This window comes from Dryas octopetala, chromosome 8, assembly GCF_963921425.1.
Source record: "Dryas octopetala chromosome 8, drDryOcto1.1, whole genome shotgun sequence".
Taxonomy (NCBI): Eukaryota; Viridiplantae; Streptophyta; class Magnoliopsida; order Rosales; family Rosaceae; genus Dryas; species Dryas octopetala.
The window spans coordinates 19766573-19827520 of record NC_141373.1 but is presented as its reverse complement, the minus strand read 5'-3'; the positions used below and the strand labels follow the sequence as shown (position 1 = coordinate 19827520).

The following is a 60948-nucleotide window of genomic DNA, read 5'->3' as shown; positions in this document are numbered from 1 at the left end:
AACTCCAATAAACTGCAGTTGCAGTTCACTTACAGTTTCAGAAACTGCAGTTTCACTTGCAGTTAGTAACTACAATTGCAAGTTTGCATCTCTAATAAATTGTACTTTCAGTTCACTTGCAGTTCCATAAATTGCAGTTTCACATTTTTACTTGCAGTTTCAGAAATTGAGCTTAAAAAAAAAAATCAAGATACTGCTACTAATAATAAATCAAAGTAGGAGTCTATCTCGAGCTGTGATCATCCCCAATCCTCCATCCAACCGCAGATCCCTTGCCCATAAGCTCTCGGAGGTGGAGAGCCAAGGCAACCAGGTTCGGGCTCTTAAAGCCGCCCGTGCGGCCAAGCCAGAAATTGATGCTGCCATTGAAACGCGTTGAAGCTCCAAAAGGAGAAGAGAGAGAGCAGAGGAAAGAGAAGAAAGAGACTTGAGGAGGAAGAGAGAAGAAAGAGAAATACCAAAAATAAGAAATAAATGCTAATTGTAGCCCACTCAAGTGAAGTCAATGGAATAACATGCAGTCAAACTAACCTGATTGTTAATAAAACTAATATGATTGTTATATATTAACAATTATGGTATTAGAAGTTAAAAGTCATGGCAAAGATGTAGTACAGACTAATTTTTAGAAAATGCACTATGTGGATAAAAAAAACTGAACAAGGAATCCCCTACCAAAAATAAATAAATAAAAGAAATAAAACCTAAAACACATGTGGTTTATTAAAGGGAAAAAACATTTTTGGTCCCCGTGTTTTACCTCAAAAATAAATTTGGTCCCTGTAATTTCAAAATTCCGCATTTCAAAATTCCGCATTTTGTCCTTATGTTTTATATTATTTGCAATTTAAGAACATTTTATAACCATGATGAGATTTTTTCTCAAATTAAAATTAATAAACTCGTGAGTTACACTAAAAAATGACAAAAAAATCATATATGTGTAACCTTTCATTTGATTTTTAAACAAAATTAAAATTTTGAGTTTGTTAAAATTGTCCTTATATTGAAAAAAACATAAAACTCAGAGACCAAATGTAAAATTTTGAAATCATATGGACCAAATCTGTTTTCGGAGCAAAAAACAGGACTGAAAATGTTTTTAACCCTTTATTAAAAGAATCTCCTCTAATTCCATTGGATTGGGCTTTTCATTTGATTAGGAGTGGGGTGGGCTGAAATTGCTTGGGTCACCATAAGACATATATAATATAGATCGGCCTTTCGATCATTCAAGTCCCCTCAGTCTCCCTCCCATTCTCTCCCATAGTCTCATAATTCCCTCGCATTCTCAAAGTTCTTCCCTCCATAACCGAGAATAATCAAGAAAGCTTCGCTTTCTCACAAAGAAAGCTTTTTTCCTTCTGATTCCTCTCCCTTTGCATTGTCACGAAGATTACATCTTTCTCTGATTTCTCTTCCTTTGCATTATCACAAAGTTTTCGTCTTTCTCCATGGATATTGGCATATCTACTGGCCTTTTTCTCTGGGATCCTTCTTGGATCCAAGAACCTGCTTTTCTGAATCTGCAACAAGATCAGCACATGGTAACAATGGAGGAACACGAAGCCGAAGAAGAGAGACTGCACATTGCCAATCTTGAATCTTTCAGAAACTATACCAAAGCTGAAGAAAAGGAGGAAAGTCAGCGTGGGGTGTACACCAAATTAACTCTCGACAGAGACCCTTGGACGTTCAAAAAGGTCCTTATATACTCAGATTTGGAAAATTTGGGTTTGAGTAAAAAGTTGGTGGACAAACATCTGATTCCCCGCTTGGGTAACCTTGAAACTCAACCTCGAGCTCAACGTAGAGTTCCAGTGTACGATTATGACTCCAGAACACTGCATTTTGTTATGTTTCGGAAGAGGGTGGGCTATAAGCTTGGGGGAAGTTGGCATCAAGAATTTATAATACGGAGGGGGATTGAACAAGGGGATGAGGTCGGGCTTTATTGGCATGCTGGCAAGCGCCAATTTATATTCTCTGTGCTTAAACGCATCAACTAACAGTGGTAAGCAAATAGTTTTTCAGTACAGGACTTTTAGAATTTCAAGATTCAATCTAAATATGTTTTAGCTTAGTTTTAAACCCTTAGGTTTCCGGATGCTGTTGTTTACAATGTCCTTTTGCCAATTTATATTATGGTTTTACATTACATGACTTTTAGAATTCCAAGATTAAATCAATCTATCCATGTGTGTGTCTGGTTATTGCCTTAATGTTTTAGCTTTGTTATGCTGTTGTTTATAATGTCTTTTGGCCAATTTATATTCTCTGTGGTTTTCAGTACATGACTCTTAGAATTCTAAGATTCAATCTATCCATGTGTATGTCTGTTTATTGCCTAATGTGTGTTTGAGTGTGATTTGGGCTTACATTATAGTTTGTTCACAACCAATTTAAAAAGTGACTGTTTTAGCTTAGTTTCCAACCCTTTTTTTTTTGGTCAAGTAATTTCCAACCCTTTATGTGTCCAGATGCTGTTATTTACAATGGGTCTCTCTTATAAACCGGTTCCAAATGCATATGTCCTAAATCCTTTTGTTTTATGCTTATGCAGTTATGCTTATATCCATGTGTGTGTATGCTCATTGCTTAATGTGTGTTTGAGTTGCTTGGGGCTTACATTTTATGTTTGAACTTAAGACCGTAAATTTATTGTCCCAACCCTTTATGTTTCTGGATGCTGTTGTTTGCAATGTGTTTTTTTCATATCCCTTTATGTCTTAAATCGTTTTGTTTTATGCTTATTACCGTTTCCCTGTGCAGGCGCGGGCACTGCGCATAATTTATGTCTGTCTGTCTGTCACATTTTTGTCCTGAGTTGAATAAAATACAGGTGCTGTTTAACTGCTAAGGTGAGCTTCCATCACCTATCCTTCATTCTCTCACTGACATGCACATTCTCTCTCAGACTCCTACTCACTGACATCTCACTGCATTTCTCTGTCTAGCAGCTCTATCTCTCATCACAGTCCATCACTCATATCTTGGGTTCTCACTCCCAACTAGAGAACATCTATCAGTAATGGCGACCACTCACCCATCAACTCTTTGAAATGGCATTTGAATGATTAGGCTTCATCTCAATCTCTTTGAAATTTAATGGTAAGCTCATCAATTTTGTCAAATTTTCAGTTTTAGGTTTCAAATCTCATATTTTTTAAAAAATACAAAAATTTAAGGAATTCTGCTTTGAATTTTTCTTGTATTTTAGGTCGTGATTTTGATATATTTTTTTGGTTGATTTTATATATGTATTGATTTTGTAGAGGGGTCTGATCTTTTTCTCTTCTTTTGAAATTTGATGGTGCCATATGTGATTTTGGTATAAATTGTTTAATGGGTTGTTAAACTTTGAAATATAATTAATAGAGTAAACACTTATCGTTTGCACCCTGTATGTATATAATATGTATGCAGAAATATCAGTTTAAGTAGCAAATGAAAACACACAAAAAACAAAGAAGGATAAAAGTTTTGGAAATTCTGTTTATTATACCGATGATAAAAGTTTGCAGATAGGGATGGCTAAGACAAAGTTATTTGGTTGAGTAAGCTTAACGTACTTGGTAGTACCTATATTTGCAAAAAAAAAAGGGGGAATGGATGCAAACAAAGCAAGGAGTAGCGGCAGAAATTGAATTTGGCTATACTTTTGAAGCAATTCCATTTCGAGCAAAACTGTCTTATTGATCATTATATGCAGTATGTAGCTAGGAATTAAAGAAAGAAGTTGGTTTGTTGTATGCCCTAGTTTGTGCATTCCTGTGCTTCCTCTTTGCAAAGTTTTTCGAATGTATAAGTTTGTATTTTTTAGCTCTATTTTGCCTGGATTTGCACACTTATTATAGTAAGCTGTAACTAAATTGTGGTGGATTACTTGATGTGACCTCTATGTAAGGTTTAGACCAAAAAAAAGACCTCTATGTAAGGTAAATTACTTTTGATTGATTATTCTTTATTGAGTTGGAAAACTTTTGTATTTTGTAGGACCCAAAGGAGGGCAATGGTGGATGTTATTGGTCTTATTTCCTGTTCTCATACTTGGTTGACAGTGCTTCCATGATTGAGTGAGGGAAGTGAGCTTGTAAATTCAGAGTCTGGTAGCCAGCTTACATCTCACTCCATTTCTCTGTCAAGCATGAATGATTAGGGCTTCATCTTATCTCTTGAAAATTTAACGGTTAGTTCATCAATCTTATCAAATTTTCAGTTTTACGTTTCTTAAATTAGGGAATTCAGCTTTGATTTTTTTTTTTCTCTCTGTATTGTAGGTTGTGATTTTGATATATATTTTTTTTAGGGCTGTTGTTTATTATGTATTGATGGTGCTATATATATATATAAATATAAATATGTAGAAATATCAGTTTTAAGTAGCAAATGAAAAAACACAAAAATGGAAGAAGGATAAAAGTTTTGGAAATTCTATTTATTATACAGATGATAAAAGTTTGCAGATAGGGAGAGCTAAGACAAAGTTATTTGCTTGAGTAAGCTTGAACTTGGTAGTACCTATATTTGCAAAAAGAAAAGGGGAATGGATGCATACAAAGCAAGGAGTAGCGGTAGAAATTGAATTTGGCTAAGTTTTTTGAAGCAATTCCATTTGGACCAAAACTGAAGACTTATTGATCATTAATGCAGTCCTGGCCAGAAAAAAAAATTGATCATTAATGCAGTATGTAACTAGGAATTAAAGAAAGAAGACTGAGGTTATAAAAGTTTGTAAAAATTTGTTTGTTGTATGTACTAGTCCAGATGAATACTTTGTGCTCTGTTTCTGCATGTGCTTTGAAGTCACTTTCGCACGCACCTCTGCCGCATCAATTTGAAGTAAAATTTATTCTTTTCATTGTTGCTCTTCAGCCAGCCTACTGGTTTGTCTAGCATTCCAGCTGGTTTGTGATTCTTGTTCTTCCTCTTTGCAAAGTTTTTCCAATGTATATGTCAGTATTTTTAAGTTTGTCTGGATTTGCACATTTATCATAGTAAGTTGTAACTAAATTGTGGTGGATTACTTGATGTGACCTCTATGATAAGGTAAATTACTTTTGATTTATTATTGTTTATTGAGTTGGGAAAACTTTTGTTTTTTTGTAGGACCCAAAGGAGGGCAATGGTGGATGTTATTGGTCTTATTTCCTGGTCTCATGCTTGGTTGACAGTGTTTCCATGATTGAGTGAGGGAGGTGAGGTTGTACATTCAGACCCTGATAGCCAGCTAACAAGTCAAATGGGCAGTGGACGTTTCCTAGACCTTAGATTTATTGTTCCAGCTGATTCACAACCATATTTTAGTATAGTTTAATATTCTTTTTGTTTTGCTCAGATATCTTAAGAACCTGGTTTAACCATGGTGACTCTCAATCTTCTAATTGTTTTATGGAATGTTTGTGCAAGTTTTCTGAAAATACTTTCTTATTAGAGGTTATAAAAGCAATGGATTTAATCAGAATGTCAACCACATTCAGCCACAATTTCAGCTGAATTGAGATGTGAAATAAGGTTTTCTGTCTTTATACAAATTGATTCTGCAGGTGAAGGGTCCATAGGGTTTTCTATATTAGTATATGCACAATATCCTGCCAAAAGGACAATGTAGTGAAGCAATCATAATAGTAAACTAAAACGATTCATAACTACTAAGATTTTAACTGTCATTACTTTGACACAAAAATAGAAAAGAGAGAGAGAGAGAACTTTTATAACATTCCATGGTTACGGTTACAACCGTTCATAATAAGATATATATATTACTAGGCATTATCATTGAATTGGGCTGGACTGTGCCGGTCCATCTTTAAAATAATGGGCTCAGGTTGGACCTAATTGGGCCTTTTGACATTATTAGGTTGGGTCGGGTCGAGCTTGGGCAACGACACTCCAATCCAAGCCCGCTTGTGCGGCCCGGGCCTTATGGGCTTAGATGGTCGGGCCAGGTTGGCGGGTCTAATTGAACCAATATTATTTATTTTTAACATATATATAATAGCTAATATATGTTTATTGTTGTAAATAATGCAGCTTCTGTGGCTGTCCACAAAGATGTATCTAGGGCTACTTTGTAATTTCTATTTGTTGTAGTCCTTATTTATGTAGAATAGGGATACTCCCTAAGCCTATAGATAGTCTAATGAGAAGAATACTCACTGTGAATTCTCCTTACATCTCTCTTGTCTTCTCTCTAAACTTTCTCTTTTATTTATAACATGTTATCAACACGAAAGTTCTATAAAGGCATATGAAAAAAAAAAAAAAACTCAATCGGCATAGCAAAAAAATTGCAAAATTCATTGGTGAGACAATACATATTCAAACCCATGTGATTATATGGCTTTTAGATTTTAGATTCATGTCCGATGGTTCTTTATTGTGCACTGCCCTTATCTGATGCTATTTATCTTTTCTAGTTAATTGTATGTTTTTCATGTTTATATATTATTGATTGATATTTGGCCATAGCATGACACACTACAAAAAAAAAAATAGTTTTGGAGACGAAACTTTGGGAGACGAACTGAAATTCGTCACCCAAATCAACCTTAGGAGACAAATATCAGAATTCGTCGCCTAAAGCCATCGAGGTTTAGGCGACGAACTATTTTGTCGCCTAAGGGGACTTTAGGAGACTAATCTTGCGTTCATCTCTTAAAGCACCTTTGAGAGACGAAATCAATTCGTCTCTCAAAGTTACGCACCAAAAAGGTCTTGGCGCCATACTATTGATTAATATCAGATGTTCATCGCCTAAGATGACTTTGGGAGACAAATCTACTTCGTCGCCCAAGTTCTAGTGCATTTTGTGTGTGCATGTTTATGTATGTATAAGCATACGGTGCGATCGTGTTTTCAAGGATCCAAATCATTCATTTTTTAGTTCCCCACTCAAAGATCATTCCTGCAAAAAAATTAGTTCAATCGGAGATGTACAAATTAGGTAACGGTGGTCGAACCTATGAATGATTGTGGTTTCTAATGTTAATTGAACGGGTAGATGAATTCTAATTTGGCCGATTTTTTGCAGGGATGATCTTTAAGTATGAATATAGAAAATGAACATCTTAGATCCTTGAAATCATGTTGTGGTCTTCCCAATTATTGAAACGACAGAGTTTCAAAGAAAAAGTTAATAAAATTATACTCTATTAAGTGTATTTATATGTAGAAGCTCACATCTGATCATGTTTCCAACAATTTGAACTATTTATTTTGTATTTCCCCACTCAAAGATCATCCCTGCAAAAAATTAACTCAATCAGAGATGTAGAAGTTAGGTAACGGTGATCGAACTTATGAACGATCGTGGATTTCTAATGAATATCGAACGGGTAGATGAATTCCATTTTGGCCGATTTTGTAGGGACGATCTTTAAGTATGAACATAGAAAATGAACGGTTCCGATCGTCAAATTTAGGTAACAGTGATCAAGTAAGTTGACATAATAAACGGCTTAGTGTATTAAATATAAATGAAAAAATTTCACATCCTTAGGCGATGAAGCTGATTATGTTGCCTAAGGGTGTGTGAATTAAAACACCCAGCCTTTCTTCTTCTTCCTCATTTTGATCCCTCTCTCCTAAACCCTCTTCGATCCTTTTCTCCTCCCCTTCCCCAGCCTCGCCCCTCCCCGCCTCAACCTAGCTCAGCCTCGCCCTACCCCCGACTCGCCCTTAGTTTCTCTCTCTCTCTCTCTCTCTCCCCCCCCCTCCCCTTGCCTCCCTTGATCTCCCCTCTCCCCCCCGCCACCCTCCCCCTACCTCCCTCGATCTCCACTCTCTCTGCTGTCCCGACCCTAACCCCTATCCACCCCTCCTCTCAGATTTGGGTAATTTCCCTTTTTTTTTTTTTTTTTTTTTTTTTTTTTTTTTTTTTTTTTTTTTTGCATTTCTTCATTTTTTCAGTATTTTGCAGTAATTGAGGAATTTGTTAATTTTTTTTGTAGGAATTGAGGAATTGCAAAGTTTTGAGGTAAATTGTTCAACGTTTCATAATTGTTAAAATTTATTAGTTAGTTTGTAAGTTTTTAATTATAAAACTAATTAGTTAGTTTGTATGTTAATATGTTAAAATTTATTAGTTAGTTTTTATGTTTTTAATTATAAAATTTATTAATTAGTTTGTATGTTTTTAATTATAAAATTTCTTAATTAGTTTGTATGTTAAATTTAGTTTAGTTGTATTTTGAAATTTATTTTACTTATTAAAGGTATATTTTTGGGGGTAGATGCATTTGATAACGAATAGGAGGGCGAGTGGAAATAGGATATCCAAGTCCACATCCACTCCTGGAGTCCAGCTCGATGCCGCCTCGGAGCCCACACCACTCCCGCAGCTCGACTCGAGTACTTGGTCAACTCTTGTGTCACAAAGGGCCCGCCGATCTCACAATTATAGTCATGTCGGTTTTGCAGCTGCTCACGCGTCATCCACTGCGGGTTCTGCTAGATGTATGTCCTAAAAGCCAATTTATTATTGGAGTTTTAGGAATTAATTAAATAAATATACAAAAGGGCAAAGTCTATTTTATGTATTCATATATCAGTGTATGTGATACACTGAAAAAATGCATATAAAATGTCCATGGATATTAAGATAAGGAGAAAGCATTCTTGTGATTAGAATAGGTGAGACAGTTACTCCTTAACTCTTATTTCCTAAAAATGTCCCTGATTAACAGATCACATACTGAACACATGTGATTTTATATTAGCATATGTTATATCAGCATCTTTAGGATGGATCGATGATGAGTCTCAGTTTATTCGTATAGATTGACACTATGATAAACAAGTGGGTGTTTGATCCGGGATTAAGTTCACTGAATGTGACCATTGAAAAGAATTCTTGTATAGAGTTTTACGACATGTCAAAAAAGAATCCTTAATTATAACATCATAAAGAATTAATCCTTTAACCTGAGACACTATGGGTCGCCTTCTGCATGTGTGGCTAGACTTTGACTATACAATATACCCATACCCGACTAAGGGACTTGGAGTGCGTATGGATCGGGTCTAGTGATTCCTGTATGAATTATCATAGTTGTACAACAAGGAATTTGTCACCTTCCGTAAAGAAGGTGAATAAACTATGTGACATTCTATGATAGTTGTTCTGGAGACTCTGATCAAAGCATTACGTTATAATTTGAGAAATGAGTATACGCAAATTATAAAGACTAGACAACAACTGTTAGAAAATGTCTAGACATATGAACATTTACAAGGAATTGACAAAGAGTTATCCATGCCCTATTGTTTGTGTTTTGATTATTGTATGCAGAAGGATATATTACGATTAGATTCGAATTGAATAGGTTCACCAACATTCTGGTTGTTCTGGGTAGTCATGATACTCTGCTAGGCGTCACTCATGACTTGTGGAATGAAGAATTAATTAATAAATATCATTTATTAATTATTCTTATTTTAGAAGTGCTTCTAATGGAAGACGTTAAATTTCACTACCAAAAGAATTAGAAGCTAAGAAGTCACACTCTATATAAGGTTGTTGACCAAGCAATAGAACAGTAGATGGAAGATGTAATTAATTAATGAGATTGGTTAATTATTTGGGTTGAAATTAATTATTGGGAATAATTAATTAAAGTTCAAATTGGATTTGGTCTTACAGTCATAATTAATATTCGGGTTAGACTTAAGCAAAGCCCAAAGCCCAAGTAAGTTGGACTTAGGCAAAGCCCAAAATAATAAATATATGATATTTATATTTGAGAAATATTAATTATAAATATATATGAGATATTTTGACTTGGTAAATAGTTTGGATAAAACTATCAGCCTAAGTCTGATTAACCAAGTTTGACTTGGTAATTTATTTTGGATAAATGTAAAATAAATAAAAATATCCCAACAACCCAAATCCCTTCCTACATGGCCAGCCACCTCTCTGGGTTTTAGGAAATTTAGTTTTCCTATTTACAATATAAATACAGAAGAGAGAGTCTACACTAGGTGAAAACTTTGGGAGTACGTTCTTTCACTTACTGTGTGTTTTGAGAAAAAGCAGAAAATAAAGAGAACCAATCCATAGGGCAGCTGGCCACCATAGAGAGAAAAGAGACTTGATTGGAAGTTAGCACTCCCGATCACCTCTCTCATCTACCTTGCTTGATCATTTCCTTGTGGACTATTTTTAGAGGCATGACACTTGTGGTGCTTGGGTGAATCAAAAGGTAGAAGAAGCTAGCATGGATAAAGATAACTCTATCGATGAACAAAAGAATGTATGTTTCTATTATTGTTCGTTGTTTGAATTCTATATATGCACATGATCGCATCCTAGGTTTGAGTTTGATAAGAAAAATTTTAATTTACACTTTCCGCTGCGTTTTCTATAATTCTGGTTATTATGATCAATCTCATGATTATTATTTCCAAAAGTAGTATCAGAGCCTAGGTCATATGATTATGGAATTCATGGTTATTTTATATTTCGGATTATTGATTGTTTATTTTGGGTATCCTATTTCATATATGAGTTATATGATATTGTTCTTTGATTGTTCTTCATAAATATATGTATATAGATTATGTATGATTAATTTTATCGATTGCATGATTTATATATATATATATATATGTGCGTGTGTGGTTATGATGGTGGCTTGATCAATCAAAGTAGAAGGATGGTGCTATAAATTAAATGGGATTTTCAGCAACTCCATGGATATGTCCATGGGTGCCGAAAATTATTGTACATGTGCTGTAATTTTGGTTTTGAATCATGTTTAGCCATTTAAATTATTTTAATCATGTATGTTTGCATATATAATGCATGTGATGATATATATATGTATATATATATATAGGCTCCTTCTATTGAGGTATACCTTAACTTATTTATATTAAGGTATACCCTATTGGGGCTCACATGAGTCGTTTTGTGTCGATCCGAACCATTCATTTTTTACATCTTCATTGATAGATCATCCTTGCAAAAATTTAGCCAAATCGGAAATCATTTGCCTATCTAACTTTAATCAAATAAATGAATGAACCAAATATTTTCGATGAAACCATCCATTTGTTTTATCAAAGTTCGATAGGTAAATAATTTTGATTTGACTAATTTTTTGTAAGAATGATCTATAAATGAAGATGATCCTTGCGAACGATTCGGATCGCCACAAAACGACTCGTGTGGGCCCCAACAAGGTCATACCTCAACATAAACCCTCCTTCTATTGAGGTATACCTCAACTTATTTATGTTGAGGTATACCCTATTGGGGCCCACACGAGTCGTTTTGTGTCGATCCAAACCGTTCATTTTTTACATCTTCATTGATAGATCATCCTTACAAAAAATTAGCCAAATCGGAAATCATGTGCCATGATTGATATATATGTTTATCCATTATATATATGAACTTTGAAATATGATTTTGAAGTGTTTTGGCCATGATTAAATTGCTGGAGATTGTTTTTGGCACTTGATGATGGAGGCATGGCCTTGGAGGTCAAGTAGAGCCACCCCTTCAATTTTCGTTGGTACATGTGATTGCTTCTATTCTTTTAAACACATTTTTTGTTCCTTATTCTATATTATTATAATTGTAACATAATATATCACAAAAGAGATCAGAATTAAAATTGATATTCAAATAAACACATTTTTTGTTCCTTATTCTATATTATTATAAGAGGAAATTACAGATTTGGTCCACTTATTTTATACCTAGTTCAATTTTGGTCTATGATCTTTTTTAAGTTCTGTTTTGGTCCACTAATTGTTTCATTTGTTCAATAAAAGTCCAGATTTGTGACTTTAAATCATTTGGATTGTGTTTTCTTCAATTATAATTGAAGTATAAGTTATATTTCATAATTTCTTAATTATAAAAACAAATTTGGAGTACTAGAATCTAAGATAATTGAGATTGGGTGAAGTTTGAAAAATTGGCAGTTTCGGGTACTCCACTTTGGGGTCAATTATCTTGAGTTTTAAAACTCCAGTTTGAATGATCTTTATATGGTTGTAAAGAAGAAATGCATAACTTTAAAACAAATATATATTTGCTGAATTTGTGTGAGATTTGATAGGGTAAAAGACATGCCAAATTTGAGAAAACAAATCTGGACCTTTATTGAACAAGTGGAACAATTAGTGGACCAAAATAGAACTCAAAAAAGATTGTGCACCAAAATTGAATTAGGTATAAAATAACTGGACTAAATCTGTAATTTCTTCTTATTATAATTGTAACATAATATATCACAAAAAAGATCAGAATTAAAATTGATACTCAAATAAACACATTTTTTGTTCCTTGTTCTATATTATTATAATTGTAACATAATATATCGCAAAAGAGATCAGAATTAAAATTGATACTCAAATAAATCGAAGGCCAGAAGTTCCTCAATCCTTATACAATTTATTAAGGGCTAGAAGATCCTTAATCCTTATGAAATTGATTGAGGGCCAGGAGATCCTCAAGCCTCATAAAATAATTTGGGAGACCAAAAGATCCCCAATTCTTATGCAATTGATCAAGAGCCAAAAGTTTCTCAATCCTTATAACGAAAAATCCACAGGGTTTTTTTTTTTTTTTAACCTAGATCTAGAACAATTAGATTAACCCGGCCCGGTTGCAAAAAACTAGTACCTAGCCGGTCCTTTGGCATCAGTCAGGGGAGGCAACGAGAGAGAGTATGCGGGGGGGGGGGGGGGGGAGGGCGGCGGTTAAGGCTGGGGATTGGGTTTCGAGGTTGAGAGAAAGTGGAAAGGTAGAGAGATGAGAGAGAAAGTAAGGCAGAGAGAGGATGCGGGGAGAGAGGAGAGAAAAATTGAGGGGGGAGATAAGTCTGAGGGAGAGAGGTCACGCGCGAGGAAGAAGAGAAATAGAGGAGAGAAAAAAAAAAGAGAAAGAGAGTCATGGGGAAAAGAGAGAGAAATGAGAGAAAAAGAGAAGAAAAACTTGGGAGAAGAGAAAGGTCGTCATGTGGGAAAAGAGAAAGGTAGTAACAATTTAAATTGCAAAAATACTATATTAATTGCTACTGTTTGGCAGTGACAATCATTGTTATTGTGAGACAGTAACTATTTAAATTAAAAAAAAAAACTCTATTAATTGCTACTATTTGACAATGACAATCATTGTTACTGTGAGACTGTAATTATTTAAATTGCAAAAATATTCTATTAATTGCTACTGTTTGGCAGTAACAATCATTGTTACTGTGGGACATTAACTATTTAAATTGCAAAAATACTCTATTAATTGCTATTGTTTGGGAGTAGCAATCATTGTTACTATGACAATTTTCTTAGTTTTCAAAAAAAGAAATCCTTAGAAAGAAACAAAATGTTGACTTATTTGTATAAAATGTGGACTTTATTTGTACAAAGTAGACTTATTTATCATTTCAACTTTTTAAGTGAATTTTTTTTGTACAAAGGGCTCTAAAATGAACTTTTTAGTAATTTAATCTCCAATTAAGGGCCATAAGATCCTTAATTCATATGTAATTGATTAAGGGTCAAAAGTTTCTTAATCCTCTTCAAATTAATTGAGAGTCATAAGTGCCTCAATCCTTGTACAATTTGATGGCACCATAAGTGCTTCAATTCTTATATAATTAATGAAGGCCTGGGGAGGAGAGGCAAAGAGAGATGAGAAAGAAACATAGGGGGAGAGAGAGAAAGGAGGGCGGGGCTGGGTTGGGCTGGGCTAAGAAGGGGTGGCACAGGTCGGGTCGTGGCAGGGCTGGGCTTAGGCAGGGAGGGGGGAGAAGAGAGGGAGAAGAAGATTTTGGGGAGGGAGGTGGCATGTGATCGAAATGAAGAAGAAGAAAGAAGGGGATTTGGGTTTAATTATGGGTAATGCTATTTGAACCAAATTAAGTGACCAAATGAGAGGGACCAAGTGAGGTGTCACTTGGGGAGATGGGGAGATGTGGAGATGTGGAGATGAGGACCACCTCCCTAAGTGACACCTCACTTAGTCCCTTTCATTTGGTCACTTAATTTGGTCCAAATAGCATTACCCTTTAACTATTAAACCCTTAGGCGACGAAATTTAAAGCACCTTTGGTGATAGAATGCTCATTTCGTCTCCCGAGGATTTTTTGGGCAACGAAATGTACTTCGTTGCCCAAAAAGTGAAATATTTAGCGGGAATTTACCCCCACCAAATTTCACTTACACTTAACTGTTTATTATGTCAATAAATTTGATCATTGTTACCTAACTTCAACGATTGGAGTCGTTAATTTTCTAGTTCTCCACTCAAAGATCATCCCTGCAAAAATTGGCCAAATCAAAATTCATCTACCCGTTCGATTATCTAAGAAAAACCATGATCGTTAATAAATTCGCCCACCGTTACCTCACTTCTACATCTCCGATTGAGCAAAATTTTGGCAGGCATGATCTTTGAGTGGGAATTTAAAAAATGAACGGTTCGGATCGTTGGAAACATCATTGTGATGTGAGCTTATACATATAAATATACTTGAAAAGTATAATTTTATTAACTTTTTTTTTGAAACTTTGTCATTTCAATAATTTGGAAGACTACAATGTTATTTCAATGATCGGAGTCATTCATTTTCTATGTTCATACTCAAAGATCATCTCTACAAAAAATCGGCCAAATCAGAATTTATTTACCCGTTTGATTATCATTAAAAAACCACGATTGTTCATAAGTACGTTCGACCACCGTTAACTAACGTCTACATCTCCAATTGAGCTAATTTTTTGCAGGGATTATCTTGGAGTGAGGAACTAAAAAATGAACGGTTCGGATCGTTGGAAACATGATCGAGATGTAAGTTTCTACATATAAATACACTTGAAGAGTATAATTCTATTAATTTTTTCTTTAAAACCTTGTCGTTTCAATAATTGGGAAGACCACAGTGTGATTTCAACAATCAGAGCCGTTCATTTTCTATGTTCATACTCAAACATCATCTTTGCAAAAAATTGGTCAAATTAGAATTCATCTACCCATTTGATTAGCATTAGAAAAACCACGATCGTTCATAAGTTCAACCACTGTTATCTAACTTCAACATCTCCGATTGAGCTGAATACTATGAAAGTTTTCAACATTAATCCGCCGAATACTATGCAATTTTTAAATTTATGGGAGAGAGAAGGGAAGAGAGAGAGAGAGAGAGAATGGGAGTCCCCAGCGCTATGGGAACACTGTCATTACAAGGAAGGGAGGTGGCCCGCAATGGTTGCTGCTGGATTAATGTTTTATTTTTTTTTGAGCAATGCTTGAGTCCTAAAGTTTGAGGACCAATCTTATCCTCATGGTCAATTGAATGAACCTATTTCAAAAAATTGAAAGTTTACAATTATGTGTTGATTTGGGATAAATATTAAGTAGAATGCCAATTGCTAGCTAGGCATCTGTTACCGCAGAGAGTGACTCTTGTCAACTGTCTCAAACAAAAACACAATCTTGAAGACCCGATGAAATCAAACAGTGAATAAAGGGACGCCAAATTTCAAATAAAACTGGAACTTTAATCATAAATACATACATAACCATGAAATAAACAGCAAGAATGATCCTACCAAACCTATTCACTAGCCAAATTAAAGTCAGAATAGAAAAAAAATGTAATTGCAAGGCACCGTTGACAAAAGAAAGCATGTGTAAAAATATAATCCATATTGTTCCTGCTCCTTAGTAAGATATAGCATTGGCTTGGTCAAGTAAGACAAGGCTCTCTACAAAAGAATCCATGAAGAAGTAGTACTCATATCCATCAATTCCAAAGTCTTTAACTTCTTGGGACTTAGGGTCGACCGATTTCAGTATTCCGCCATCCACTTGAATCACTACTTCACCACTCTTTCTAAAACCAAATGGCTCTATACCAGATTCTTGCACACATAAACTGAATAATTTAGACCATGATTCTGCCACACCATACTCTGTCATCACCCACATATCAACAGTAGCTGGTTCAAAATAATCAAACAACGCAAGGAACTCCCCATATTTGAAAACATAGGGTGGTGACATTCCTCTCACAGCTTCACGCATGGGCACCTCGCCAAATGATTCATTGACCATATCAAACGTGACAATGGAAACAAGGAAATGGTCTTCGTCATCTGTCTCATAGCATCGAGCCCAATGCAGAGCACCATTGAAAAAAGCATGTTTGTTGCCATAAGGCAAAAAGTCGGCAGGAATAGCAGCGGCATTGACACTCTTCCAGGATCCCCTGGCTAATGACCAAACCTCAACAGCCTCACATGGGTTTGATTGCCAAAAAATTGATCCCTCACTCACAATTCTCAAAACCATATAGTCATTGATGCATGAATCATAGCAAAATGCATATCTTACACTGCTAGTTTTAGTGAGGGTAGGACTATTAGGAAGAATCACATACTTTCTAATAGATGGGTTCCAAATTACAATGAAATAACCATCTTCGTCGGAGTAGGCAGAAAGGCATACAAGCCCATTACAAGTTCCGACCACACAATGTTCCATGGATCGGTTGTTGTAAATTGGACATATAAGTTTGGTATACTCACCAAATGCAGGGTTGTCCCAACGCAATGAGTAAGGCGCAATTTTTGTATTTTCGGAAAAAGCCCTTAGTAGAAGGAGATGAAAGCCCTCGTCATTTTGATTGTTGGATTGGATCATGTGGTGGGTGTGAATGAAGGACAGGCTTCTGATCAAAGAGTTCCATAACTTGCACACTGCGCTGCATTTGATTACGAATTTGATGGGCAACCTAAGCAGATTTTCACATATGATTTCTTCAGGGAAGTAGCCTGACAATGCTTCCATTCCCCAATATTTTGCTCCAATTTTGGAGGTTTTATGAGAAAGTTTTCTCTTGTCTAGGGTTTGAAAAGGGACACTCGTAGTTGTACCAAGAGTGAGAGCGTCCATGGTGTGAAAATAGATTATTCGAGTATTTTCCTAGTCCAAACCCAAAACTGTCTCCTAATCGGTTTCAAAATGCAGGTGACCCGTTACTTTAGTGGGGCGGGTAAGGGTAATACCCATTATACTATGGGGTGGGTTACGTGGGTATGGGTTTGACAAATTTTTCGCAGAATGGGTTTGGTTTTGTGAGTATCTGCCCGCTGGGTCAAATGGTCATCCCTAATCGGAGGCTTCGGGCTTGTTGAAGGTCTGAAGGTGACAGACCCACCTCTAATATAAATTTGGCAACCCACCTCTCTTTCCCAAGAGAACCCTCAGAACGGCTAGAGAGGGAAACGATACTCTCTTTTAGAGAGAGAGAAAAGATAAGTTTTTTTGGTGTGCTTGGTGGGTTGGTTCCCTTGGTGGGTTTTTGAGTATTTGGGTATGAGCCATTTACAGGCTGGTCCAATTTTACAACTTCTCTTAGACTAATGCCTTAATGTTTTTTAATATTTGACTGAGGTTCAAAAATATTATCCAGATATTTTTAATTTTAAAAATATCTAATATTATCCTAAAATTAATAATATTTAAATCTTAATATTATCCTAGTTTTATATTATCTTAATATTATAATATTAACATATTATCATATTATCCTAAAATTAATTGTGGGGTTTAAATTATATTAATCTAATAAAAATGTATAAGCCCAAAAAATATAAAATAATCAAATAAGGAAAAAAATTATTTATGGGTACATTTCAATTGTATAATCAATCGATGGTTTGTCGACGTTTATGATATAGTTTAGCGCCTAACGCCTCCATGAAGCTTATTCTATTCCCTAAGAGGGAATGAGGTGAAAAGATGGGGATTTACCTTTAAAACTCGAGAAAGGAAGCAGCATGACCAAGCGATCAGTAGCGAAAACCGAGCGTTCGGATCAGGTATGCATGTTCGTTGATGTGCACCTAATCGAATATATATATATATATATACATACATATATACCAACCCAGGTATTGGTACAATTGAAATGTACCTATGTATACTTTTTTTTACTTGTTTGATTATTTTCGATTTTGTGGGTTAATGTATTTTTTTATATTTGTATAATTTAAATGGATATTATCTTTTATTATTTTAAATTATAAAACATAAAAACAAGATAATCTTGAATGTTTTAATTAAAAAATGTAAAAATTAAAAATGTCCTAACGGATATTATCTTTCATAAATTAATTCATATTAATTATCTTAATTTTAAAAGATAATATGAGTCAAAATTTTTAAAAAGTCCATTTTTTGGATCTTAGTCTAAAAAATTGGATTTAAATATAAATCTAAATTTCTATATGGTTTTATTCCGAATGACCCTTTAAAATTAGACCTAATTAAATTTACTATTTGGGTAGAGCATTTGGGGCTTGAGGGATTGTGAGAGAGAGGAAATGGGTAGGGCCCATAGGGGGAAGATTGAGATCAACAATTCAACAGGATTGAGAATGCTAATAGCAGACTAGGGGTGGGCGCGGTGCGGTTCGGTCTTTTTCTCCCCCGGAACCGGGCGCCACGCCGAACATTCATATGCGGTGCGGTTCGGTGTTTAAAACCGGGAAAGGAGTAAAAAAACCAAATCAAACCAGACCATTCAAGGTGCGGCGCGGTGCGGTTCTCTACTGCGGTTTTGTAACATTTACATATATTTTAAATTTTTTTAATGTTTTATAATTTATATAAAACATATGTTTTGGGGTTTGAGCAATTGGGTTTGGTTTAGGGTTTGGTTGGGCAAACTAGTTTATGTAACTAGACTATATAGAGTATATAGAATATATAAAATTTTAAAGCTTAGGGTTTACGGTTTAGAGAATGAGAGATGAGTTGCAACCAAACCCTATACCATAAGTATTAAATCCTTATACCATAAACCCTAATATCCTATAGGACCTATACCATATCCTAAACCTTATACCATAAATTTTAAATTCTATACCTTATATGGCGTATATCATACACACTTATATAGTATATAACTATATATTATACCCTAGAACTATAAACAATTAAAAAATTTAGTATATACAGTATAAACTATAAATAATATACTAATTTTATTATATAGGGTAATGGGTATAACTAAAATTATAAAAAGTGTATAAAAATGTGTACAAAAAGTGTATAAAAAGTATACAAAAATGGTATGAATATGTATAAAAAATATATAAAATGGTATATATATATGTATAAAAATATAAAAATATATATTTTTTGCAATTATGCGGTGCGGTGCGGTTAAATGAGGTGTGGAACCGGAACCGAAACCGGAGAGAACCGGTGCGGTTCGGTTTTTTTTTTTATGGTGTTGACTTTTTTTTTTAATCAACGCGGTTTTTTACGATTTTTTGGCGATTTGGTTCGGCCGGTTTTGGCGGTGCACGGTTAAAATGCCCACCCCTATAGCAGACAAGTCACATTCTCAAATAGATGTGCTGGGTTGCCCAAGAAGGCTCAACAATTGGCTATTCTTTTTTCTTTTATTTTTTTTTTTGCTGTTTTTATCGTCCCTAATACTGGAAAGCTTTTTGACTTTTCTAGTTCTGGGTATGTATCTTGATTTTTCTACTTTTTTTGAGGTAGAAATTTTTGGAGTACTGTAAGATATATATTAATTATAATTTTGTTTAAAAAATATTAATTTTTTTAAAGGGTAAAACGGATCGTGTCGTGTTAACCCCTTTATAATCGGATCGTGTTCATGTTGGTGTTTTTATCACCCGTTAAGCTTAACGGGCCATGTTGTGTTTGACCCGAACCCATAAAACATGACCTATTTGCCAGGTCTAACAAGTAAGGTTTTTTTATATGTTACCTACCTGAACTTTGGGTCAATTTCACTTCACCACCCACCTAAAAGAAAAATTATATCAATTTACCATCTGAATTAAAAATTTGTTGCAATGTACTACCTCTGACTCATTTTGTCTAATGTTTTGTTAAAAATAAGGGTGTTTTGGTCTTTTTCAAGTTCTTGTTTTAGAAAAAAAAAATGGGTTTTTTTTTTTACACTTTCCCTGCTTTGACACAATGAAAAACAAACTCGAAAAAACCAAAATACTCTTATTTTCAACAAAAGTTTAGACAAAATGAGTCAGAGGTAGTAAGTTGCAACAAATTTTTAATTCAAATGGTAAATTGACACAGTTTGCTTTAGGTGGTGAAATGAAATTGACTCCAAAGTTCAGTGGGTAAAGTGTAATAAAGCCTACAAGTGATTAATCCTAAAAAAAATTAAGTTTATAAAGTCACATCTATAATTTAATTCTTTGCATTTTAATAGTAAGGGTTAAATACAAAAATGGTCCACAAACTTTACAGTGAATCTCAATTTAGTCTACTAACTATAAAAAGTGTCAGTTTGGTCCACGAACTTTTCAAGTTGTATCAAAGCAGTACAAACGTTAACTTCTATCAAAAAATTTAACGAAAAGTGATCATGTGCACAACAAGTGACCATATTTTCAGAGGTATTTCAGTCTGTTCATCACATTTTCATGTGACCAATTCCGTTAATTTTTGGATGAAAGTTAGCGTTTGTACTGCTTTGGTACAAATTGAAAAGTTTGTTGACTAAATTGACACTTTTTATAATTAGTGGACAAAATTGAGATTCACTGTAAAGTTTGTGGACCATTTTTGTATTTAACCCTAATAGTAAATTAGTAACAATAACGAACCATAACATTTAGTATCAAAGACTCTCAGTACCCATAAATTCGACACTATTATGAAGCTTAGCAAACAACAACTCGCTCAACAGGGTCGTCCCTGACATTTAGGAGGCCCTGTTCAAAAATAAAAAATATAGGCCTTTTTTTCGAAATTATTATGTTAATATGTAATTTACTCTCAACTGATTATTATAAGGGTGCTTTAAATTACACCCCAAAAGATTATTAAGCCTAAACCCAGCTGGTCCAAGACTTAAATTCCAAGCCAAATGTAAAAAAGCTCGTTACTGTTAGCCGTTAATGTTCATGCAATGATGCTTACCGTTACTATTCACGCACACTGTTCATCTGTAACTATTCACGCGTGTACTGTTCATCGCGCGCACTATTCACTGCGTAATTTTCTTTTAAGTGCTTCAAACAACATCAAGGAGCATCATATGCATTTGCATGCAAGGAGTAAAATTTCGGTTTCGAGGAAATTTTCGATGGAAATTTCGATTGAAATTTTCGTGGAAATTTCGATTTCGACAGAATTAAACAAAAACGACGGAAATTGTTATCAAAATATAAAAATTTTGAATGAAACTTAATCATATGTTTATTTAACATATTATCTACTACATTGATAAAAAATATTGAAGAAACTAAATTATATAATAGGTTTCATGTGATATAAAGTAAATATAATGCGCGCTGGAAGCAAATATTATTAAATAAAATTAGTATAATAAATAAATAAAATTAGTATATTCTTTATACTTTATAATCTATAGACTAAATCATAATACTAAACCCTATATACTCTATCTACCTTAATACTCTTTATACTCTATAATTTTTCACTAAACTCTATATACTCTATAATCTATATTCTATATTATCTAGGATATTAGTATTTAGGTCTTTTAGGATATTTTAAATTATTTTTTATATAGAAATATATTAGAGTTTAAAAACAACTAAACAAAACATTAAAACGGCCAAATGAAACCTCAAACCTTTTTCTTTCTTTCCAATTACCCAAAGCCCCAAATCCCAATCAACCCTAAACCTTTTTTTTCTTTTCTTTTCTTTTCTCTTCTTTTTTTTATTTTTTCCTTCCTTCATTTTTCCTTTTTCCCCCGTGACCTCTCAAGTCTTCTCTCATTAGTCATTAATAGTCTACTCCATTAATAAAAGGAAGAGTCAAAGAGATGATTAGTCTTCTCTCATTAGTATTACTAGTCTGCTGCATAAATAAAAGGAAAGAGTCAAAGAGATGATTAGTCTTCTCTCATTAGTATTACTAGTCTGCTGCATAAATAAAAGGAAAGAGTCAAAGAGATGATTTGGGCCACTGTTCAATGAACGTGATAATGTGATATTGCCTTTCTTGGAAAGCCCAGCTGTCAAACCTCCAACAGGGCTCCAAGTTCCAACCCAACGCGGGGACTCTCCAAGTCTCCATCACTCCAAGGAAGTTTCAGAAGGACCGGAAAACTCCTCTTCAACTTCAAGTATATTCCAATTCCAGTAACTTATTTGAACCCAATCATTTCTCAGTTCTGCACTTTGCTTAGACAGTTAGATTTCTCACCTTCTCTTTCTCTCTCCCAATCTCCCTCTTCCCTCCCCCTGATCTCTTCTCTCTCCTCCCTCTCCCTCCCCGATCTCCCTCTCCGATCTCTTCTCTCCCTCCCGCGACGGGCGGCTCTGGTCTCTGCCTCCCCTCTCTCCCTCCGGTCTCTCGCGAAGACTGAAGTCGCGGGGAGGCTGGGAAATGTTCTGAACTTCTGACTTCTGGAAATGGAAAATGAAATTTCGCCAAAATTTCGGCGAAATTTCATCAATGTATCGCGAAAAGACAACAGACTTGCACATTAGTAGGCTTCGAAATTTCGGGCAAAATTTCGCCGAAAATTTCGACGAAATAAACGAAATATTACCGAAAAAGTATGGAATTGAAATAAAATTTCCCCCTTCTCAAAAAACGAAATTTTTTCGAAAATTTCGAAATTTTCCTTCTTGTTTGCATGTAACAATAATTTTTTTTTTTTAGAAAAAAAAAACATCATATCCATCTACATCTGCAAGCAAGCATGGACAGAAAGATCCATATTCTCCACGAGATATCCAAGTAAAGCTCCAACTAAGTCACTGACCAGTAATATAATTAGTCTAGCATAACTTCACAAACTAACAAGAAAATAACATATTAACATATAAAGGGAGCCTTTATATACCAACAGAACAAGCACAAATAGACGAAATTCCTATAGACACTAAAGGGAGCCTAGAAATTGACCCAAAAAAAAAAAGGGAGCCTAGAAGGGAGCTTTTGTACAGTAGTAGAACAAAAAACACAGAGGAGCGAATTTGCACAAACCCGTGTGTAGTAGAAATAGAAGAAAGAGGGGGAGATATTCACGGGAAAAGCGTTAAAGTTTTAATAAATTACTCCTAAGTCCAGTTTTTAAAAGATTTTTAAGTTGAAACCCAGTCAAATAAAATATTAACTCAAAGACAATCTATTATTTTCTACTACTATCTCTCTCGCTCTCTCTCATCGCTCTCTCCTATCTCTAGAAAGAGTAGTCATTTCATCTAATTCTAAGCCACAAAAAACCCCAACCCAAATAAGCTCTCACTTTCGGATTCAATTTTTCCAATTACAAAATTTCATCGTTTTCGAGTGATTGATGGAGAAGATTTGATGTTGTGGGAGCTGAGAATTTCGTCCATATATTAGCAAATTTTAGTTATATGGGGAGGAACTTCAGTGATTTGAGTAACGGCGACAAATCCACTGCTTTCAGTGACTCTAATAGCGACAGATTTGGAGAGTTCCAAATGGAGTCGTCTCAAAGTCGGAGGCTTCTGATTACTTGCACCTCGGAGAACTCCGACAATCTGATTTGTCAACTTGTCACCATCCTCGAGTTCGGTTCAATAACGAGTAGAAGCAGGCGGCCATGGAGATTAGACTCCTCGCCAATAACAAGTGGGAGAATCGACTCAAAATGGCCAAATCCAGCGTGATTAAGCCGCTGATTTCTCAAAATCGCCACACTGTATACGAGGAAGGCAAGCCATACAAGTATAATTCTTTTGAAAATAGGCATTTCCTCCTTTAGTTTCTGAGTGTCCAAAACTTTAGCAAATTACATTTCAGTACTTTAATTATACCATATTTTTCAAATTAATACCTTAATTTTAAAAAGTTGTAAATTGATACCTCAATTTTCATTTTTTGGCAATTTCATACCTCTATTACACATTCCGTTAAAATAACTGTTAATTGCTGACATGGCCATTATTAAGTGTTTGATCTGGCTTTTTTTAAAGAGTAGTTTTATTCTCACCCCCTGTTTTATTTGTTCACCAATATTTTAATGAAAAAAATAATGATAAATTTATCCGTTTGTAAAATGACCTCTAAGGACTTGAATATAAAAAAAAGAAATAAATCTACTCTACCCACTCCTACCTACTTACCCACCTCTTTACAACAACCTAAAATTCGTAAACCCTAAAATCTTTTTATCTTCTTTTTTCATATCATTATTCCTTTGTTTATACTATTTTTGGATAATGGACAATCAAATTGACGTCGAAGAGAATTCACCTAGTGAAAAGGTAAGCAAAATAATTCTTTTTGTGAGATGCTTTCAATTCTTTTTTTTTTAGTAGGACCTCATTTTCAATCCAATTTGGGTGAGGGATAGATCAGACTTGATCTTATTTAGCACATCTTGGTAATGATTGCCTGGATATGCGAGCTTGGACATGTAAAATAAATAATATTTATTTCATTTTTTATTTTTTTATTATTAATAGGCATGAGAAAAATTAAGAAAAGGGAGTACCGTATTCGTAAAGACAAAGTTTTATCCTTTGTCAAGAGAGGACAAAAATTGGATCCCTCGCCACATCATTTGCAAGTAGTTTACAAACATAAAAGAAAAACTATAATAAGGAATATCAAAGGGTGAAAAAGTAATATGTAATTAGCTCTAATTTTTTCGTGTATATTTTGTCCAAAAATAAATAAATTTCGTGTATATACTATCAAACATAATGACAATAATGCATATTACTTAATGCTCAAAATGAACTAGGCATGTCAGCATCTTGGGGTACACCTTGGAGAACACGAGATATTTGATCAATGATGTCATATATAATTGGAGAGATTTTGGACGAAAGAAATTAAGAAAAAAAATGGGTGGGTGGGAAGAGTGTTTATTGAGTGGATGTTTCAGTTGGTATATCAAATAATATTATATGAATAATGAGGTGAGTGCTTAGTGTTTTAATATTTTTTTTCACATTTAATGAGGGATATAAAAATAAAGTGAGTGAAAAAATAGGACAAGGGGTGAGAATATAAGCACTCTTTTTAAAAGCCACGTGTGCAAAAAAAAAAAAACCTTTGCAAATCATTTTACTCACCTGAACTTTGACCCGTTTTTCACTTCACCACCTAATAAATTTTTGGACTCGATGTGGCACCTTAATTTTTTAAAAAATTTCAATGTGAGACCTCCATCCAATTCCGTCACATTTTTCGTTTAAAAATGAGGGTATTTTGGTTTTTCTATGTTAATTTACTGTTCATCATCTTCAACCTCAAGCCTCATGTTTTTTAGTTTTTATCTCAACTTCACCCCTACTTTTGACCCATCAAATCTCCACAAAAATCAGCAATCCTATGCTCATTTTGAAGCTATGAATCTTCTCTTTACAACCATATAAAAATAATTCAAAAAGAACTATGAAACTTGAGATAATTGGTCACAAAGTAGGCTACCCGAAAATGCCAAATTTTTCAAAAAAATTGTAGATTTAATTTCCAAATTTCACCCAACTTCAATTTCCTTGAAATTGATCATCACCCCAAATCAGTTTCTTAGGTTACTAGAAAATGTGTATAGCTTTCAAATCAATCTCCACCTCAAACAAACCTACAAATCAAAATCTTTATCAAAAACATAAACCCCAAAACTAAGAAATCAAATCAAAATAAGGCTTTTTATGTTCTTTATTTCTAGGTTGGTTTGAGGTTGGATGATTGATTTGAAAGCTATACACATATTCTAGTAGCCTAAGAAACTGACTTTGGGTGATGATCAATTTCAAGGATATTGAAGTTGGGTGAAATTTGAAAAATCTACAATTTTTTTGGATTATTTTTATATGGCAGTGTCGGGTAGCCTAAGATTGTTGAGTATAAGATAAGTATATTCAAAATCAGTTCGTTAAGATGATTATTGTTCAGTTTAAACTCAGAGTTATTTTTATATGGATGATCAAAATGAGTATAAGATTGTTGATTTTGGTGGAGATTTGATGGGTCAAAAATAGGGGTGAAGTTGAGATAAAAACTAGAAAACATGGGGCTTAAGGTTGAAGATGATGAACAGTAAATTGACATAGAAAGACCAAAATACCCTCATTTTAAACGCAAAATGTGAAGGAATTGGACGAAGGTCTCACATTGAAATTTTTTTAAAATTAAGGTGCCACATCGAGTCAAAAAATTTATTAGGTGGTGAAGTGAATAACAGGTCAAAGTTCAGGTGAGTTACATGATAAAAAGCCAAAAAAAAAAACCAACACGTAACCCCTCCTCCTTCCCCACCTTCACCAGCGAGCCATCTGGGTTCCTGCGACATCTCTTTGCAGATTCGATAACCCCACTCTCTGGGTCCAAAAGTGTGATGCAATCTTTGAGAAGTTTAAATGCCCTTTTGCCCTTCAATGCCATTTTGGGATGTTCAAAGTGTAATCTTTGGGTCTAGCATCGATTAAAAATTATGGGCTCTCGATTTTGTTTGTTTGAATGGGTTTGTATGTGTTTCATTTGGAAAAAAGAAAAAAGAGAATGGGAATTTTGAATATATGTCGTAGGTAGGAGAGTGAGAAAGAGAGAGAGAGAGAGAGAGAGAGAGAGAGAGAGAGAGAGAGAGCCCGCTGGACTAGCGAAGAGAAGTTGCCGGAATCTGGATTGTCTGCAAGTGAAGGTAGAGAGGGTGGAGATGGAGGAAGGGTTACGAGTTTGTTTATTTTTTTTCCTTTTTAATGATATTATATTTATGGGCTAATTACATTTAAATACCTCAATTATACCCAACTTATCAACTTGGTACCTCAATTTCAAAAAGTTGCATAAGAGTACATCAACTTCAATATCTCGTCAACTGAGTACCTCTGTTACTCTTGCCATTAAAGAATTTGTTAACTGCTGACGTGGCGTTGGCGTGGCACATTGACTTGGCTTTTAAAAATAGCTACATGGACAAAAAATTAATAAAAAAATCAATAAAACTTAAAAAAAAAAAAAAGAATTGAATAAAAATAAATAAAATCAATAAAACTTCTCCGCCTCTGGTACCTCCACCAGCCGCCTCCTCCACCATGTCGACCCATCATTCCCCCCACCACCCAGCCCCACCCATCTCCTCTCTCTGCCTCACTTTCTCTGCCTCTCCTCTCTTTCTCTCTGCCCCCCAACAGCTCCCCCCCACCCCATCCGCATCACAGTCCCAACCCCACGGGGGAGGAGGTTTTGTTTCACTCTCTCCCTTTCTCTCACTCCTTCTCTATCACTCTCTATTACTCTCACTCACTCACTCTCTCTCTCTCTCTCTCTCTCTCTCTCTCTCTCTCTCTCTCTCTCTCTCTCTCTCTCTCACTCATTCCAGCAATTCTCACTCATTCCTCCTGTAACGACCTGACCCAAATTTCACTAGAAATTTGAGTCTTTATTTAACTTTGGTTTTAAAAGGCTTTAAAGAAGTTGGGTTGTACGACCTCGGAAATTTTACTAAATTATTTTGGAATGATGGACCCCCTACTCCAATACATCATCATTTTCATGAAATTAAATAGTCCACATCGATGCTGACGTGAATGCAAACAACGAAAGGGACCAAATCAATGTGGGGGTCCTTTCTTTGAATAATTATCATGCCACTCCACTACTGGTGAATATATTGGTGTGTGTAGAATGGAGCTTGAGGTCAAGATTCAAGACTCAAGTAGAGCATGCACCTCACATCACAGCCCCACAGGCTCACAGTACTGATGTATACGTACTCAACAGCTAAAATTTATATATCTTCTTATCGTACGAGACATATATATAGTTATGTGATAGGTAAAATTTACTTATTTTTTATTGTATATAATATGTTAAATACAAACATAATTCTCACATGATCATGTATATATCTCACATATTGTATACAGGGACGGATCCAGGATCCCCAACCTGGGGGGTCATGGTTAGGTAGAACCTGGCGCCGCGAAGCGGCGGCAAAATTTTTTAAGGACCTGACAGGTGACCGGCTCCGGTGGTAGGGGCTGGGTGAATACTTATGAGAAACAAAGCAACTGGGGAGGTTATTGCTGAACGTCGACATTCATTGTTTGGTAGACATGCTAGCAAACTGTGAGTCCGTTTTTTGGTTACAAAACGCTGCTGAGTCCTTTTCACTTTACTTTGTAAATATATATATGGACCCATAAGCAAGGGAATGCACGTGAGGATGGAGACCCCAAGAAAGCAGCCACGTCATAGAAAGTGCACGTACAGCTTGCAGGCATCACTCCTCTGCAGTCTGCACTCCTCTGCATCAGGTTCACTTGGTAGAGGAAAACAGAACCCAAGGCCAAGAAGAAGCAGAAAATGAAGCTATTGCCACAAGATCTGTAAACAAGCTTTTCTTTGGGGGGTCGTTCGTTCAGCCTGGGGGGTCGTCGTTCTTCTCTTTGGGGGGTCGTCCGTGTCGCCGTCCAGATGTCGCAGCCTTCTTGCTCGGCCGTCCGGGGGGTCGCCCGACCCCCCAACCTTGTATGTGCGTCCGTCCCTGATTGTATACAATAAAGAATAGGTAAATTCCTCTCAATACGTACCCAATTCTTGTTATTGAATAAGATAGTTACACAAAATCCATTAGGGTTTAGGAAAGGAACCCCACCCTAACAAGGTGACCCTATCCCTCCCCAGTCCCTTGTCCCAGTCATAACTATACTTAACAAGGATGGGGATATGGGGTCCTTTCTCATTGTCCTATCATATTTGCTATGTTGTGTCCAAAACATCATATATAATGGAACTTCTCAAACTTCAAGAGTCTATCAACTTTGCCCCTAACTAAGATTATTTTCGTGATTACATGATCAATTAGAAACAAAATAATTAAAGTATGCAACCCAAAAAAGAAAAAAGTTAATATGAACTTTCGAACTAATTGTGCTTACAGTCCTACACTAAGGTACTAAGGCTCGCCGCATATAATCCTAATAGTTATGAACATTTATTTTTATATTCAATGTTTAATTTGAATTATAAAAAATAAAATAAAAAGTTACCGTAATTTAAGGTGGCAAGATGTCCTTTTTTTAGAATTACCACTTTTTTAATTAACTATCTGAAGAAAACTAGAAAAGGGTATGTCGCTATCTTTCTTTTTTTTTATCAAACATGTCGTCATCTTTCTCTAGCCTTTGTTTTAGGTACAATTAATATACAACTAGTTTACTCATTTTTACTGAGTAACTATGTATAGGATCAGCACTATTAATTAGGTCTGGTCATGGCAATTAATACAAAAGCAGCCTCAATCTAAACTTATTACATTAGAACAGGAAGATACTATGTTATTTGTCACGTTATTTGACGATAAAAAGTAAAAACTCCAGAAAATTTGTAGTGTGTGCTATTATGTATACGTACTTTGTACAAACGTGTGAGCTACATCGTATTTGAGTGGTAACAAATCGACAAAATTAAAAGAGAATTAATTGGAGTTGAGAATTCAAGCAGAAAAATGCATATAGGTGCCACGTCCCATTCTATGTATAGAGGTACTAGTTTGGATGCATGACATTGACAACAAAGTTAAGGCATGCATGCAAAGGTTGTCACTTGTCAGATTGGCGTAATTTAAGATTTGGGTCACTTTTATGCAATTATGTCTGAAATCTATTTGATCGAGGGTTATTAATATCTTAGGTCCCTTCTTGGGAATTCGTGCTAGGTTAGGTTCTAAGTTTTTGTCTTATCATCAAGGTAGTGAAAATTTTCCTTGTTACCTAAATGGGTAGGGTCTAATTTGTGCAGGGTAGGTGTTAAGATGGGGCATACCGCATATGCCGCATATCATTATTCTCTTTTTAACTAAATTACATTTTTTGTTTCTCTAATTTTATTTAATTTTCACTTTGATCACAATGGTTTTAGTTTTGACAATTTAAACTAGTTGTTCACAGGAAAACTTGCTTTGCAAACATTGCATGCAATACAAATACATTTTTTATCATTAAATGTTGATAGAGTTTATTTTTTTCTATTATAATATATGTGTAACATAAAGTTTTTGTACCACAGATAATCTCATTGTTCACTAACATTTGCAATAAGGCTCTATGGTAGATCTCTGTAAACTAGAATAACGGAAATCTTACATGACCCGCGCTACGTCAACCCCACAACATGCAGGGATGCTATTGTCCTTGCATGTAATTTTATGTAAAAAAAATTTGTTATTTTAATTTAGGGAGATTTACAGTATAAACTTAGATTGCAAATGTAATAAATCCACGGTTACCCCACCATTACTTTTATAACCCCAATTTTTCAAACTTACTTTATGACTCTTTTGCCATTTTCTGAACCAAAACATCTTTCAAGGCTCTAACAAAAAAAAAAAAACCCAAGACATGATAGACATGGCCATAACATCGACCCGTAATATCAAGTTGACCATAATGTTGGTCGACAAATGTCGACATCAACCATCAAAATTTCTAGTTCTGAGTTCATGTAAGCTCCAAGATCTGAATTCCATATCTGAGTTTCTTTGATTTTCTTTGCTTTTTTTTTTTTTTTTTAATTTGCGCATGCACATTTTAGAATAGCAGTAAAACTTTGATTTTAGAAATTGCAAGTGGGTAATTGGAAATTGGATTCAACCCATATGCACAAACTCATGAACTCATTCCTTTTGACCCTCTTGTCGCCGACATCGAGCACCACCACAATTTTAAGATCATATACCGAGTTTTTCGACTCAACGGGGCAACTGTGGAAGGAGTAGAGTCTTGCTGGGAAGCCTACTAGGTTTTTTGTTAGTACTAGGACTCAAGGAGGCGACCAAGAGCAAGAACTAACATAAACCAGCAGAGTCTTGTTGAGAAATTTTGTCAATTGTTAGTACTGACATAGCATGAACCGTAGTGGCATGGACAGATCCACTAAGGGATAAGGGTGGTCGCCTGACCACCCGCCAGCCGGAAAACCCTTGCCAAAATCGCTGGTTTGACCCTCCGGAATGACCACATGCAAGCACGCTCACAACATGTTCGACGAAATGTATGAATGGTTTGACCCCCAGGAATAAAATTTCTGAATCCGTCACTGCGTAGTGGTCTCTTGCTGGGAGAGTACATGTTCTTTTGTTTTGTACATGCTTTGGGTTTTTTGTTTGTAGTTCTTCCTCATTTCCTTACTGCAAAACCCAACACCAAAAATTGGAAATCCAAGTGATTCAAATGTTGCTTCTACTTGGTTTTGAACTTGTGATCCAGCACATTTGGATTGAGGTTTCATTTGCTAATTAAGTGGATATCGAAGAGAGAGAGAGAGAGAGAGAGAGAGAGAGAGAGAGAGAGAGAGAGAGAGAGAGAGAGAGAGAGAGAGAGAGAGATGGGAGAACATGGATAAGAGGTTGAATTGTGAAAAAAAAAAAAATGGGAAGGGCAATGTAGACAACCTAGAACAGTATCAAAAAAATTGTTATAAAAGTAAGTTTGAAAAATTGGGATTATAAAAGTAATAGGGAGGTAAGGCTTTTCACAATACGGCCTGAATCTGATCCCCAAACTCATTTTTTGGGTATAAAATAGATATAGTCCAGTCACAATGGGCCGCAATGTGATCTCCATAATTTTTTGAGACCCAAAAGCTATCCTTAGTTTTGGGTATAGACTATACCCAAAATCAAATTAAATGGCTGGCCCACCAACAAATAAATGAGTTAAATATTAATATTTTCATATTTGGATCTCAACATCATTGTGTTGGTGATCTCCAAAATTTATATTTTTACACTTTTTAATACCCAAAATTAATTTGGGTATTGAATATTTGGGGCTAAGGGTGGGTTATTTAGTTCAACTCCCCTAATCAAAATAAAAATTGGGTCAAACCATAAGGACAAAATATGTAATTTGCCTTTCTTTTTTGGCTAGACTCTCGGGGGCACCGGTTTGTGAGACTGTATACAATAGTATAGTTGTGAAGTCAGAGCTAAAATTTTCGTAAGTGCTGTTATGATTTAAATAATGTTTCATGGATAATTTCTTGTAGACCATTATTGCCATTAATAAACTCAGAGATACGATTAGCCTTTGCCTTCGAATTTTTTATGACTAATAATTGAAGAAAACAATTATCCCACTAAAGAAAGTTCTCTCCAAAGTTCTAGTATATTGTACCAAAAAGTTCTAGCATATACAAAGATGATCCTGTATTCCTGTCACATATATAATTGTACCTTGGGATTTTTAAATTTTTTTGGCCAAATTGTACCTTGGGATTTGATTTGCGTAAATAATACAATAAATGGCTATAACTTATTAATCACATATATAATTGTACCTAGGGTTTTGATTTGTCAATAGATGTAATTTGTGATTTGTACACCACATATTAATCACATCTCTTGTATAATTAGAGTTCACATATAATTTATTTATGCAAATAGATGTCGTTACTTTAGAAATATATCATCAGTAACCCGATAATATAAGTTATATAACTATAATATGATCAAACTTGAAGCTGTTGCACCTTTTTTCAGTAGGATGGATTGCAAAACTTAACAACAATTGCATAGTTGGCTTGGCCAATGAATTGAATGAAGCATAAAGGAATTGGATTTCCGAGGAATTGAATGAAGGAGATTATGTAACTAGCAGGTGCAAGAAGTTTGCTATTCATTTAATTACTTTCATAGTTCCTATTAGGAACATATTATATAATTTATATGTTTCTATTCCATATAACCTTTTTGGTAACTATCGACATTTAATATTGGGGAGCCTAGTATTAGCGCTTTGTTTTTGTCATCATATGTAGTACTCATTGAGATTAGGCAGCATCATTCCAAAAGGGCCCTCCAGATTCTTTATTAGTTTATTACCCCCGTTTAACGAAGTAGGTACCGCAAAGTTTCAACGGCGTTATAATTACAAACTAATAGCAGAGCTTAGAGCATTGAGAAAGTGTCTTTTATTAACCAATGTGATAGTTTGATAAGAAATTTATTATTTTAATAAATAAAATAAATAATTAGAGTAAATATTATTTAAGATTAATTACAAATAAATTAATAAATTAATAAATATTTTTAATATTATAATTAGTTAATTAATTTTTATATAATTTTATTTTAATCACTATTGACCAAAATTAGAGTCACAAAAACATTGTTTTTCCTTCCAGTCTTGCTTCTTCTATGTTGGAACAGACATTATGATTTCACATTGTGCAACTGCGCAAGTGCGCAAGTTGGTCCAATGATAGAGCATCCCTCATCTACCCCTAAACTTTTATCCAAATTTTAATTTATGGAAAAATCACTAAAATTAATTTAGTTCCAATTCTTAAATCTTTCTTAAATTTGAGCAAATTAAGCCCAAAATATTTCTAAATCAAGTTAGATGTAACAGAATATACCAAATCTATTGTATACCAAAACTTTGGTAAATGTTCTTTCAGGAATATGCTATTATAACTCAGCATTGGACCCACTTGGTGACAACTGGTGGGTATAACTACCAATCAGTGTAAAGTGTATACTCATTTAACAACTTTCTTGGAATTTTCACCCTCTATTCTCTAATACCAATTATAAAATTAAAAGAGCAGCATTTTATACTGTTTATGCCTGGTTGCTTATCGAAGGAAATGGCAAACAATTCTTTGGAAATCACACTCCGCCCTTACAGGGTCTCAGATGCTGAGGACTTCTTGCTCTATGCTGGTGATGAAAAGGTGACAAAATTCACTCGTTGGAACACATTCACTTCTAAAGAAGAAGCAATTACATACATCAAGGACTTGTGCATTCCTCACCCTTACTGCAGATCCATCTGCATCAGTGACCGTTCGATCGGGCAGGTCTTCATCATGCCACAAGGTGGTAATGACAAGTGTAGGGCAGAGGTTGGGTATGTGTTGGCTGCTGAGTACTGGGGACAAGGCATAGCAACCAGAGCTGTGAAGATGGCCATCACTGAAGGGTTCGAGGAGTTCACTGATTTGGTCAGTATGCAAGCTTTGGTTTTGGTGGAGAACAAGGCCTCAGAGAGGGTCTTGGAAAAACTTGGGTTCCATAATGAAGGTCTCTTGAGGAAGTATACCTTTCATAAAGGTACCGCTAAAGATGTTATCATGTATAGTCTTCTATCCACTGATCCCATGCCTTGAAAAATATATCATTTTTCTAATCTTAAGTCTGGATTGATATATATCAGTAGATAATACGAGAACATTTTGAAACATTTACAGATTATTTGCCTTTGAATACTTTTACCTAGTTGCACAACTTTGCTTATAATTTGATGATGCATCTGGCAAATTGCTAAGAAATTCATGTTATGGGGAAGTTGAAAGCCGGTTGATGAGTCCTACTACGCACCTTTACACATTAAAAATGTCAATATTCTGTCAATACCACTCTGCCAATCAAATTTGAGGATCTAGCAAAAAACTTCAACATTATTGTGTAGTTATTATCTTCTTTATATATCAATCACTCGTAGTTTCTTAACCGACATGGGATTTGACTCTAATTTAATCACCTTGTTCAACAATTTATTCTACCCATCAATAATTAACTGAATAGTTGCAGCTTGTGATGGTGCTGACCAATTTGTCTGCTAGTAGTACGCTCGACAAGTTCAATGCATTATTGACCACGAGACCATATTTTGAATGACAAATATCATAATTGACCTTGTCCACCATGATAAGCTACACATTCATATAAACCACAGCTTTATATGCCTACATAATTATTCAGATTGAGCTTGGAAGTTGGAACCATCTCAAAGTTCCTCCAAATTCAATGGATATGATTCATCAAGAATTTCTCTTCGTTCTTTCAAACCCTCTGATGCCAATGACTTCCTCAAATGGGCCAGTGATGACAGAGTAACACGCTATCTAAGATGGAACACCATCACCTCTAGAGAACAAGCCTTGACATACATTGAGAAGGTTGTTATACCACACCCATGGCGGCAGTCCATATGCTTTCGGTCAAGTCCGAACTGGGTGATGACACTTGCTGGGCACATGTTAGCTATGATGTGGCTGCAGAGTACTGGGGAAAGGGGATTGCCATGCACAGTGGAATTGAGGATGGCCATCTCTAGGGTGTTCAAAGAGTTCCCATGTTTGGTGAGGATTGAGGCTTTGGTTGAGGTTGAAAATAACGGGTCTCAAAAGGGTTTTAGAGAAGGTTGGGTTTCTGAAAGAAGGTATGTTGAGAAAGCATGGGTATAAGGGGAGATTAGACATATCTATAGCATTTTATCAACTGATAAGATTATAATTGATGCGGTCTTGTATTTTTAATAGTCAATGCACTTGAGGTTTTTCTTTTTTAATTAAACAACAACTGTTTTCTATTTGATTTGAACTCATCTCAAATAGAAAGACTGAGAGACTAAGTACCACTATACCAAATTATCATTAGCTCACTTGAGATTTCTTGGTGATTGTTTCTTAGTGAGGTAATAAAACACTAAGTTGTAGTAAGAATCTTGAAGTGTACATTGTGATGGGTCGAGCATTGAGAATAGCAATGCTCAATTCATATGCAGCAAACTGAGGCCTATAAAATTTCATAAAGCTCAATATCTTGACCCAATAGGAGTTTTCAGAACGTTAACATCATATAATCAGATGTTACTGAAGGCTCTGGTTGAGTTGAAATCCGATGATACCAATTGGGAGTTGTGGGCCATCAATTAGTGGCTTATATCCTTGTGATATATAGTCCTGTCTCCCCTGAATCCTGATGGTGATCAATATTGCCTGCGATATATGCCAAGAGATTGATTGCCGACTACATAGTTTTTTTATATTTTACTCATATGAATTTTGACTTTAATTATCTTGATTGGTGGCTGAAAGTTTGCTTTCATATTCTTTGATTGCTCTTCATTAATGGTGCCTCTGATTGATCTCGATATAGGGAACATTTGCATAATGGTTCTTTTACTTTTATTATTATAATTTAACAAAATTTTATTGGGTACAATTGTACAAATACATCAAGTTTTTTTTGAAAGGCAAATACATCAAGTTTGACATTCTGTAGAAAGAAGACTAAACATCACCATGTCCCTATGTCTTCCCTTCAAAAGAAAATACTTCCTGAGAACACCTTCTCTCTGAAACCCAGCCTTCTGCAATACCCTCTGGGACCCCACATTTTCCACATCAACAAGAGCTTCAAGTCTCTCCAAATATGTCCACTCCTTGAATATAGCATCAACCACCAATTTCACAGCCTGTGTTACAATCCCTTTGCCCCAGTACATTGACCCCAAAACATAGCCAAGCTCACCTCTGCACCGGTCATTGCCCGAATTCACGGTCACTGAAATGGCACCAACGGGCCTGTTGTCAAGGCAGATTGCCCTGAACCAAGGGTGTGGGATAACTGTATCCTTGATAAAGTTTATGCCAACTTCTTTGTCGGTATAAGGTTCCCAAGTGCAGAAACGAGTCACTTTCTCATCTGAGGCCCATACCATGAAATCATCAATGTCTGAAAGACCCAATGGCCTAAGGGTGATGTTGGACAAGAACCCATCACAGCCTTCTCTTCCCTCCATGTATAAATCTCACTATGATTGGTATAAGAAATGAGAAATGAATCTTTTAAGGCAAAGCCAATATAGGAAGAAGTTGCAAGAGACTCTGGGTTTATGTATGCACAAAAGAATGAGAGCTTGTAAGAAATTGCCCAGAAATAAGGTGGATGGTAATGGGTGAGGTCAACCTGGGGCCATGCCTTGGTAATTTACTTGGAGTGATGAGCAAGACATTAAGTGAATGTTGTAGTCAGCAAGATTAAACTAAACAGAGGTAATAGTGCTTCTGGCTGCATATGTTGACCAATTTACCATGGCAACTAGGCGAGTCCCTTGAGGAAATTAAAAAAACAAGTCATAAAAACATTGTTTTTCTTTGGAAAATTTTATTAAATAACCCTGTTTAATACAACTCTCACTTTTTGAACTTCTCCTCCCAACTTAATTTTTTTTTACTCTTTAAATACTTTTTGGACCAAAATAGCCTTTATGTCAGCACGTGATCGACATGTTGACACTTTATAGATAAAAAAAATTAAATTTAACAAAAATGTTAAAAAAGTGTAGTGGTTGGATAGCCCAATTAGAAGGCCATAGAATCACCCACGATGCAACCAATTTCGATCCTCATTCCTCTCAACTCAAAAAAAATATATAAAAAAAGTAAAAAATAATAAACTGGCTATAGCACCATGTGTCGACCATTCCTTTTTTTTTTATTTTTTATATCACCTTTCTCTTTGTAGCATGGGCATCTTCCTCTTGCCCATTCCTCCTGCTTTTTATCTACACGTTTTTTTCTTCTTTTTATTGGGTTGAATTTTTCCCCTCGTATTAAGCTTTATGTAGCAATTGAAAACATAATTAAATAAGTTCGGAATCCTTCAAGGCACAGATCCAAATTCAAGTTGGAATATTTGAAGGCATAAATCCAACTCCATTTTTCATAATTTATTCGGAATTACCATATTTAATATTTTGGATGGACATGCGCTCATATATATTAAGGTTTTTTTTTTTTTGGTATACATATATATTAAGGTATTTACATCAAGATCAAGGGCTTGATGGGTTTTTGGGTCTCATGATGTGGCATAATATATCTTGGACCAGGCTACTTAACTTCAGTCTGCTTTCTTCCAGACTGACTACTAAAACAAATGGGCCTATATCGAAACTAATGCATTAACAAAAAAAAAAAAAAGATCAATGCTGGATCACATATTTTAACTATTTTTTTAGGGAAAAATAAATCTATCTAAAATTGGAATGACACTATTTTTTTTTTTAGCTAAATGACATTTTTTTTATGTAAAAATCATACAAACAATATGACTTTTTCCTTGCACATTTTTTATGTTGTGATCACATATAAATGAATGTTCTATTTAAATAAGAATGAGATGACCAATATTTAACATGAAAATGTAAAAATTACATAGAAATGAGATATTAGGAGAAACTAAATATCAGGTAATGAATTGATTGTTAAGTTTTGTTAATGGGTTAACATTGATATTTCATACTTTTTTAAAAAAATTTATATATTATTTTATTTGACTATTTTAGTCTTTTTTTTTTTTTTTTAATTTCAATCATTTTGTTTAGTTTTGAATCTTTTGATGATTAGTTTAGTCAATTTCTTTTTGATTAACTTCTTTTCATGAAACATTATAATTAGGGTTATCCTCTGCTGTGTAATATTGGAAATATCTGGGCGTATGGGCTGACAGCACCAAAAGTGGCAATGTGTGGGGAGTGGCAGGAAATGTTGTAGATAACAAGGGGAAATTAATGAATCACCAACCTCTTTCTTAAGAAGCTGGCAAGGAGAAGTGGTGTTAAACGAATGAGTGGGTCCATCTACCCTGCATTAAGAGAGATACTTAAGAAGTTTCTCAAGGACACAATCAAAGCTAGTGTCACTTACATGGAGTATGCAAACAGAAAACTCTCAGCGATGGACATTATGAATGCTCTCAAAAGACAATGTCACACCCTCTAGCTACCGGGGATTTCTTAATTTTATGCATAATATCTATATGAAGACTTGCTACTATGTTACTATGCTAGGATTACGGGCAGTTTTATAGGGAATGGTTATAATATTTATTTAACATGCCTTGGGATGGGACATTTATTACTTGGATGTAGATGCTACATATATCTATACGTAGACATGCTATTATATTACTTGCTATTCCATTTACAAGGAATTATTCGAAGAAGATGCTCAAGATGGACTTGGTGATACTCGATCAAGATGATGAAGAAGGTGATGTTGCTCAAGATAATATGTAAATAGACTAAACCAAAATGTCCTGGAACATTCTTTCTTATATTGTGAATGCATATACTATGAGATGATGTTGTAGGAGGAAATGGATAGAATGGTGATGATGATGATGATGTATTGATCATTAATTTTTGATATCTTTCATTGCTCTTTAGTACTGGTGCCTCTGATTTTCAATATGACAACCAAATCTGAGAAGTGAGAGAATCCATATAGGGAACATTTGTATAAATCTCACTCTGATTAGTATAAGAAATTAAAGATGTCTCTAAGGCAAAGGCAATATGGGAAGAAGTTGTAAGAGACTTTGGGTTTATGTATGCACAAAAAAAGTGAGAGGATAAGAAATTGCCAAAAAATAAGGTGAATGACTGGATGGTAATGGGTAGAGTCAACCTGAGGTCATTACTTAGGTCAATTACTTGGAGTGGTGAGCAAGAAAGTGAAAGTTCTAGTCAGCATGAACAAGAACTGCTACAGAGGTAATGGTACCTGTGGCCGCCTTTGTTGACCAATTTACCAGAGTAACTAGGCAAGTTCCCCTAAGAAGAAAAAAGTCATAAATGGTACTCATGTTGTTGGAACCTTATTTTTTTCCTTCCAGTACTCTTGCTTTTTCTAATGTTGGAGAAGGCATTATGATATGATTTCACATTCAGTGCAACTGTGGGGAATATGGAAATGAGCATATCAACATCATCTTAAAACATCTCTCATCTTTCACTAAAATTAATTAGTTCAAACTCTTCCTTAAATCTTTCTTTAACTTTGAGAAATCCCCAAACCTTTTATTAATCAAGCTGGATGTTATGAGTTTCGCAAACTTTCTCCCAAACTGTCAAATTTGGGAAGAATGTACAAAATTATGAGAAGTAAAATATATTGGAATCAAGTTCTTGAGGTTAGTCTAAGTGATGAAAGATGGTTAGTTATCGAGTTATATTCATTAAGAGTTTGATTTCTTCCCATGTAACAAACTATACCAAAATTATGGATGAAAATATCCACGATATTGTCGATATATCCGCCGAGATATCCGTAATTTCATCCACCGATATTTAAATAGGCTGTAACTGATATTTCTCCGATATCAATATATATTGACAAAATATCGGTATATGTTGACAAAATATCGATATATATCGACAAAATATTAGTATATGTCGACAAAATATTGGTAATATCAGTATATATCGGCAGAATTGTATAAAAAATTTCAAAATTTGAGAAGGAAAAGAGGAATAAAATGAAATCAAACCAAATACAGTCCTAATTAGATCAAAACTCATCAACTAATCCTAATTAATAAACAATAAACCAATAAAAGAACAAAATCTAACTCAACTTTCTTTATACCAATATCTAATGAAATCGATATATCCGTAAATTTGAGTATCGATATTTAATAAATTTTCGATATTTTTATCTTAACCAAAACTATGGAAAATGCTATTTAAGGAAATATGCTATTACAACTCAAAATTGGACCAACTTGGTGACTAGTGGTGGGTAATACCTACCAACTCTTCGATACTAGTCAATCAGTGTAAATTCATTTCACAACTTTCCTGTTTCAGTCACCCTCCGATACCAAAATGTAGGCAATTATAAAGTTAAAAGGACAACAATTTTCCTGTTTAATTATGCATTATAGTGCTTATTAAAGTAAATGTCGAACAATTCTTTGGAAATCACACTCCTCCCTTATAGGGTCCTAGATGCTAAGGACTTCTTGCTCTATGCTGGTGATGAAATGGTGACAAAATTCACTCGTTGGAACACATTCACTTCCAAGGAAGAAGCAATTTCATACATCAAGGACTTCTGCATTCCTCACCCTTACTGCAAATCCATCTGCATCAACGACCGTTTAATTGGGCTGGTCTTCATCATGCCACAAGGTGGGGATGACAAGTGTCGAGCAGAGGTTGGATATGTGTTGGCTGCTGAGTATTGGGGACAGGGAATAGCAACCAAAGCTGTGAAGATGGCCATCAATGAAGAGTTTGAGGAGTTCACTGGTTTGGTCAGAATGCAAGCTTTAGTTTGTTGAGAGTAATGTGAAACAATGTCCCACATCGGAAAACTAGAGCTTAGCATATGTGCTTATAAGTCTTGGGTCTTTCCACCCATTGCCAATTGGTTTTAGATTGAATGCTCTAATTCTATCATGGTATCAGAACCAGGTTATCCGCGTGTAAGGCCCAACGGCTACACGTGCTCCCACGTCACCCAATACAATTTATCCACGTTTAAGGCTCAAAATCTCGTTACGTGAACTAATTCAAAGAAGTTGATGACTCCTTATTTAACCGACATGGGATTATATACATCATACATGACATCACCTTCTTCAACAATTTAGTCCACCCATCAATATGTTGAAACTGTATTGCTAATCTTCCAGAAAATAATACTGGAGAAAAATATATTCTCTTATTCAATTCAAAGCAAACTCTAGGCTAATATAGCCTTACAAGATAGGATAACAAACTCAAACAGAAAGCAGCCCACGTTACCTAGAAACGTGGTAACTAATAAGAAATAGTCAAAGAGCTTAACAACTAGTCCCAACAAAATAGGACTTATTAACAATCAAAAGAAACCTAGGCGACAAGTAAGCTAATTCCAACAATCCCTCCCTTAAACTGTATGCAGAAAGCGTTCAGTTTATTCTGGAACTTCACACACTCCCAGCAGACTTCGTAGCTTCAGAAATACTTCCAATCTGAGTGGCTTTGTCATAATATCAGCTACCTGTTCTTAAGTGTTGCAATGAACCAATTCCACAACTCTATCTTTCACCAGATCACGAAGAAAGTGAAATCGGATATCAATATGCTTACTTCGACCGTGCAGAACAGGATTCTTGGAGAGTTTTATGGTAGAACTGTTATCACACAAAACCGTTGTACATTCCTCCTGAACATGACCAAGCTTTTCGAGCACTCTCTTTAACCACACACACTGACAAGCACATGAAGCAGCAGCAACATATTCAGCCTCAGTAGTGGATAAAGTCACTATAGGCTGTTTCTTGGATGACCACGATACTGCTCCAGAACCGAGTAAAAATACATAACCAGAAGTGCTCCTTCGATCATCCAGATCCCCAGCAAAATCACTATCAGTATAGGCTATGAGACCCTTGTAGCCTCCCCTTTTATAAAAGATTCCGAAATCAGTCGTTCCCTTTAAGTATCTGAATATTTTCTTTGCTGCCGACCAATGAAGCTCAGTAGGACTTGACATAAACCTGCTGATGAGACTCACTCCATACATCAAATCTGGTCTGGTTGCAGTAAGATACATAAGACTTCCAACTGCTTGTTTAAACACGGTTGCATCAAATTTAGTTCCCTTCTCATCCTTTGACAACTTAGTCCCTGGAACTATAGGATTCTTCACTAAATTACACTTGTCCCTGCCAAATCTCTCCAGGACTTCACGAGCATATTTCCTTTGACAGATAAAAATACCATCCGGTCTCTGCAGTACTTCGATTCCAAGAAAATACCTCATCTTTCCCAAGTCAGACATATTAAACTTTATCATCATTGACTTCTTAAACTCATCACACATATCCTTATCATTGCCAGTAAAAATCAAATCATCAACATAAAGACTGACAATTAACAGTTTACCTCCTTATTTCGACTTTGTGAACAATGTGTGTTCACAATAACACTTCTCAAAGCCTTCTCGAACAAAGTAGCCTTCAATCTTGCTATACCAAGCTCGTGGAGCTTGTTTAAGCCCATATAGCGCCTTTCTCAACTTATACACCTTGTGTTCTTCACCCTTTTTCTCATAACCTTGAGGCTGTCCAACAAATACTTCTTCATTAAGTTCTCCGTGTAGGAAGGCACTCTTCACATCAAGCTTAAAAATACTCCAACTTTGTTGAGCAGCTAGGGCAATTATCAGTCGAACAGTATCCAATCTTGCAACTGGAGCAAAAACCTCAGTGTAATCAACCCCGTACTGCTGTGAGTATCCTTTTGCCACAAGCCTCGCTTTGCACTTGTCTACCTCCCCGTTCTCATTAAGTTTTGTTTTGAAAATCCATTTTACTCCAATAGTCTTCATTCCATCCGGTAGAGTAGTTAGTTCCCAAGTCTTGTTTCTTTCTATTGATTCAATTTCTGCATCCATTGCATCCCTCCATTTCTTGCTTTTAGCAGCTTCTTCAAAGTTAATCGGATCAGCTCCAATGATCATCATAGCATTCAGTTCTTCTTCTTCTGACAAGCCTTCACCCGTCTCAAAATCTTGCATCCAAAATGGTGCTCTTCTAACCCTCCCTTGAACTGGATGCGGTAGAATTTCTTCCTGTGAATCACTAGAAGTCGAATCAGCCCCACTTGAGCTTGAATTAATGTCATCTGAACCAGTAGTAACGTGAGCATCTCCACCTCCTTCATCAACTTCCTCTTCAGCATCATCTTCTCCTTGATGTTTTTCATTTTCATTATTTCCGCAATCCAAAACATCGAGATTTATCTCGTCTTCAGTTCTTCCCCAGTTCCAGTGCTCATTTTCTTCAAACACCACATCTCTGCTAACAATTATCTTCTTTGAAGCTGGATCAAATAGTCTGTAAGCTTTTGATTCATCGCTTACTCCCAACAAGACACACTTAAAGCTCTTGTTATCCAACTTACTCCTCTTCTGATCTGGTACATGTACATGAGCTAGACATCCGAAAACCCTGAAGTAATCCACTGTTGGCTTAACACCACTCCATGCCTCCTCAGGAGTTTTATCTTGTACAGCTAGAGTAGGACATCTATTGAGTACATGTATGCTCCATTTTGCTGCTTCAGGCCAGAAGGATTTAGGAACATTCTTTTCAGAGAGCATACATCGTACCATGTTCATCACTGTCCTATTCTTGCGTTCAGCAACTCCGTTTTGCTGAAGGGTGTAGGTTGCGGTTAACTGTTTGCTAATTCCATTTGCTTTGCAGTATTCTCCAAACTCATTCGAGGTGAATTCTCCACCCCTATCAGTCCTCAAACATCTAATGTATGCACCAACTTCTTTCTCGACACAAGCCTTATAATTTTTAAACATAGAAAAAGCCTCTGATTTTTCATGCAGAAAATAAATCCATGTCTTACGGCTAAAGTCATCAATAAAGGTCAATAAATACCTCTTATTGCTATTGGATGCAGGCTTGATTGGACCGCATATATCTGCGTGCACAAGCTGTAGCTTATGTGAGGCTCTCCAGAGGGTCTTCTTAGGGATTGAATCCCTGTGTTGCTTGCCGATCATGCAATCTGTACACAGCTTTGTTGGAGTCTTGAGTGATGGCAATCCATTAACCATTTTCTTGTACAGAAGTGTCCTCAAGCCTTTGAAACTCAAATGACCGAATCTGCAATGCCATAAATGAGTCTCATTCTCTGAAGTTATTTGAAAACAAGTGGGAGCTTCTGCCATCATTGTGGCTAGCAAAACAAACATCCTGTTTGCACTCATTTCTGATTGCATAATCAATCCCTTTCTTGGATGGTAGATTCTGCATTTTCCATGCTGAATCAGGATGGCCAAGCCCTTTTCTTGAAGCTGCCCTATGCTCAACAGATTATTCTTGAGCTCTGGAATGTAGTAGACTTCTGAGATGATTTGAGTGTGGCCATCAACTTGCATACGAACATTTCCTTTCCCAGCCACTGCCATTCTTGAATTGTTGCCCAGTTTTACAGTTTGACTAAACTGCTCGTCCAGATCCAAAAACCATTCCTTTTTGCCACTCATATGATTACTACACCCCGAATCAAGAAACCATACATCTTCCCTCTTAGCTTGATTGAGTTCCACATATGCCATAAGCAATAACTCTTCTTCTTCATCAAGCTCTGCATAATTAGCTCCTTTTTCCCAACTAGGGCACTCATATTGAAAATGACCTAGTTTGTGACACTTGTAACACTCAACAGTGGATTTGTTGGAGAATGATCTTCCCCTTCCCCGGCCTTTTTCACCACCTCTTCCTCTAGTCATTCCTCGACCTCGTCCCCTTCCTGCTCGATCTTCACATGTAACCTTCAGAGCTTGTTCTTCCTCCATATGGCCTTTCATTCGTTGTTCATGAACGAGCAAGCTGCTCTGGAGCTCGTCAATGGTCATTTCGTCCATATTGTTGGATTCTTCAATAGAACAGACTACATAGTCAAATTTTGAAGTCATAGACCTCAAAATTTTCTCAGTGATGACAGTTTCTCTCATGTTCTCACCATGAGCCTTCATTTTGTTGGCTATAGTGAGAGTACGAGCAAAATAGGCATCGACAGTCTCTCCTTCCTTCATGTGGAGAGTTTCAAAGTCCCTTCGAAGAGCCTGCAGCTGTGCTCTCTTCACCTTTGTTGAGCCTTGGTATTTTTGCTTCATCGAATCCCAAATGTTCTTTGCTGTGTCTCTTTTGAGAATTGTTTCCAAAATACTCCGATCTATGGCTTGAAAAAGGTAATTCTTTACCTTTAAGTCCTTCAGTTTAGCATCCTCAATTAGCTTGCGCTGTGCTTCCGTTAGTTCAACACCACCTGCTGCTGCAGGTATTCCATTCTCCCCAAGACCACCTGCTGCTGCAGGTATTCCATTCTCCACAAGACCCCAATATTCCTTTGAACGAAGAAAGTTTTCCATTAACATCGACCAATGGTCATAGTGACCATCAAACTTTGGAATTGAAGGCTGCACAAAACTACTCTCTGCTGCCATCCTTCTCAACTTCACACTCTTAGAAAACTGCTGTTTCTTTTCACTAACTAGGCCCCTGGTGATGAGGCTCTGATACCAATTGTTGAAACTGTATTGCTAATCTTCCAGAAAATAATACTGGAGAAAAATATATTCTCTTATTCAATTCAAAGCAAACTCTAGGCTAATATAGCCTTACAAGATAGGATAACAAACTCAAACAGAAAGCAGCCCACGTTACCTAGAAACGTGGTAACTAATAAGAAATAGTCAAAGAGCTTAACAACTAGTCCCAACAAAATAGGACTTATTAACAATCAAAAGAAACCTAGGCGACAAGTAAGCTAATTCCAACACAATAATGGACTAGTTGCAGCTTGGGGTGATGCTGACCAATTTGTCTGCCAGTAGTACCAGAGAAGTTCAATGCACCCAAATCTATTATTTATTGGACCACAGGACCATATTTTGAATGACAAGTATCATAATTGACCTTGTCCCTCATGGTAAGTTACACATTCATATAATCCACAGCTTTATTTGCCTACATACTTATTCAAATTGAGCTTGGAACCATCTCAAAGCTCCTCCAAATTCAATGGATTCATCAAGAATTTCGCTTCGACCTTTCAAACTCTCTGATGCCGATGACTTCCAAAAATGGGCCAGCGATGACAGAGTAACACGCTATCTAAGATGGAACACCATCACCTCAAGAGAACAAGCCTTGACATACATTGAGAAGGTTGTTATACCACACCCATGGCGTCAATCCATATGCTTGGATGACTGTTCGATTGGATACATTTCGGTCAAGCCCGAACCGGGTGATGACACATGCAGGGCACATGTTAGCCATGCTGTGGCTGCAGAGTACTGGGGACAAGGGAGTGGCATTGAGGATGGCCATCTCTAGGGTGTTCAAGGAGTTCACATGTTTGGTGAGGATTGAGGCTTTGGTTGAGGTTGAGAATAAGGGGTCTCAAAAGGTTTTAGAGAAGGTTGGTTTTTTAAAAGAAGGTATGTTGAGGAAGTATGGGTATTGTAAAGGGGAGATTAGAGATATGGTTATCTATAGTTTTTTATCAACTGATAAGATTATGTGATTGATGTGGTCTTGTACTCTTAATAGTGCATTAACTCTTAATAATGCAAGAGTTTTTTTTTTTTTTTATTAATCAACAAGCATAATTCAAGAATTTGAACTTAGGACTTCCACCTACAATGTTGAGATTTGATACAACTAAACTAAATGATTATTGCCAATTTTAAGATTTCTTGATGGTTGTTTCTTAGTGTGGGAAACATTTTGTGGCAGTAAGAATCTTGATGTATACATTGTGATGGGTCCAGCAAATTTAATAAACAACTTCCAAAGCATGCAAAGATCATGATGTATGCATTGCAAATGAAGTTCGTTTTTGGTGCAGTAACTGTATAGCGTACAATCACATCCAATTGTGAAAATCAATACTTCAGTAGTTAAAAATGAACTTGTGGTCGGAATTGAGAATTGCTATACTGGATCTGTATATATTGATACAACACTTTGTTGATAGGGAGTCTTTACAGTAAAGCAATGCTGAATTCATATGCAGCAAACTGAGGCCTACAATTTCATAAAGCCCAATAACTTGACCCAATAGTTGTCAGAACGTTAACATCATATAATGAAGGCTCTGGTTGAGTAGAAATTTGATGTACCAATTGGGAGTTGGGCCATCAATTATTGGCTTATTTCCTTGTGATATATAGTTCTGATTCTCCTAAATCCTGATGGTGATCGTTGTCCGCGATATATGCCAAGAGATTGATTGCTCCATAGGGAAGGTTATATATGATAATTTGGTTTTGATTTGATTTTATCCAGGAAAAAGGACCCTTTTTTTTTTGTCCAGAAAAAGGACCCTATTTTGCATGTGAACTACAATGTTATTATAACTTTGAGAATAATGTTACATTGTTACATATATTATATCAAACTACATTTCCAAATAGATTTATATGTCCTAATATAATGTGGTAAAATTATTTTGCACACATCATTATCTATTTGCCATATAAAAAAATATCTTATTATTAAAAAGCTATATTCCTAGTTATGTATTAGATTGTGATCATCCAGTTGTGTGGATGGAAGACGGTCCTGAATGGCTTATGGTCATCTTGGCCTATGATGTCAAAACTGAATCATCCTCTAATGAATGATTATTTGACGTTTGGCTTTCCTCACAAAAAAAAAAAAAAAAGCTATAAATTTATTAAGTGATAAAATAAAAAATTAGTCAAAATTAGCAGATAGGTCTTGCTTCTTCTCTAGTCCCAATTCAATTTAACTCCTTTTATGATATGAACAGTGAAATTCTAAAGCACCATTAGAGCATGTGCTTCAACCAAGGAGTAAAATTTGATTTCGCCGAATTTTTTTTTTTTTTTAAGATGGAAATTTTAACACGAAACCAACAAGATTTCGTCAAAATTTTGACAAAATTTTCAGCCTTGTGGAGTTTGATTCGCTGTCGTGGAAGATCGAATGGACAATCCGAGCACACCAACGTGTTCAGCTTGGTGAAGGGAAGATGTTGGTGGTGAAGAGCAACTGCGATTTGGCCAGAGACACAAAGTCAACGGCAGAGGCAGCTCGGCTTGGGTTTGGGTTTTCGAATCCTGGGTTTTTAGTCACAGTGGAAGATGAAGGAGGAGGAAGAGAGACTTTCTGGGGTAGTTTCATGGCCGAACTGAGAAGAACTGAGAGAAAGCATAGAGGGAAGAGAGTTGCAGAGTGTTTTGTGTGAAGAAGAAAGGAAAATGAAAAAAAGAAAAGAAAGGGAAGTTGCACAGGTGAGTGGGGAGAATAAGTGAGGAGAGAGAGAGGTTTAGCATAAAATATTAAGGGAAAATTAAAGTTTAATCCTTCTAATATTCCTTATTTGAAAAAAAACTTTATGGCTTTTTTATTTCTAAATAAAGTCTTTGTTTTTTCTAAATAAAGTCCTTTGATCATTGTTTTGTCAAATAAATGTCTTTTTTTTTTTTTTTTTTTATGGTATAGGATATGAGTTCACCTCATATATTTCTAGAATATAAAATGAGATTTGTGAAGGTTGCATATTAGGTTTTAACTCTGACCCAAAATCTCAGAGTTAAAACCTAATAAAAAGCCAACAACCATGGCTTGATAAATAAGTAAAAATGCATTGCCGAACACTCCAAAATGGCCGCCGAGCACTCAGCATCTGGTATGTGTGAAAAAAATAGAAACTAATGCACAAATATTATGTAACATTGAATGGTTACAATATTATTGAGTTTTAATTATAATTTTAAAAGTCATAACGCTTTAGTCAGTATATTATAAAACTAAAGAACCTAAATGAAATTAATGTATGGATAAAGTATGGTGATTTATTCTTGTATGGAAATATGAAATATGAATAGAGTATGGTCCATATTGTATTGACAAATTATACAAATTATAATTTAGAGTATGAGCAAATTATACAAATTATAGAGTATGGACAAATTATGTATGTCTTTGCAAATTATACAATTAGTTCATGAACAATTAAACATCATTTGTTATTAATTATGTATGTCTTTGTAAATTATACAAATTACACAAATTATAGAGTATGGATAAATTCTACAAATTATGCAAATGATACCCTCTTAATATTAATTAAATACAAATTATACAAATTGTTCAATTAGTCCATGAACAATTAAACAATTATACAATTGAGGTGTTTGTTCAATAAAATTTATGTAATTATTAATTAGTTAACCATTTTTATTTAATAATATTTGTCTCCAGCACGCATTATATTCATTTTATATCACATGAAACCTACTCTATATTTTGGTTTCTTTAATGTTTTTTTATCAATATAATAGATAATATGTTAAATAAACATATGTTAAAGTTTTATTCAAAATTTTCGTATTTTGATGATAATTTTCGTCATTTTTGTCAAAATCGAAATTTTTTCGAAACCCGAAATTTAACTCATTGACTTTAACCAACAATTTTCCTTTTTGTTTTCTCTATTCAATCAAATATTATTTGTCACTCTTAATATTGCTTAATAACTTCAAATTAATTGAGTGCAATTCATTTAGCGGAAAACCATGTAGGCCAAATGATCAATAGCTTCTTTTTCTTTTATTGGATCTGGATCAAGATAGTTACAAGGAGATAATAGATCAACCAAACAACACAACTGCATCACACTAAAACACTGAAGATTAATGCAATGCAACAAGCAAGAGCACGAAATAAAAAAAATTAAAAAAATTAAAAAGTAACTAAAAATCCAATCCTAAACCCTTAGAAGTACATGGTCATCTCTTACCTTGTGTAGAAGAACCTATTTGAGAACAGGATAAACTAAAGAGTACTTTTAATAAGTCATCGAAAACAAAGGGCATAAACTAATTAATTAAACTGCACAACAATAATAAAGAGTAAGAAAAACTAGAACGCGAAAAACCCAAACATAGATATACCTAAACTCAATTTCAATTTAAGGATTAAATCTTAATTAAATCTTTTTTTTTTTTTTTTAGTAATTTAAGCATTGCAAGATTTTAAGATTAAAATAGTCTTTGTCAAGCTTATGTGACATGCTATTAGAGTGCCATTGGGGCATTAATTATTAGGGCATTTAAGCACTGTCATTCCAAATAACAATTACTTAGGAGTCTTCTCTAATGCATGACTAATGTAGAATGTGAGAGATCGATGACCATACATCCATCGATTGGTCATAGTCATTGACCAAACAGTGTCTCACATCCTGCATCGATAAAAAACTCATATCATATTAGAAAACTTTCACGTCTACTTAATTAGTAATTCAAATTGATAATCTAAACAATATAATATACCCTCACTTCTTAAAGAAAACTTAGTTGTGTACAACATTTTATTTGCATAACACAAGACAATATGAAAAAATTAACTAATTATCGATCTAGTGATATTTTTCTTAGAAATGTCTCACGTTCAAATATCCTTACTAAATTAATAATAATAATAAAAGACAGCATGAGAAAAAGTGCAATAGAAAGTAGTAGGTCCCCTCCCCTAATATCATACACATAATTTTGTGAATGCTTATGGGATTGATAACATCCATATCTCCATGGCATTCAAGGATGCCCCACTGTATAGGTCATATTTGAGTCGCTATCAATCCTTTGTAACCAAAGACATTCTTGCTTGTCAAATAATTTCTCATCTCTTTTCCCTTCTACTCTCTCTCTCTCTCTCTCTCTTGTAGTATGGGCATCTTAATTTCTCTTCCCCATTCCTCTTGCTTTTTATCTACACGTTTTCTTCTTCGTTTATTGGGATGAATTTTGTCCACACGTATTAAGCTTTACGTAGCCATGGGAAACATAACTAAAGAAGGTTGGAATCCTTCAAGGCACAGATCCAAATTCAAGTTGCAATCTATGAAGGCATAAATCCAACTCCATTTTTCATAAGTTATTCGGGATTACCATATTTACTATTTTTGTTGGAAATATGCTCATATATATTAAGGCTATTAAAGTATTTACATCAAGGGCTTCATGGGTTTTTTGGGTCTCCTGATGTGGCATTTTTGTCACAAAAATATCTTGGACCAGCCTACTTAACTTCAGTGTGCTTAATTTCTTAATTTCAGGATCAGACTGACTACTAAAACAAATGGGCCTATATCAAAATCAATGCATTGACAAAAAAAGAAAAAGAAAATCTCTCTAAACTTGGAATGACACTATTTTTTAACTAAATCACATATTAAATATTAATAGGAAGGTAATACCTAACTCACATCTCTCTCTCTTTGAGTATTGATTCTAATTTCTAAGATCGAGTAAAAAAACCTAGTCACCAGCTCTAAATTTTCGTATGCAACGGCCTAGGATATGCAGATTGCCGCAAGCTATTGATTTTGTCATCTTAGTTTTTAAGATCTTAGAAAGAGTTTGTCATTTTCTTGATCTTAGAGAGGGTTTGTTTATTTCTTGATCTTAGAGAGATTTTGTCTTTTTTCTTAATCTTCGAAAGATTTTGTCCCTTTTTTGATCTTAGAGAGAGTTTATCTAGGATTCCATCATTAACTAGTTTTGTTTTGGTTTCAATGTTGTCATGATTCTTGCAACAACTATTGTCGTACCTTTTTCTAAGCTTACGACCCTTACGTCGTATTCTATTGTTAGACTGAAGTGATTTATTTTCCTTTTCACTTTTAGCAAGCAAATGGCCATCTCTTAACTTTTCAAAGTCTTGCAATATATATAACAATATCTTATACAGCCTTTTTACTCTCTTTTCTTTAGTGTTTTTCTTATAATTCTTTTGTGCTTAGTATTTTCTCTACTTACCTTTCTTTCCCTACTTAATAGTTTCTTCCTTCTTCTTTAACCCTTTCAATTTATTAATAAGAAAACCAGACGAATTCTTGGTATTCTATGTGATGCATTATTTACAATGAAAAGTATTTAATAGGTGGACAGATCTCTCCCAAACTTTTTTGGCATAGGAACCCCAAGATAGATTTGGGATACCATGGTTGTATTTGCTGGCTAAGGTTTACCTGAATGTTGGCAACTGATTCTTTTATAAAAATGTTTTGCCAAAGTGATTGATTCTATTGGAGATTGGAAAACAAAAATAAAGGGTTGTTTTAGTTTTGAGCTTGTAAAAGTTGCCTAGATGATATATGTCTTTTTTCACATTTTTATTCAGACATGTCGATATGTTATCCTTTAATTTTCCACTCCCTATTAGCAAGGAATAAAATTTCGGGTTTCGAGGAAATTTCGATGGAAATTTCGACGGAAATTTCGAAGATTTTTAAATTTTGACAAAAATTTGACGGAAATGATGGAAATTGATATCAAAATACGGAAATTTTGAATGAAACTTTACCATATGTTTATTTATCATATTATCTACTAAATTGAGAAAAAATATTGAAGAAACCAAATTATATAGTAGGTTTCATGTGATATAAAATAAATATAATGCACGCTGGAGACAAATATTGTTAAATAAAATTAGTATAAAATGAAATCAGTATATTATCTATACTCTATAATATATACACTAAACCCTATATATTTTATAATATATATTCTATATTGTTTAGGATATGGTATATGATACTAGGGTTTAAGCCCTTTAGGGTACTTTAAATTATTTTTTATATAAAAATATATTGTAATTTACTAGTTTAGGGTTTAAAAACAACTAAACGAAACTCCAAAACAGGCAAATGAAACCCCAAACTATTTTTTTTCTTCACAATTAACCCAAAGCCCAAAGGCCTCAAACCCCAATCAACCCTAAACCTTTTAATTTTTTTTTTCCTTTTTTTTTTCTTTTTTTTTTCTTTTTTTTTTCTTCTTTTTTTTTTTTTCTTCTTTTTCTTTCCTTCTTTTCCCTTTCCTTTCTTTTACCCCGAGGCTCCACTGCTCCAGCAACACTCCCCTCTGTTTTCTTCTTCATCCTCTCTCTCTCTCTCTCTCTCTCTCTCTGCATCTCCCACCGCCGTCTCCCCATCGCCCCCTGCCCTCGCCTCGTCGCCCCTGCCCTTGCCCCATCACCCTTTGTCGTCGCCTCTCTGCCTCGATCTCCCCTGCCGTCGCCTCTCTCTACCTCGATCTCCCCCTGCCGCCGCCCTACCACTGCCCCTCTTTCTCCCTCGATCTCCCCCCTGCCACCTCTCCATTTTTCTGCAAAAACCCAGCTCCAAAACCAAATCTCAAATTCTCACCGCCGAAAGTTTTGGCGAAATTTCGATAATTTCGACGAAATCATCCCGAAAATTTAGCAAATATGGGTTTCGATTTCGACACCCCCAAAAATCGAAATTTTCGGCGAAATTTCGAAATTTAACACCCTGCCTATTAGTCAAAAAAAAAAACAAAAAAAGAAGAGTAGCCATGCTTTTGTTTTCACTAGCATTTTCATTTATATTAGAATCTAAAAGAAGTAATTTAATTGGTATTCATCTTTTCTATATTAAATAGAGTCCATTAATTATAAGGTACTAACAAAGCAAAATATTAACCAAAACTACTCAATCTATTTTTATTAACTTGCGGACACTATCTACCAGCCCAAAATATAACATGCGAACACATTCCCAAAGAAACGCATCACAACCAAACCAACTACACAAATAACCCAAAACTGATCTTCTTCTTTTCTTTGCCAAATCGATCTCTTTCTTCAACTTTACCAAATCGACAATTGTTCATCTTCACTCACAAGCATTGTTCTGCAACTGTAAGCCTGCAACTCCAAATAAACTGCAGTTTCAGAAACTGCAGTTTTCACTTGCAGTTAGTAACTGCAGTTTTCACTTGCAGTTAGTAACTGCAACTGCAAGCCTGCAGCTCCAATAAACTGCAGTTTCACTTACAGTTAGTAACTGCAACTGCAACTGCAAGCTTGCAACTCAAATAAACTGCAGTTTCAGTTCATTTGCAGTGCAGTTTCACTTGCAGTTAGGAACTGCAACTGCAAGCCTGCAGCTCCAATAAACTGCAGTTTCACTTACAGTTAGTAACTGCAATTGCAAGCTTGCAACTCAAATAAACTGCAGTTTCAATTCATTTGCAGTGCAGTTTCACTTGCAGTTAGGAACTGCAACTTCAATAAACTACAGTTTCAGTTCACTTGCAATGTTCCAAAAATTGTAGTTTCAGAAACTGAGCTTTAAAAAAAAAAAAATCAAGAACCTTCTACTGATAAGCTCTTGGAGGTGGAGAGCCAAGGCAACCCGGTTCGGGCTCTCAAAGCTGCCCGCGCGACCAAGCTAGAAATTGAAATGCGCTGAAGCTCCAGAAGGAGAAGATCAAATGAACCACACCATCTGCTGGATCTGCTTGGAGCTAGACATCAGAGGTTGGGGAAGGGAGAGGGAAGAGAGAGGAAGGGGATGGGGATGGGGTCGACCCACACCACCGACTACTCTTGCCGGACGGCGAGAGTCCGATCGTCAGAGACATCGCGGGAAGAGAGAGAGCAGAGGAAAGAGAAGAGAGAGACTCGAGGAGAAAGAGAGAAGAAAAAGAAATACCAAAAATAAGAAATAAAAGGTAATTGCAGCCCACTCATGTGGAGTCAACGGAATAAGGTGGAGTCAAACTTACCTGATTGTTAATAAAACTAACCTGATTGTTATATATTAATAATTATGGTATTAGAAGTTAAAAGCTATAGCAAAGATGTAGTATAGAGTAATTATTTCTATTAAATAAGTATACTGCTACTATGCGTGAGTAGACATAATGCCACTTACTATGGAGTCTGGATTCATCATTTCCTTCCTTCATTAATTTATTTCCACACCACGCCATACAATAACTGCAGTTTTTAATCAGAGAGGGATAGTTTTTTTTTTTTGGGTCAGAAGAGAGGGATAGTTAATACTAGTTATTGTAACCTGACAACCTCACAGAAATTGCATGCCTCTTTATGACATATACTAATTTATTCCAAACAGCAGTTGGATCATGTTTAAGACATGTTATTTGAAACTTGACAAGCAAAAAGCTGAACCGCGAGCTGGGTTCATTGCACATGTGAAGGAAAATATGGTAAAGGGAGAAAGCCAGACATGAACTATGGTTTTTTTTTTTTTTTTTTTTAAGTGTTAAACAGTTAAACAATAGTCAAAATGGATGATATATATACTAACTATACAGTACTATGCAAGTAGCAAGTACTGTATCAGTTCATTAAATTGAGAAACGAGCAATTATAGGGAACAAATAGTTCAAGACAACCTTCTTTGTATACTTTTAACTTTTAAGACTCAATTACCTGCACAATGCAAAATAACAACAGATTAAATTATGGGGAAGGATCCCTAGCCCAATTCAATGGCTTTCAATAGCTTGCTCAATCAGACATACATCCAAGGCATTGAAAATGAAGAATAGAGAGAGATAGAGAGGAAAAATATAACCAAACCCTAGCCCCCACAATTAAAAAACAAAGGAAAAGACAATAAAATTTTACCTAATTTTTAAGTCGGCGTGTTAGTTTATCGAAGAATTCTATTTGGGAAGAGTTTATTGTAGAACTCATACAAAACTGGCAGATGGCCTGGATAAGCTTCTGTTAGTCCACGGTCCATTTCTTCTTGAGAAAGACCAGCCTAAAACAAATAGACAAAAATTAGAATGAAAACTTTAGTGAAGCCAATTAAAAAAACACACTAAAGCTAAAAAAAAAAAAAATAATTATATTACCCTATCCATGGCGTGTGCTACGGCATTGTGGCTCAATTTGTAAAAACTGAAGGCAATATTTGATGGATATGACGAGTGGTAGCCAGTTACGTAATTTGACCAATCAGCCTTTGCTTTTGGAAGCACATCCCTTTGCAAGTTCCTCCTCCAGGCTATATTATTTAACTTCCAAGAATTAAGTAAAACATCCAATTCTAAATTCACAACCGATTACAGTGGTGAAAATCTATCCTCAACATTTGTAAATTGCCACAAACGGTAAGCATTCCACTCTTCATGGCTCAAAAAGACCGGGTGATAATATAATAATTCCAAAGACATGTAATAAAGAAGAAAAATAATCAAATTTTGGGATATAAATATTGGAACAAATATTAAATTAATTGGTAAAGTAACTCACGTTGACTACATGGTATGACACATATGCCACAGTTCAAAGGGCATAAGCTCACCATGAGACTCAAATAGTCCCTCATACAACTGCACAAGACTATCAAAATCATCTTCTTGATAACGCGCATCACCAAAATCAATGAAGTCTTTCTTCAACAAAGTAACCACTTTGATTCTTCCATTTACTAAGAATATACTATCTTCATTAAAATTGATATAACCTAGATGATAATCCGTCCTCACATAGAAAAAAAATTCCAGCAAATCTCTATACAAGGAAAATAAAAAATATCAAAAAATGATACACATATACAATAAACTAATTAAATAATAAGTTTAAAAAACTATATCAAGTATTAACTCAAAATTAACTAACTTGAGGATTAACTGCGCCTCCTCTTTCAAACTCTCATTTTCAGACAAATTCTTTCGGTCTTTAGCCCAATTCCTCAACGTCATGTCTAAACGCTCGTTGAATAAGATCTTCCTGCCATTTGGGAGTGTAGTTTGGCTGTTGACCCGTGCAAAGAACCCGCTTCTATCAGCTCCAAATGTTCCATACCAATCGTATGGAAACTCTGCTTTGCTAAAAAGATGATATGACAACGGAAACAAATATCCGTCGTCCTCTATATGGGCATGCATGTAAAACAATAGTATAAGCTGAGCTCATACCAATATCAAATACACCCTTGGTGTATTTGGTAACCCTACTACCACCAGCAACCTAGAGCATTTAATTTAAGGAAAAAAAACCTTAGTACAATAAACTTTTTAAAGAATAAGTTCAAATTTTTTTAAAAAGCTATAATAACTTACACTAAACTTGTCTTCGTCATTAGGCAAGCCGGGACCGGAACAAAAATTTTGAAACAAAATGCAATAACTAATAAAATTGTAATTAAAACAAGAGAGACTTAGAGTGCAGTCCATTTTATGAGTCTTTCTTAGACTAAGACCGGTAGTGATTTAGGGTTTTTAATCAAGTCCTTTTATTTTTATTGTTTGACGGCTATATGTTAGGTTTTAACTCCGGAATTTAGGTTTTTAATCAAAATGTAATTGGTAAACATGAAGAAATAGCTTTCATGAAAACATATGCAAGTGATGATTTTTGAAAGGAGACACTTCTAAAGTTATAGAAGGTTTGCATAAATGCACTAGAATGTAGGCAAACACCATTGGCAGGTGCCCCAACATGCCTGGGTATATGCTGGTTTTTGAATTTTGGGTTGCATTTTTGTGCTTTTCATTTTTCATTTTTCTTAGCAATATGCTTGCCCCTTACATAAATGCTGTGTGTAACAAGGCACAGAAAACAAACTACTAATATATAGTACGTGAGTGTTATAATCTAATTTCTTTTTGTGTTTTCCGAAAGGATTATTCATTCAGCTACATGTTGAAAGTATATGTTCTTTCAGAAGGCACTAAATATTTTGTTCTCTTGAGTCCCTGTAGTCTAAACTCTTTCAAGTTTATGAATTCAACGCTATCCCTTTCTTTCATATTCTCAGTAATCAATCAGTGCATTACAGTTTAGGCTGACTTCTAATAATCAATCCCTAGTTCTGGAGATTCTGCTACAATTGACTGCATGTCTGTATTTTCAACCCCTTGTCCAAACCCCATTTAGAATTTTTGGTGGAAGTAAATCATCTGATCTTGTCCCAATACCAAGAACCAATGCCTTTATTACTTAATGGTTAAGAATATATGCATGTGGTCCACCCAGTGGGCCTATGTATGGGCCAGTTGGTGGCTCTCTATATGATCTTCTTGTCGACCAAAATGGTTTTCTATTGTTAGACCGAAGTGATTTATTTTCCTTTTCACTTTTAGCAAGCAAATGGCCATCTCCTAGCTTCTCAAAGTCTTGCAATATATATAACAATATCTTATACAGCCTTTTTACTCTCTTTTCTTTAGTGTTTTTCTTATGATTCTTTTGTGCTTAGTTTTTTCTCTACTTACATTTCCTTCCCTACTTAATAGTTTCTTTCTTCTTCTTTAACCCTTTCAATTTGTTAATAAGAAAACCAGACGAATATTTGGTATTCTATGTGATGCATTTTTTTTTTGGCCAAGCTATGTGATGCATTATTTACAATGAAAAGTATTTAATAGGTGGACGGATCTCTGCCAAACTTGTTTGGCATAGGAACCCCAAAATGGATTTGTGATAACATGGTTGGATGTGCTGGCTAAGGTTTCCCAGAATGTTGGCAACTGATTCTTTTATAAAAATGTTTTTCCAAAGTGATTGATTCTCTTGGAGATTGGGAAAAAGAAAAAAGGTGGTTTTAATTTTGAGCTTCTAAAAGTTGCCTAGACACTATATGTCTTCTATCACATTTTTATTCAGACATGCCGATATGTTATCCTTTGATTTGCAACTCCCTATTAGTCCAAAAAGACAAAAAGAAGAGTTGCCATGCTTTTGTTTTCACTAGCATTTTCATTTATATTAGAATCTAAAAGAAGTAATTTAATTGGTATTCATCTTTTCTCTATTGAATAAGTATACAGCTGCTATGGGTGAGTAGACATAATGCCACTTACTATGGATTCTGGATTCATCATTTCCTTCGTTCATTAATTTATCACACCACACCTTACAATAACTGCAGTTTTTAATCAGAGAGGGATAGTTATTGTAACCTGACAACCTCACAGAAAATGCATGCCTCTTTATGACATATACTAATTTATTCCAAACCAACGTATGTAGGATCCTGTTTAAGACATGTTATTTGAAACTTGACAAGCAAAAAGCTGAACAGCGAGCTGGGTTCATTGTACATGTGAAGGAAAATATGGTAAAAGGCAGACAGCCAGACATGAACTATTATGGTTTTTCTTTTTTTAAGTGTTAAACAATAGTCAAAATGCATGATATATATACCAACTATATAATACTATGCAAGTAACAAGTACTGTATCAGTTCATCAAATTGAGAAACGAGCAATGGTAGGGAACAAATAGTTCAAGACAACCTTTTTGTATAGCTTAAAGACTCGATTCCCCACAAATGCAACTTTCCCACAAATACAAATCACCTGCACAATACAAGATAACAACAGATTAAATTATGGGGAAGGATCCCTGGCCCAATCAGACATACATCCAAGACATTGAACAGGAAGAAATTAGAGAGAGATAGAGAGGAATAATATAACCAAACCCTAGTCCCTACAATTATCTTAGGCATCCTGCTTAGCCTGCATAGCCTCCTGCTTCTTCTGCCATCGGAGGCACTGTGCCTCCAAAAGAGCTTCTCTAGTTTCGATGATCTCCGAGAAGAACTACTAGATTGAGCCCTAGCATAAGGCACCATTTCAGGTGTCACCCCATGTCCATAGAGCCGAACTCTATTTTTCCTCTCAGGACCCATCTTCTCAACATACACTTCTGTGCGAAGTTTAGAAGTGTCATTCGCTCCAGACTCAACCCGTGACTCAACAGAATTCTCTATGGATATCTAATAAACAAATATTTAGATAAATTTGTAAGTAAAATTTAAGAACATATAATACACATTATAGAAAAAAAAAAAAACTAGTATAATATTTACCCCTCTCTCCTCCGATGGCACATCAATCCAACTATTGTCTTTGCGCGTGTGGGTGACACGAAAGAAAGTAACGGGATCGGGTTCAACTCCATGCTTCTTCTTCTACAAATTTAAACCATTAAAAAAAATAATTTAGAATATATTTATGTGCCCTAATTAAATAAAATTGTAATTCAATAAGATGAAAAAAAAATTAACTATACTCACATAATCTTCACGAAGACGTTCAAATGTCCACGATCCTGATGTATAGCTCATCGTTTGTTGAAAACGATTAGCTTTATTTTTCACAGCAATCTACTAAAAGGTCAAACAGAATATAAATTAGTTATAATTGCACATACTAGTATTATTAAATATTTGATTAAAGGTTGTCACCTGAGTTTTTGGGTTATCCCAATGTTCCACCATCTTCGCCCACTGCACAAGATCTACATTATTGGGACATCTCAGCCGCCGCTGACCTGTCCTGCCAGTGTAGTACTTCCCTTTCAAATATGCTCTGTACTCTTTATAAGCCTGTTCAGCAATGTGCAAAGTCATGGTCTTAATCACGGGCATTTTTACCAAATCCTCATCACGAAAAGTGATAGTGCCCTACATCCATAAAAAAAAACAATTATAAGTAAATATTTACAGGCATTTTACTTTTAATATCATTTTAAAAAAATAAATTGATACCCGTATTCTGTTCCACAAAGTGTTCTTTGTTTCTTCTTCAACCAATCTCCAATCATGCAGTAGAGGAACATTATTGGGATCTTTTACTTCAGAAGATATAAACTTCGAAAACTCTATACTGTTTTGAGAAATACATTTCCCGCTCGAACTAAATTCACAATACTCTTTACCCCTATGATCTTTACCAGCCCACTTAATCTTTCCGGGACCACGTCTTCTTCTTTGAGGCATTGCTACATATTAATCCAAATTAATATACATGAATGACAAAAATTTTGTAAATAATAGAATAAATAAAAACTTTATATAAACAAACTATAGCTTACCATTTGAACTAGTCTCAACTTGCTCATCGTGGTGCTCGTCCATATGTTCTTCATTATCACTCATCTAAATAAATTATAATTAGCCATATATATATATATATACACCACCAAATACATACTACATAAATATTAATTAATTAAATTAAATTAAATTAAATTGCTATAAAACCAATATATAAACACACAAATATATTTTAACGTGGAAAAC

The 60948-nt window shown here is 35.1% G+C and overlaps 3 protein-coding genes across 3 annotated transcripts; 2 read left to right on the top strand and 1 right to left on the bottom strand.

Annotated features, from left to right (window-relative positions):
* The first annotated feature begins 1454 nt into the window (after positions 1 to 1454).
* On the top strand, positions 1455 to 2009 carry LOC147277858 (B3 domain-containing protein At2g33720-like). Its single transcript, XM_086255744.1, has one exon. The coding sequence runs from the start codon at positions 1455 to 1457 to the stop codon at positions 2007 to 2009; it is 555 nt and encodes a 184-aa protein (XP_086111870.1).
* A 13670-nt stretch (positions 2010 to 15679) lies between these two features.
* Positions 15680 to 16912, bottom strand: LOC147277857 (F-box/kelch-repeat protein At3g23880-like). The gene has a single exon (XM_086255743.1). It carries the CDS (start codon positions 16910 to 16912, stop codon positions 15680 to 15682), a length of 1233 nt encoding a protein of 410 aa, XP_086111869.1.
* Positions 16913 to 40469: 23557 nt separating this feature from the next.
* On the top strand, positions 40470 to 40853 carry LOC147277856 (uncharacterized). The gene has a single exon (XM_086255742.1). The coding sequence runs from the start codon at positions 40470 to 40472 to the stop codon at positions 40851 to 40853; it is 384 nt and encodes a 127-aa protein (XP_086111868.1).
* Positions 40854 to 60948: the final 20095 nt, after the last annotated feature.

What these genes read in the sequence shown, in the direction of transcription:
- LOC147277858 (XM_086255744.1), top strand. Translation starts at nt 1,455, where the DNA reads ATGGATATTGGCATATCTACTGGCCTTTTTCTCTGGGATCCTTCTTGG.
- LOC147277857 (XM_086255743.1), bottom strand. Translation starts at nt 16,912, where the DNA reads ATGGACGCTCTCACTCTTGGTACAACTACGAGTGTCCCTTTTCAAACC.
- LOC147277856 (XM_086255742.1), top strand. Translation starts at nt 40,470, where the DNA reads ATGTCGAACAATTCTTTGGAAATCACACTCCTCCCTTATAGGGTCCTA.